The sequence below is a fragment of the Aegilops tauschii genome, chromosome 5, assembly GCF_002575655.3.
Source record: "Aegilops tauschii subsp. strangulata cultivar AL8/78 chromosome 5, Aet v6.0, whole genome shotgun sequence".
Classification (NCBI taxonomy): Eukaryota; Viridiplantae; Streptophyta; class Magnoliopsida; order Poales; family Poaceae; genus Aegilops; species Aegilops tauschii.
Genome location: NC_053039.3, coordinates 551,409,341 through 551,481,429, shown reverse-complemented (window position 1 = coordinate 551,481,429; position 72,089 = coordinate 551,409,341). Strand labels below are relative to the sequence as shown.

General features: G+C 43.4%; 1 protein-coding gene across 6 annotated transcripts; it reads left to right on the top strand.

The window, feature by feature from the left end:
- Window positions 1-39,290: 39,290 nt before the first annotated feature.
- On the top strand, window positions 39,291-66,197 carry LOC109754579 (pumilio homolog 24). 6 transcript variants are annotated; one of them, XM_020313490.4, is made up of 18 exons: window positions 39,291-39,621; window positions 39,714-39,755; window positions 39,939-40,000; window positions 40,079-40,157; window positions 40,241-40,364; window positions 40,477-40,560; window positions 40,714-40,828; window positions 41,014-41,164; window positions 41,277-41,483; window positions 41,744-41,815; window positions 42,064-42,114; window positions 42,213-42,260; window positions 45,339-45,446; window positions 45,524-45,658; window positions 45,935-46,009; window positions 46,165-46,406; window positions 46,722-46,850; window positions 46,976-47,442. In XM_020313490.4, the coding sequence occupies exons 1-18, from the start codon at window positions 39,436-39,438 to the stop codon at window positions 47,304-47,306; spliced, it is 2,241 nt and encodes a 746-aa protein (XP_020169079.1). In that variant the 5' UTR covers window positions 39,291-39,435; the 3' UTR covers window positions 47,307-47,442. The 6 variants fall into 6 exon arrangements, with proteins under 6 accessions (XP_020169079.1, XP_040247104.1, XP_073354505.1 ...); XM_073498404.1 differs by lacking the exons at window positions 39,714-39,755; window positions 39,939-40,000; window positions 40,079-40,157; ... (12 more) ...; window positions 46,722-46,850; window positions 46,976-47,442 and adding exons at window positions 60,516-60,557; window positions 60,743-60,804; window positions 60,883-60,961; ... (12 more) ...; window positions 64,810-64,938; window positions 65,379-66,197 and having other exon boundaries at window positions 39,350-39,621; XM_040391169.3 differs by lacking the exons at window positions 39,714-39,755; window positions 39,939-40,000; window positions 40,079-40,157; ... (12 more) ...; window positions 46,722-46,850; window positions 46,976-47,442 and adding exons at window positions 60,516-60,557; window positions 60,743-60,804; window positions 60,883-60,961; ... (12 more) ...; window positions 64,810-64,938; window positions 65,379-66,197 and having other exon boundaries at window positions 39,350-39,621.
- Window positions 66,198-72,089: the final 5,892 nt, after the last annotated feature.

Genomic DNA, 72,089 nt, shown 5'->3' with positions numbered 1-72,089 from the left:
CATGTCGTCCTGCAACCTCGCCCAGCCGGAGATCTGATCCATCTGGCTATGGACGATCGCATGCATGCGCCTGTAATAGTCGTCGCCTGCCCGCGAGAAATTTCCCAGGCTGCCGCGGCGCGGCGGGACATCTCTGCTGCATTCGTGGCGCGGCGGGACATCTCTACTGCTTCCGCCGCGCGGCCGGACCAGTCTGCTGCATCGACGGCGCGGCGGGACCTCCGTGCTGCTTCAGCGGCGCGGCGGGACCTCTGTGCTGCTACTTCCGCGCGGCGGGACATGTCGGCTGCTCTCGCAGTGAGGCGGGACATCTCTCGTGCTTCCGCTTCCATGCTCGCCTCTCCCTGGTGGCAATCTCTCGACCCAGAACTCACGCTGGCCATGGCAGACGCAAGGGAAGGATGTTGAATGACTTGTTTGTTTTTGTGGATGAGGAGTTGAGGAGGAATGTGCAGTCATCTTGGCATACTAGTATTTATAACCGAGTACTAATACGCTCCTAAGTGGGAAACCGTTTAGGTTGTGATCGGTGTGAACAGGTTTGCAATTCAATATAGCGTGGTACTAATACGCTCCTAAGTGGGAAACCGTTTAGGTTGTGATCGGTGTGAACAGGGTTGCAATTCAATATAGCGTGGAGTAATTTGGAATGTGATGAGACGCAAGCTCAAAATTTATTGACGGTTCTAGTTTCGAAGTCCGGCACTATTCCCGGATGGAGTACTTCTTTTTCTACTCCCTCCTTTCTGGTTTTATAGGGCTTATCTCAAAATTTTAGTTTTTCCATTTTATAAGGCTCAATTTGGTTGTTCCCAACACATGTTCAGACTCCAAGGTGCATTAAATCATTGCATGCAAGTATTAAGAGAAAATTGACCAATGCATGTACTTTATGCATGCATGCATTGCAACTAATGCATTGATAAACATAATTTTTTGAGAAAAACAAGAGCATTAATTAGGTGCTTTTGCAAACTACAAAAAATATTCCACCACTCACCATCTTGGTTGGTGAGATTTTTGAATTAAGCCCTATAAACCGGAAAGGAGGGAGTACTGCTGTGTACGTGCAATAACTGGCATCGTCATATACATATCTTACGGTTAATGGGGCGTTCGACAGGAATAGCCGCGTGGCGAGCTCTCACACACGCGTCTGTTTTTTCTCGAAAAGGAGGATGATGACCCCCGGCCTCTGCATCTGGGAGTCACACACGCATCTGTAGCTACGAATTGTAGTGTTCTCAACCATCCGATTGGCTCTATCATGGATGTACCTATATACTAAAACATGTCTAGATACATCTATATTTTGACAAATGGAAGGCATGTATTGTGGAACGGAGGGAGTGCTTGTCATCAAAATGGATGAAAAGGGACGTATCTAGAACTAAAATACGTCTACATACATCTCCTTTTATCCATTTTGATGACAAGTAGTACTTCTTACCCAAAGGAATTTTATATCCAACAGACACAAAATATCCGTTCGACTGTTGGAAATTACTGATCTGATGTCGAAGTAATTGCTGCATCGCCACCAAAACCCACCATTTCTTAAGCTAAAGTAGACCAAGGTAATCCCTATATTAGCATATTACTAGGATAAACAGAAGGCACTTTAGAAACATTTAGGACGTGAGCTTGTCAATCTGAATGTGGAGGGACACAAGCTTAGCCCCGGCCAGCAGCTTGGGCGGAACTGTCAAGAAGGTCAGCTCCTGCACGTCGACGTCGCTGGGATCCTTGCTGCTTGTCACCTCCATTTCCACCTTGATGGCGTCGGTCGTGCCTTTGGGCTCCCCCGGCGGGCCGTTCGCCCATAGCTTGGCCACGTAGTGCGGCAGTGGGGACGCCCCCGCTCTGATGCAGACGATCGACACGGCGATAGGCGCGCCGATGTCGAGCACGCCGCCGACCAAGAAAATGCGCGGTGGTCCTCCTCCGCGAACAGCAAGAGCCATGGCTCCGACAGTGGCACTTGCAGCTGGAGCACCTTGCCGTACTGGATCCTATGCACGGGCATGGGATGCGCGGTGCTGCTGTGGTGGTAGAGCGCTGGCGGCGGGCCTTCGTAGCCGCAGACGGGCACGGGGCATTTGCAGGGCGCGAGCGGACACACGCTCTGGTGATCGGCGAGCTTGTGGTAAGTGACGTAGAGCCCACAGCCTTCGTGCGGGCACTCCACCCTCACCGACGAAAGGACGGAGTCCACCGCCGTGTTCCGCACGTCGAAGCCACCACCGCGCTCGCACTTTTGGCACTGCCGCTGGTTCCCGGGGCGCTCGACACGGCAGTCCGCGCAGGCCAGGTGCCCTCCCTTGCACTGCAGAAATCAATCGAACAGCACATCAATCAAGAAACCTGCACCTTGCTCAATCAGCCGAACGGACGAGGTGTATTCGAACCTCATACACTGGAGGCGTCAAGGGGCGGAGGCACAAGGGGCAGTGGAGCACGGTGAGGTCCATCGAGACCTTAGAGAGCTCCATCGTCGGGTCCTGTTCGGTCAGCATGATCTCGCCCTCCTCATGCACAACCATCTCTCGACTTGGGCCGGGGTATTACAAAGCTTTACCGTCACATATTTTATACTACTTCAAGGTGCATTAAATCAACACATGCAAGTATCAAAAGGAGAGTCACGGCATGCATGCACGCGTTGTAATTAATGCATCGGTAAACGCAAATTATTGAAATATATCGAGTGTAGTGCTTTGATGTGTCGCGTCAACTCGTACATCAACGAGAAGTTTGATTATCCTCTCCCTCGCGGACTTAACTGCACCTGCCTTTGGCTGTATGACAGGTTGGCCACACACCTGTCGGGCCCACCTGTCATACACGCAAAGGCAGGAGCGTCCCTCCCTCGCCCATGAGCGTGGTGGCTGGCAAGACTAGGAGAAGCTTTCGCTACACGCTCTCCCTCCCGCACGCGGTGGACATGCAGCAGTTCAATCGGTGTCAGATGGCCAGAAGCGTACTATAGTACTCCTCCAGTGCAGTAGTACTCCATCATTGTTCGACTTCCCGAAGAGGCGAAGAGCCAAGCGCAGCCCGGACGCTCGTGTGGCAGTTTCATGCGTAGAGTAGTCTAGGATAGCGTGTACCGTGCCTGTAAGCTTAAAATCGTTGGGGTCGGCTCCATGCTATGTGGCCGTCTCGAAGTTAAAAAAAATTAAAATAGTCTTCTGGCCCTACCTGACACCCTGGTGATTGTAGTTTGCACGCTCATCTGGTCAAGACAGAAATATATATTTTAATTTGTTTTTTTTTTGAAAAGGGGGGACTCCCCGGCCTCTGCATCAGAACGATGCATACGGCCACATATATTTTAATTTGTGGTGGGTAAATGTTAGAGGTTGCAGCAAATATATTGTACACCGCGGGTCTTTCAGCCAAGTTTAGAGGCAAGCATGTGGGGCCAGTGCTATGATGTGTCGCGTCAACTCGTACAACGAGGAGAAGCTTGATTTTACTACACGCCTTCTCCCTCACCCATGCGTGCGGTTGCTCGCAAACGAGGACAGGCTTTTACTTAGTAGTACTTCTACAACAAGCTATCCGTCCCGCTCGCGGTGGACGGACATGCAGCAGTGGATTCGACACTGTAGAAGTAGTAGTAGTAACATCATTGTTCGTCTTCTCGAAGAGGCGAAGAGCCAAGCGCAAACCGAACGTTGTAGTTGCGAACATTGGAGCACGCATATAGCCAGGCTCTTGCATGAGACAAAATTGCTATGTGAGCCCACTATTGTACTAGTACGTACAACTACTTGCTAGTATAGCCCTGTAAACCAGAAAGGAGTATTTGCCCTTCTAGAGATTTCAACAAGTGACTAGACTACACCGAGACGGAGTACATATGGAGCAAAATGAGTGAATCTGCACCGTAAATAAATACGTACTAGTTCTATCGTTTTCCTCTCCGAGGTGCACAATATTGAGTATACTGGCTAGTCTCTTTTTTGCACGCATTTACGTTTTTTTACACAGTACAGACGCAAGCGCTCATATACACGTGCATACACTCACCCCTATGAACGCACACACGCACGGCACTATCATCTTGAAATTTATGAAGTCACCATAGGCACCTCGTCGTCGACGGGTCCATAGGTGCTTGAATGCCAAGGAGGGAGAGGGTACCAGTTCCCGAGACGTTGAACGGTCAATGATGCATCCTCAATTACATGCAGAGGGAATTAATTGGAGAAGCAGAATAGAGCCATCACGATGTGAATGCAATACAGTTTGGACTCTCATATAATAAAGGCGCCCCACCACTCCAATCCATCTACTCCCAAGTCTCTGCGCAACACTGCTCACTCCAATCCAAGACCAAGTGACCAGAAGCCACAAGCACCTATGGAGGCGATGGACGCGACCGGCAGTCGGCTGTGCCAAATCATCTAAGGCGCCGGCCTGCGGCCCCGCACCGCGCAGCGTTTCCAGACGGTGCTGGCGACTGCAGGCATCGTAGCCCTCGCCGACGCCGGCTTCGCATCTCGCATGGACGACATGATGGTCAACTCCATCTGCAAGTTCACCGCCGTCAAGAAGCGCGCGGACGACCTTGTTGTACTGCTCCAGCCCGCGCACCCAGGCTCCTCATTGCCTGCCACCCTCATCGGCCTCCATGGTGACGAACTCTTTCAAGCCCTGGTGGCCCTGCAGGTGCCGGAGATCGCGACGAAGAATGTGCACCTCGAGGCCGTGCTCGCCGCACAGCGCCTCGCCATGCAAGAAACCGTCGACCTGCACATCCACGTCTACGAGGAAATCGTCTACATAGGCCACTACAAGGCAAGCGAGGACAGAAAGACGTTGGCCTTCTTCCAGCGGCTGGAATCTTTGGACGCCATTGTTCAACCTGGCCACGAAAGCCGCTGCTACTTAGGCGCCGTTCGGTGGGCCGGCGCCCTGAGTTGAGGAGGTGGACGTCGTCGATGGATGCATCTCTTCTTGCCTCCTGTAACCAGCACTGCATCGCCTCGTGGCCTTAATGTTTTATTAGTATAGTACTCCCTCCGTTCCCAAATATAAGTCTTTCTAAAGATTCCAGCAAGTGACAACTACATACGGAGCAAAATGAGTGAATCTACACTCTAAACTATGTCTACATACATCTGTATGTTGTATTCCATTTGAAATAGTATCTAAAAAGGCTTATATTAATGAACGGAGGGAGTATATGGCATTTTTATTCCAGTCGTAACGTTTTCACTGTGAGGTGGGGCCGCAGTTGAGCAAACCCACCCCGCCCACCGGGCGTCGGCCGAGTTTAGAATTAGAAGAGAGAAACGAGGGAGGAGAGCTAGCTGTAGCACGGACGCTGTTGTCAGATGGGACTCGTGTTTATAGAATAGGAGTACTGAGCACTCGTGCCTCTTTTTTTTAGGGAAAAATTAGTCGTATGTCTAGTACCACTAGTTGGGTGCGTGCGACCTATAGCTGTCATCACTTTAGGTCTCCTTTTCGAACCGCGGCTATGCTTCACAGTACATATTATTTCACACATTTATCCTCCTATATGTACTCCTAGGCTATTTTCACGTGCTCCCATTCGCCGACATGTGGGACATAGAGCATCTGGGTCGTAGTGCATGCACGACTCGGAGCATATGCCGGGGTACTTTACATTTCAGACCTCACGAATTACATGCAAACCCCCCGCAGAAGAATAAATAAATGAATGAATTACCACATGAAACCGGATTATTTTCGTGGAAACCGGAGCACGTTCATTAAATTTTGGACATAACACGTTTAAAAAAAATGACCGGACCGAAACCAGTCTAAGGGCATCTTTGATTTTCCCCGCAAAAAAAAGGGCTTCTTTGATTCGCAGGATACTGAAAACACAGGAATGGGGAAAGTATGATGGCGATGAACCGAGACGAGGAGAACTCTAACTCGGTTAGAGGTTAGAGTTAGATTCTAACCCTGAACTAACCCTAAACCAAAGAGGTGTATGGATGGCAGGGTTAGATTGACAATAAATGCTCTATCTCAATCATTTGACTACTTTGGACCCTATTTCCTGCCGGAATTGGAGGGTGCTTGGATATGTTTTAGTTCCATGACTAAAAGTAGTGGGACTAAAACTTGCTAGCCTCACCCATGCTGGATCCAAATACTAAAGAGACTAAAATCAAGTTAATGAGCATTTATTATCCTCCAAACCCTCGAATCCAGAACTCGCCAGTGTTAAAGGAGAGGAGTTAAATGAGGAGAGAGAGGACTAATCCACATTTTACTAGGGGTACCCCTGACTAAATTTTTTTAGTCTCAAGACTAGTTTTAGCCCCTCTTTAGTCAGGGGTGCTTGGAACTTTAGCCTCTTAAAGAGACTATTTTTAGTCAGACTAAAATATGTCCCTTGGATCCAAGCACCATCTTGGTGTGGCCGGCTCTTCTGTGGCCTCCTCCCGCTCACAATTGACATAAACGAACCATCTATATAAATCAAGCATGCAAAACATGATAATTTTTACTTTGTCCATACAAATGAGATATCCCACTTAAACATACAAGTCATCAATCAAGCTTCACAAAATAGAAAAACACTTCATGAAACAAAGAATGAGCTAACTCATCACAGAAGTCATTCACGATAGGGAGGGAGCCCGGAGCCCCTCACGCACCGAGGGAGGAGCTCGCCATCGTCGCTCTGGAGGAAGGCTCTGTAGAGCCCAAGCCCTAGGAACCCCTCCGATGCCGGCCCTTGGGAGTTGAGGTCGACACCGGCATGGGTAGCAGGGCCGCTTGCCACCGACTGGGAACTTAATCTTTGGGCCTCTAGAAATAATGCAAGCTTGTAACTAAAATACCTAGAAAGGTGAACTGAATCTTTGGGCCTCTAGAAATAATGCAAGCCTGAAACTGAAATACCTAGAAAGGTGAACTGAATCTTTGGGCCTCTAGAAATAATGCAAGCCTGAAAGTGAAATACCTAGAAAGGTGAACTGAATCTTTGGGCCTCTAGAAATAATGCAAGCCTGAAACTGAAATACCTAGAAAGGTGAACTGAATCTTTGGGCCTCTAGAAATAATGCAAGCCTGAAATTGAGATACCTAGAAAGGTGAACTGAAACTTTGGGCCTCTAGAAATAATGCAAGCCTGAAATTGAAATACCTAGAAAGGTGACCTGAATCTTTGGGCCTCTAGAAAGATTTATTACCTCCTCAAGCAGCATCAAACAATTCCATGCGTGCACCACAAATCTATACCAAGTTTGATCAGGATCTACTTTTCCAAATCAGAATTAGCGCTAGAGCAAGCAAGATCAATGATATGGCCGTGAGACAAAGAAGGAACGAACAAACTCACCCCTCTCGCGACCTCCCTGGTAGATGCGCCGCCGCCACGCACGACAGAGGGAGAAAAATGACTGGTGAAGGGGGAGCGGGGCGACCTTCGAAGGCCGGAGGGAGAGGGCGGCCGGAGTAGGGCGGCGGAGGCCGGAAGGAGAGGGCGGCCGGAGGAGAGAGAGGGCGAGCGGCCCTATGGGGAACAGAGAGGAGTCGTGCGAGAGGGGGGAGCGATTTGGTGCGGGCAGGGGAGATTTTTTTAGTTCTCTTTTAGTGGGCCTGAGGATAACTAACCCAATTAGAACCTCTCCACCGGGCTATTTTTTTAGCTGGGTTAGAGCAAACTAGCTCAAACTAACCCCTCTTGTTTCGATAATTTGAGGCTATTTCAACCCAAACTAGCTCTAACTCAGGGATCCAAACAAAGAGGGGTGTTACTGTACATGCTACAGTGTGGACCGTAGCACATTGTTTTTTATGGCCATATCACCACATTGTTTCTACTGCTGGTTCACTGGGCTACCGTGGTTCGCACTGCTGGTTCACTGGGTTGCCGTGGTTCGCACTCCTCCGACCTGAGTAGTACCAGATTAGAGCCAGCATCCTTCTTACTACTCCGACATGTGGGAGAGCCAGCATCCGGGTCGACGTGCCATGCACCAGATTAGAGCGCGGAACGGAAGGGGGGCATCACCCCGGTCAGAGCGCCAGTAATTCATGACTATAGTGAGTGGTCATATCACAAGTCTTTCCAGCAGTAACGCGCCGTCAAATCGTACAGCCCCACTCGCTCACCCTCCTCGCCTCTCTGTCAAACCGCCTACCCGAAAACTGCCACGCGTACTGCCCGGGAAAAGCCCCGCCCTCAACTTTTAACTACGCGAAAATAGTTCGAGCTTGCGTTCTATATAAATACAGTACTTACTGTATGTTTATTCACCCGTGGGGTTGTTCAATGAATGGAGGGGCGGGGAGCACAAGTGACCAATACTGTAGTACTACTAGTAGTAAGTAGGAGTCGTACAGTAGTCACCTTAAATAGAGAGTTTCTTTTCTTTAATGCCACGTACACAAATTGAAACGCTTGTTGTGGAGAGAAAAAAGATAATCACTCCACTATATATGGACGCAGGGGCCTGAGCGCTTGCTTTACTAGGGTTGCTCTCTTCATTCTCTCATCCTCTCCAGATATAAACAAGACAGTGGTAGCGACATTTTCTCTCTGCTCACCGCTGGTCACAGATCCGGCTGGATCCCTTCGGCCGGTGTGTGTAGAGGACTAAAAGGTGCATCGTTCACGCGGTCATCGCCGCCGAGGGACGAAACCCACAGCTGCCGGAGGGGCCCGATCCTCTGCCCGTGCCGTTCTCTCCGACACAGCGCCGGCTCAGGAGGTCCTCCGACCCTTCTTCCTCCCTGCCGTATTGTCCGCAGATCCGACCTGCCACCGCCGACATCCCGGCGACCCTCAGGTATAAGTTCTTCGAAAGCGGCCTTGCTCTACTGCCCCAGCTCCCCACGTGTCTGCATGTGCATCTTTTTCTACTCCCATCAGCTCTTCCAAAGCCACCTAAATTTTTAGTATTATTAGAGGTAAAGCTACTTCATGCATTCGAATCTAGGGCTTTGTTCAAACAATGAAGAAAGGGGGGAAAGTTGTAGCATGAATCTAGGACTTGATTCAAAGAGGAAATAATATGGTGAAAGTAGTGGAGACCGGATACCCAACCGGTCTCTTGGTTGAAAAGGGAAATAATGGGAAAACACAGTACAAACTGGATAAGGAACAGATCTATTATTGGTTGAAAAAAGGATAGAAAGTGGCGGCTGGTGGACAAGTCAACAGAGTATGTCCAGGATTAGATTTGCTGCCATCACATAGTAAAAGGTCTCGAGGATTAGATTTGATGCCCTCACATGGTAAAAGGTCTCAGGATTAGATTTGCTGCCCTCACATAGTAAAAGGTCTTAGGATTAGATTTGCTGCCCTCACATAGTAAAAGGTCTCCAGGATTAGATTTGCTGCCCTCACATAGTAAAAGGTCTCCAGGATTAGATTTGCTGCCCTTACATAGTAAAAGGTCTCTAGGATTAGATTTGCTGCCCTCACATAGTATAAGGTCTCCAGGATTAGGTTTGCTGCCCTCACATAGCATGAACAAACTCGGCATCACCACTTTATGCCTCCTTGTAGGTACATTGTGCTGATGCGTCCACTGTCGCATGTCCTTATACCAACCTTTTGTTGTTGTTAATGTAAGGGCGCATGTAAAATGAAGCGATCACACTGTTACCTTAGGGACATGTCTAACCAGTGTTATTGTTAATCTAATGCCTCCAGTGATAAGATGCAATTAAACTGTGTTACAAATGGCACTCCTGCTGTTTTCCCCAGTATGATAAGTAAGTTGCTCCTTTACGCTGCTGAGTGTCCTGGTGTCCCCACGGTCCCATGCCCTTAAACCAACTCTTTAGCTGCTGTTGATTTACTGTGTCTGGTAAACAAGCAATGCCACCATTAAAGTAATCCCATATTTGAGGAATCCCATTGTTGATCGTAATGCTTCTGGTAACATGAAGCATTGCTGACGTTTTAAAATTTCTATTGTCCTTGCGTGATTGCCATGAACATAATTAAGATGCTTCTTTTCATTTTGTATATGTTTCGTATATTCTTATTGACCAGCAACTGTTTACTTTCTATCTTTTTGTGCAGATAGGGATATCCATTTCACCTTGTTGCTATTGTGACCTTTTGGTGAACTGCACAAAACACTTTTTTGGAATGAGTGTCTTGTGCAGTTCAACTAAAATGTTACATGGGCAACATCTCTCAATTTTGGTGGAACTGCACAAAATGGTGATTGGAGTTTCCAAAATCTCCGTCAAATTCTGCTGATAATCTCGTGCAACATTTTATTAGCCTTTGCAAGATGAGCCGTAGCTGAATGATGCAATCTTTGCTTCATTTCAGGCGAACTGCAGAAAAGTGGCATGAATTGAATCATCGAGTGGAGCTGCAGGTTGACTTCCACTAGTGCCACTATTATAGTAATCATGCTCTTTATTATCAGCGTTGTGCAAACAGGAATACTCAACTACAGATGTTGTGACGGTCAAGAGCATTCGCCAAGTTCTTCAATTGTATGACATGGCTAGCCAAGATGGATTTAATCCCGATATTCACTTTATCAAAAGGCTCTAATGGGTTGGTTCTGAATCTTGCAAGCTGGGAATCAGTCAGATTTGTTGGTTCTGAATCTTGCAAGCTGGGAATCAATGAGATGTGTAGGCATCTTTGTTGTACTTATTATTTGGATCTTATTTGTTGGTTCTGAATCTTGCAAGCTGGGAATCAATGAGATGTGTAGGCATCTTTGTTGTACTTATTATTTGGATCTTATTTGTTGGTTCTGAATCTTGCAAGCTGGGAAACACGGCATGATGATGCAGAGGACAACAACCATAACAAACAGTTCAAACTTGGTAGTATTATCTTTGTGAAAGTGCGACAAATGTGCTGATCGTGAGCGTCCTGAGAATAATAATTCTAATTGTTGTGCATGTTGATCCTGTGGCACTGATAGAACGAGCGAATGCATTGCTTGTTTTAAGTATAAATTTCTATTAAAGCTAATTAAATTTAAGTAAAGTGACCACTAACTCCTGTTATTACAGTACCAATACAGACTCGCTCGTGAACCGATGTGTGGCCGAGGGTGCATCTTCTGCCGGGCGTGCAGCGGACGAGGGAGGGGTAGTAACTGTTGTCGCCTGTACACACTCATCTTACTGTTGAATCCAGTTCCCCAAGAGCTGAAAACGAACTGCTGCTGCTGCCTACACACTCGTTCACTCGAAGAGACTCCAATGATGATCCGAGGGGTGAGCCTGCTGGATATGGACTTTAGCAAGGAGTTCCCCTTTGAGTTCGCCGTTCAGTCCTATGGCTGCACCAAGTTGAATGTGATGTACACCAACGATACGGACTCGGTGAAGCTCTGCCTCGCCTCAGTCCTATGGCTGCACCAGGTTCTGGAGCATTCGCCCGTTTCATCGGCAGCACCGACTGCACCTTCGCTACGGTGGAGAGAAGGAAGAACGCGACGATTCGGCCATTTTGTGCAACAAGCTTGTCGACATCCAGAAGCAATACAAGATCATCAGCAACGGGCAGGAGAAGGACTCCGTGGTTGACCTCGCTGAGACCATCATCGACCCCTGATACGCCAACATGAAAGAAGACGACCTGAACACGTGGGAGGTACATCTGAATCTAGCCTACATAACCTACGCGGCCAAGGACGCATACGCATGCTACGACATGTACAGGCAGATCTTGGACATGAGGGCGTGTCTGCTTCCTGTAACCGACGAGTACACGGACAGCCGCAGTGTCATGATCAAGCGTGCCAGGAAGGTCTAGATGTTGTACTTTATCTGTTTATAAGCACCTTTATCATCTGAGTGTTTCATGCATTAGCCTATGTGTCGTAATTATCTGTTTTGTCCGAAATATTTCTTTTAAGAACCCATTAACCTGATTGCTTTTTTAGTGGCTATTTGCTTATGTATGTAAACTAGTTCACTTGTCCGTAAAAAAAACTAGTTCACTCGGCTGCCGTGCTTTGAATCTCCTTCCTCCCAACATATTCCCCTCCTCAGGTGGACCCAGCAGGTCTCTGAATTTTCTCCCACTTTCTTCTTCGATGTAAACTGAGTTTTCTCCCAGTACTTTCCCCTAGAACCAACTCAACTGTCCCACGTCTAGCCTAAAAAATAATAATACCCCACGTACTATTAACTCATCAAATTAAAATGATATTTTATTTCGTAAGTTGAAAGTTCTTACAAAATAATAATAATAATTGTTTATATATAACTTGGCAAGTTAACTCCTAGTGATTGCGTACATAAGCTTGCAAAGATTTTACTGACGTGCAATCATGTGTTTATGTTTTTATAACATTTCTCTGTCTAGCCCAACATAATATTTTCACCCAGCCCAGCAAGTCCGCGAATTTCGAGAAAAATGCAAATGGGATTTAAACGGGCTGCATAGATGCTACATCATTGTTTCACCCAGCCCACCAAATGGACTAAAAAAACAATTGGACTGGCTGACATGTGGGCCAGTAGGTCGAAGCCTAAGAAGGCGTTGGATTTACATCCAACGGCCGCCATTCTTCTTCAGTTTCTCGTCTTCTTCCCCCAGCGCTGCCGGAACCGCCTGCTCCAGCCTTCGGCGTCCAGCGGCGTTGTTTTGCGCTCCTCAGCGAAACGCTACCCCGCCGACGGCCAGGCCATCCCTCCACTCCGCACCTCCTGTTATTCTCTGCCGAGTGTAGGCCCACCCCGCACCCGAACCAGTCAAGTTTCCCACTCCTCTCCGTCTGCGACTCCACTGCCGCGTCTTCCCCATCTCCGGGTCGTTCCAGTCTGGGGCCTCGCCGTCGTCCACCGCCTCGGTGCGCTCGGCGCGGCGTGGTCAACATACGAGAGTCATCGGAAGAGGACTGTACGTGGAGAGCCTGATGGCTGGGACCCACGAGGTCCATGGTCGCACGCAAGGAAAGTTCCTCCTTATTACGCACTGTACGTGGGAAGGGCTTCTGTATTTCGCGAAAAAACGTTCCCCCCGCTGACAGGTCGGACCCACCAGCTATATCTTCGCACGCAAGGAAGTGCCTCCTTATTACGCACCAAAAAATGAATACCCCCTGCTAGCTGGGACCCACCATAGTGGGTGGCTGACTTGTGGGCCTACAAAGTTGACGAGGACGGAGGGCTTTGTCAACTTAGTCAATATGAACGATTCTAGCTCCAGTGACCATACGATGTCCATCCAACGGCCATAGTGCTTCTTCAACCTCTGGTCTTCTTGCTCCAGCCGCCCAAAGCAGCGCCGGTCGTGCCGCGTGCTCCTGCCTCTCGTGGCCTGCTGTGATGCCGCGGAGGCCTCACCGCCCCCTACTACTCCCACCGTTGGCTCAGGGTATCCCTCTACTCACCCACACCCCCTGTTATTCTGCAGCGACGGCAGCCTAGCTCACGCCGCAGCCGAACCAGTGAACCCTCGTACTCCTCTCCGCGTGGGCATCCACCGCCACGTCTTCCCCGGCTCCGCGTCGTCCCCTTCCTAGGCCTCGCCGTCGTCCACCGCCTTGGTGCTCTCGGCGCGGCGTGGTCAATGTGGTCAACGACCGACTTCCATCGGAAGAGTACTGTACGTGGAGAGGCTGACAGCTGGGTCCACGGCCACAGCCCAGTTTTTTTGTGATTTGCCAAGTAAGTCGCTTTGTCAGGCCTGTTGGGCCGCAAATCTTTCAAGACGAGGAGAGCTTCATTCGGCTGGCCGAGAAAATGGCCTATCAGTAATGAGAAATGGGTTGTACATTTTTAAAACACATCAAACCGACAATTAGTTTCAAATACCTTTTTTCATTTCGAGATTTTAAATTACATTAATTTTTATGCGTCGAGAATTTGTTGGATTTTATATTGATATACATTTATTTTTAAAATCAGTTTGAATGTGATTCAAAATTTCGGGATTAAAAACAGTTCGTACCGCACCGAAATATGCAAAATTTCGTATAATTTTTTAACCGTGGCCACAATATGGGCTGTAATGCTAACAAAAAGAATATGGGCTCCAAAAAACCTTAAGAATTAGCAAATGGGCTGTAAATTATTAGAAATAATGGCAGATGGGATGTATGTTGTTTTCCACAGATTTGAGGCTTTCCTAAAAAAAGGTTGACGCACAAGCAGTGACTGTTGGATGTCCATCGAAAGGCCGTCGTGCTTCTTCAATCTCTGCTCTTCCTGCTCCAGCCGCTCAAACAAGCGCCGGCGGGACTGCCTGCTCCCTCCTCCCCACGACCGGCTGTGCTGCTGCGGAGGCCTCACCGCTCCACCGTACTCCCATCGCTGGCCTAGCCATCCCTCTACTCACCCACACCTGCCGTTATTCTCCGGCAACGGCAGACGAACCAGTAAACCCTCGTACAGTCATACTCCCCTCCGCGTGGGAAACAACTGCCGAGTCTTCCCTGCCTCCGTGTCGTTCCCTTCCTAGGCCTCGCCGTCGTCCACCGCCCTGGTGCTCTCGGCGCGGCCTGGTCAACGTGGTCAACGACCGACATGCATCTGAAGTGGACTGTACGTGGAGAGGCCGACAGCTGGGTCCACGGCCGCACACAAGGAAATGCCTCCTTATTACGCGCAAAATAATGATTCCTCCACCTGACATCAGGGACCCACCGAAAGGGCCTCTGTATTTCGTGAAAAAAACGTTACCGCCGTTGACAGCTCGGACCCACCAGCTATATCTTCGCACGCAAGGAAGTGCCTCCTTATTACGCAGAAAAAAATGAATACTCCCCCTATTAGCTGGGACCCAGTATAGTGGTAGGCTGACTTGTGGGCCTACTAAGTTGACAGGGACGGAGGGCTTTGTCAACTTAGTCAATATGCACAATTCTAGCTCCAGTGACCGTACGATGTCCATCCAACGGTCGTAGTGCTTCTTCAACCTCTGGTCTTCTTGCTCCAGCTGCCCAAACAAGCGCCGGTCGTGCCTCGTGCTCCTGCCTCCCGTGGCCGGCTGCGATGCGGCGGAGGCCTCACCGCCCCCTACTACTCCCACCGCTGGCCAGGCCATCCCTCTACTCACCCACACCCCCTGTTATTCTGCGGCGACGGCAGCCTCACACCGCAGCGAACCAGTGAACCCTCGTACTCCTCTACGCGTGGGCATCCACTGCCGCGTCTTCCCCGGCTCCGCGTTGTCCCCTTCCTAGGCCTCGCCGTCGTCCACCGCCCTGGTGCTCTCGGCGCGGCGTGGTCAACGTGGTCAAGGAACGGCTTCCATCGGACGTGGACTGTACGTGGAGAGGCTGACAGCTGGGTCCACGGCCGCAGCAAGGAAGTGCCTCCTTATTACGTGCAAAATAATTATTCCTCCACCTGACAGCTGGGACCCACCGGACGGGCCACCGTATTTCACAAAAAAATGTTTGCCCCTGACTGCTGGGACCCACCAGCTACATCTTCGCACGCAAGGAAGTGCGTCCGGGAAAAAAACGATTCGCCCCCCTGACTGTTGGGACCCACCAGCTACATCTTCGCAGGCAAGGAAGTGCCTGACAGTCGGGACCCACCTGGTCGAAGGGTACGTAGCGTTGTCATTCTGGTCGCGAACGTGTACGTACATATATACTGGTGGATGTAGAGGCGCGCACGTGTCGTAGTAGAGGCGCGTACGTGTCGTAGTAGAGGCGCGCACGTAGCATGTACACGTACGTACAGCGGCCAGGGTGCAAGAAAGAAAATACGGCCATGTATGTGTACATATGGGCAGGGTCTCAAACGCCTACTCGCGCATACGTACGGCCAGGGCTCGTGTACATGGCTGGGTCGGAACGGAGAAACATCGTCATCGTCGTGTTCATGGGGAGGCAACGGAATGCGTCGTGTTCATGGGGAGGCAACGGAATGCGTCGTGTTCATCGGGAGGCAATGGAACGCATGGGAGCCAACCGGCTGGGTCGGAACGGAATGCATCGTCGTGTTCATCGGGAGGGCTTGGACAGAACAGCCGATGGAAACGAGGCCTGGCGTACCGCAGAACGGAGGAAACGGCCTTGTGTTCGACCGGCCACGTTTGAAACGGGTTCCTGTTCATCGGGAGGGGTCTGGCGTACCGCAAAACGGAGGAAACTGACCTCCTACAGTCGAAACGGGGGTCCTGTTGATCGGGAGGGGTGTGGCGTACCGCAAAACGGAGGAAACGGACTTGTGTTGGAGCGCTACGGTCGAAACAGGGGTCCTGTTCATCGGGAGGGGTGTGGCGTACCGCAAAACGGGACTCCACGGGATACTGTTCATCTCCACCGTCGACCCCCTCCAGCCTCCACGGGCTACTATTCATCCACCGTCGACCTCCTCCAGCCTCCACCTGCGACTGTTCATCCACGGGCTCCTGTTCATCCAGCCTCCACCACGCGCTACTCCACCGGCTACTGTTCAACCGGCCCTCTCCACGGGCTATTGTTCAACCACCCCTCCACGGGCTACTGTTCATCCAGCCCTCCACCATCTACTGTTCATTCTGCCCTCCACGGGGTGGTCCTGTTCATCCAGCCCCAACCGGCTCGATCGATCGGGGTCCTGTTCATCCAGAGGCAACACCACAAGGTCCTGTTCATCCACCCCCACCGGGAACTGTTCATCCAATCCCCCCCCCAGCAACGCTCACTGTTCATCCAGAGGCAGCATCGATCGGCTTCAGTTAGCAGCAGTAGCGAAGGAATCGCTCGATCGGGTTCAGTTAACAGCCATCGATCGATCGCTCGGGTTCAGTAACGCGTAGCCTGCAGTGCAATCGCTCGGGTTCAGTTAGAGCCCAACGCCTCGCTCGGGTTCAGTTAGAGCCAACGCCTCGCGCACACGCGCATACGTGTACGAGAGAAACGCGCATCGCTCGGCCCCCGACCTCCCACCGTAACCGGGAACTCCCCGAAATTTTCCTCGCCCTCGCTTCTACCACGGTTTTTTCCATCATGGACGGCACAAAGAATGTCATGCAGCTGCGTCTCCGGCCCGCCCAGGAAAAAAAGCCCATTTTCTGTCATGATTTTTTGTCATAGAAGTAGGAGCCCACCACATCTACGATGATACCGGGTTTTGTCACAATTATCGTCATAGAAGTGTCATATGTATGATAGAAAAAAAATTCGTTCGGCCCAAAATGTCACGGATGTGTCTTTTTTTTTGTAGTGATAGCATGGAACAATCAAAAATTATAGATACGCTGGAGACGTATCACAACACAACGTAAACAACCCCTGCACACAGATAACAAATCCTCGCAACCCGACGTGTTAAAGGGGTTGTTAATCCCTTTCGGGGTACGGCGCCTCAAGATAGGCAAAACGGGCGTGAGGATAATTTGGTAGATTGATAGATCGAACGCCGAACAAAATAAATAAGAATAAATGGGAGCAAGATATTTCTGCATTTTTTGTTTAATAGATCTGAAAATAAACGCAAGGAAAAAGTAGATCGCAAAAGCAAATATATGAGAAAGAAGACCCGGGGGCCGTAGGTTTCACTAGTGGCTTCTCTCGAGTGGGTAAACAAATTACTGTTGGGCAATTGATAGGACTTCAAATAATTATGACGATATCCAGGCAATGATCATTATATAGGCATCACGTCCAAGATTAGTAGACCGACTCCTGCCTGCATCTACTACTATTACTCCACACATCGACCGCTATACAGCATGCATCTAGTGTATTAAGTTCACGGAAAAACGGAGTAATGCAATAAGAACGATGACATGATGTAGACAAGATCTATCTATGTAGAGATAGACCCCATCATTTTATCCTTAGTAGCAATGATACATACGTGTCGGTTCCCTTTCTGTCACTGGGATCAAGCACCGTAAGATCGAACCCACTACAAAGCACCTCTTCCCATTGCAAGATAGATAGATCAAGTTGGCCAAACAAAACCCAAATATCGGAGAAGAAATACGAGGCTATAAGTAATCATGCATATAAGAGATCAAAGAAACTCAAATAACTTTCATGGATATAAAAAGATATAACTGATCATAAACTCGAAGTTCATTAGATCCCAACAAACACACCGCAAAAAGAGTTACATCATATGGATCTCCAAGAGACCATTGTATTGAGAATTCAGCGAGAGAGAGGAAGCCATCTAGCTACTAACTACGGACCCGTAGGTCTACAAAGAACTACTCACGCATCATCGGAGAGGCACCAATGGAGGTGGTGAACCCCATCTGAGATGGTGTCTAGATTGGATCTGGTGGTTCTGGACTCTGCGACGGCTGGATGAATATTTCGTCGACTCCCCTAGGGTTTCTGGAATATTGGGGTATTTATATAGCAAAGAGGCGGTCCGGGGGCACCCGAGGTGGGCACAACCCACCAGGGCGCGCCTGGTGGGTTGTGCCTCCCTCGGGGCACCCCCCAGGTGCTGCCAGGGCCCGTTGTGTTCCTTCTGGCCCATAAAAATTCTCCGTAAAGTTTCGGGGCATTTGGACTCCGTCTGATATTGATTTCCTGCGATGTAAAAAGCATGCAGAAAACATCAACTGGCACTTGGCACTATGTCAATAGGTTAGTACGAAAAATGATATAAAATGATTATAAAACATCCAAGATTGATAGTATAACAGCATGGAACAATCAAAAATTATAGATACGTTGGAGACGTATCAGCATCCCCAAGCTTAACTCCTACTCGTCCTTGAGTAGGTAAGTGATAAAAACAGAATTTTTGATGTGGAATGCCGCCTAACATGTCATATCATATTCTTTTCTTTATAGCATGGACAATTGGACTTTTATGTGATTCAAAGCAATAGTCTAGTTTTGACATAATAATTTAGATACTCAAGCGTATCAACAAGCAACCATGTCTTTCAAAATATCAACGCTAAAATAAGTTATCCCTAGCCCATCATGCTCAACCATTGATCCATTCATGAAATACACTCGAATATTAGCTACACCAAATACTTAAGTAGAATCATATTTCCTCCTAGTTGGTGCTTTTATAAGAGAGGATGGAGACTCAAATTCAAAATAAAAATTGCATAAAGTAAAAGAAAGGCCCTTCGCAGAGGGAAGTAGGGATTTGTAGAGGTGCCAGAGCTCAAAGCGAAAAATTTAGAGATAAAAACATTTTGGGAGGTGTATCCATCCCACCAACGAAAATGACTTAGAGTTCCCAACACTTTCCATGCTAGATATATCATAGGCGGTTCCCAAACAGAAAATAATGTTTATTCCTTTTTCCACCATACTTTCACTTTCCATGGCTAGCCGTATCCACGGTTGCCTTCCATACCAACACTTTCCAAGGAATTTATTATTTGACAACATAAGGTAAATTCACTTTTGCATTTCGGGACTGGGCATCCCTAAAACCTTTGCCTTACTCTCGTGCAATGACAAGTGAATAAACACTCATCGTGAGAATAACACATCCAGCATGGAAAATATTAGCCACCCCTCACCGCTCCACGAGCGAAACAAACACACAAAAGAGAAGTTTATTTTGAAAATTAGAGATGGCACATGCAAATTTGCTTAGAACGGCAAAAGAATACCGCATATAGGTAGATATAGTGGAGTCATATGGCAAAACTGGTTTAAAGGATTTTGGATGCACAAGTAGAGATCATACTTCGTGCAAAATGAAGGCTAGCAAAAAGATCGAGAAGCGACCAACCAAGAAAGGAATAATCTCATAAGCAAGCATTAAGCATAATTAACACCGAATAATGCACCATAAGTAGGATATAATTTCATTGCATGACTATTGACTTTCGTACTTGCATAGGGAATCACAAACCTTAACACCAATATTCTTACTAAAGCATAATTACTTGTCAACATAACTCACATATCACATCATCATATCTCAAAAGTATTACTAGGAATCAAGTTTATTTTGTCCAATGATCTTCATGATAGTTTTTATTATATCCTTATTGGATATCTATCACTTTGGGACTAATTTTCATGTGTTGCTTTTCTTAAGCTCAAACAAATATAAGTGAAGATCATGAGCATAATATTTCTCTTTCTCTCAAAATAATTTATGTGAAGCAAGAGAGAATTTCTTAAAAAAAATTCTAACTCTCAAATAAATCTAAGTGAAGCAAGAGAGCATTTATTTAAAAATACTAAAGCACACCATGCTCAAAAAGATATAAGTGAAGCACTAGAGCAAGTCCATAGCTCATAAAAATTTAAGTGAAGCATAGAGAGCAATTCTAACAAGTCATGACATGATTTTGGCTCTCTCAAATAGGTGTGTCCAGCAAGGGTTGATGACTTAAAACACAAAATAAAACAAGCAAAGAATCATATCATACAAGACGCTCCAAGCAAAACACATCATGTGACGAATAAAAATATTGCCTCGAGTAAAATACCGATAGTTGTTGGAAGAAAGCGGGGATGCCACTCGGGGGCATCCCCAAGCTTAGTTGGTTGCTCATTTTTGGATAATAGCTTGGGATGCCGGGGCATCCCCAAGCTTAGGCTCTTGCATCCTTCCTTCATCCATCATAAGATAACCCAAAACTTGAAAACTTCAATCACACAAAACTCAACAAAATCTTCATGAGATCCGTTAGTATAAGAAAGCAAACCACTACTATAAGTACTGTATCAAGCCAATTCATATTTTGTTTTTGTATTATATCTACTGTATTCCAACTTTTCTATGGCAAAGACTCTTCAAAGAAAACCATAGAGCCATCAAAATAAGCACACAACACAAAGAAAACACAATCTGTCAAAACAGAACAGTCTGTAACAATCTGACTCTTTCGAATACTTCTGTGACTCCAAAACTTCTGAAAAATTACGAAGACCAGGGTAATTTGTATATTAATCTTCTGCATAAACAATCAGGGCAAAAAACACTTTTCTGTGATTTATGAAAATTATTTTCGTGAGTGCATAAGTTTATATTTTTTCAGCAAGATCAAACAGCTATCACCCAAGAAGATCCTAAAGGCTTTACTTGCCACAAACACTAATTAAAACACAAAAAACACAATCATAACAGTATCATAATTTTGCAAACACTCAAGAACAAATAGCAAAAAGTAAAAATAAATTTTATTCATTGGGTTGCCTCCCAACAAGCGCTATAGTTTTACGTCCTTAGCTAGGCATAAAGCAAGGATCTAAGTTTTGTCATCTTTGGTTCGAGATCCATAAGATGCCCTATTGATTTTAATGATATGCCTTTGTATACTTTGGTTGAGCAAAATAGTGATGCTATAGATGTGAATTTTATCTCTCGAAATAATTTCAATAACAATGCTTATAGAGGTAATTTTAATCCTAGGCCTTTTCCTAGTAATTCCTCTAATAATTATGGTAATTCCTATGGAAATCAATCTTATAATAATAGGAACACCTCTCATCTTGATAATAATATTAAATAATTTATCAATATGCAAAAAGTTTTCAACACTTCCATAGAAGAAAAGTTGAGTAAGATTGATGATTTGTCTAGAAGTGTTGATAGAATTGCTCATGATGTGGAAAATCTCAAGATGAAAATTTTTGTGCCTAAGGTTGATGAATCAATTAAAGCTCTCTATGTTTCTATGGATGAAAGTAAGAAAATAGCCGCTATGCTTAGAGCTAAAAGAGAATTTTTAGAAAAAGCGTTTTCTAGTGATTTCTTTCGCAAAAGTGATGAAGATCTTAAAATGATTGGTGTTTCTTCCATTGATTCTTTGTTTAGTGATGTTAAGATTGATGAAAAAGGGACTGGAGAAGAGTCAACTTTAGGTAGAATGCGTCCCAATATATCAGAGGGTGAAAATCTTGTTGAGAAATTTGATAAAAGTGGGTTTGAAGAGGTCAAGACTTTAACTAGTGATGTGCCCACTCTTTTGGATTACAAAGACTTTAATTGTGATAGTTGCTCTTTGACTGATTGTATTTCTTTGTTGCGATCCATGATAAATTCACCACATGCCTATGAACAAAATAAAGCTTTTACTAAACATATTGTTGAAGCTATGATGAAAGCTTTTGAAGAAAAATTGGAATTAGAAGTATCAATTCCTAGAAAGTTGCATGATGAATGGGAACCTACTATCAAAGTCAAGATCAAAAATTATGAGTGTTTTTCTTTGTGTGACTTGGGTGCTAGTGTTTCCACAACTCCGAAATCTTTATGTGATGTGCTTGGTCTTACCGATTTTGAAGAATGCTCTTTAAATTTGCAGTTGGCGGATTCTACTATTAAAAAGCCTATGGGAAGAATTAATGATGTTCTTATTCTTGTGCCCATAGATTTTATTGTTCTTGATATTGATTGCAATCCGTCTTGTCCAATTATCCTTGGTAGACCGTTTTAACACACTATTGGTGTTGTGATTGATATGAAAGAAGGCAATATCAAGTTCCAATTTCCTTTGAGGAGAGGAAGCCATCTAGCTACTAACTACGGACCCGTACGTCTACAAAGAACTACTCACGCATCATCGGAGAGGCACCAATGGAGGTGGTGAACCCCATCCGAGATGGTGTCTAGATTGGATCTGGTGGTTCTGGACTCTGCGGCGGCTGGATGAATATTTTCGTCGACTCCCCTAGGGTTTCTGGAATATTGGGGTATTTATAGAGGAAAGAGGTTGTCCGGGGGGCACCCAAGGTGGGCACAACCCACCAGGGCGCGCCTGGGCCTCCTGGCGCGCCCTGGTTGGTTGTGCCTCCCTCGGGGCACCTCCCAGGCACTGCCAAGGCCCGTTGTGTTCCTTCTGGCCCATAAAAATTCTCCGTAAAGTTTCGGGACATTTGGACTCCGTCTGATATTGATTTCCTGCGATGTAAAAAACATGCAGAAAATAGCAACTGGCACTTGCCACTATGTCAATAGGTTAGTACCAAAAATGATATAAAATGACTATAAAATGATTATAAAACATCCAAGATTGATAATACGACAGCATTGAACAATCAAAAATTATAGATACATTGGAGACGTATCAAACACCACAGCGTAATGGTGTGTCCGAACGTTGTAACCGTACTTTTTTAGATATGGTGCGATCTATGATGTCTCTTACCGATTTACCACTATCGTTTTGGGGTTATGCATTAGAGACAGCTGCATTCACGTTAAATAGGGCACCATCTAAATCCGTTGAGACGACACCATATGAACTGTGGTTTGGCAAGAAACCTAAGTTGTCATTTCTAAAAGTTTGGGGTTGCGATGCTTATGTGAAAAAGCTTTAGCCTGATAAGCTCGAACCCAAATCGGAGAAGTGTGTCTTCATAGGATACCCAAAAGAAACTGTTGGGTACACCTTCTATCACAGATCCGAAGGCAAGATTTTTGTTGCTAAGAATGGATACTTTCTAGAGAAGGAGTTTCTCTCGAAAGAAGTGAGTGGGAGGAAAGTAGAACTTGATGAGGTAGTTGTACCTTCTCTCAATTTGGAAAGTAGCACATCAGAGAAATCCATTCCCGTGATGCCTACACCAACTAGAGAGGAAGCTAATGATGATGATCATGAACTTCAGATCAAGTTGCTACTGGACCTCGTAGGTCGAACAGAGCACGTTCTGCACCAGAGTGGTACGGTAATCCTGTCCTGGAAAGTCATGTTACTAGACCATGACGAACCTACGAACTATGAAGAAGCTATGATGGCTTGAGGCCATGAAATCTGAGATAGGATCCATGTATGAGAACAAAGTGTGGACTTTGGTGGACTTGCCCCATGATCGGCAAGCCATTGAGAATAAATGGATCTTCAAGAGGAAGACGGACACTGACGGTAGTGTTACTATCTACAAAGCTCGACTTGCCGCAAAAGGTTTTCGACAAGTTCAAGGTGTTGACTACGATGAGAATTTCTCACTCGTAGCGATGCTTAAGTCTGTCCGAATCATGTTAGCAATTGCTGCATTTTATGATTATGAAATCTGGCAAACGGACGTCAAAACCGCATTCCTTAATGGATTTCTTAAAGAAGAGTTGTATATGATGCAACCAGAAGGTGCTAACAAAGTGTGCAAGCTCCAGCGATCCATTTATGGACTGGTGCAAGCATCTCAGAGATGGAATATACGCTTTGATGAGGTGATCAAAGCATATGGTTTTATACAGACTTTTGGAGAAGCCTGTATTTACAAGAAAGTGAGTGGGAGCTCTATAGCATTTCTAATATTATATGTGGATGACATATTCTTGATTGGAAATGATATAGAATTTCTAGATAGCATAAAAGGATACTTGAATAAGAGTTTTTTTAATGAAAGACCTCGGTGAAGCTGCTTATATATTGGGCATCAAGATCTATAGGGATAGATCGAGACGCTTAATAGGACTTTCACAAAGTATATACCTTGGCAAAATTTTGAAGAAGTACAAAAATAGATCAGTCAAAGAAAGGGTTCTTATCTGTATTGCAAGGTGTAAAGTTGAGTAAGACTCAAAACCCGACCATGGCAGAAAATAGAAAGAGAATGGAAGTCATTCCCTATGCCTCAGCCATAGGTTCTATAAAGTATGCTATGTTGTGTACCTGACCTATTGTGTACCTTGTCATGAGTTTGGCAAGGGGGTAGTGATCCAGGAGTGGATCACTGGACAGCGGTCAAAGTTATCCTTAGTTAGCTAAGAGGACTAAGGAAATATTTCTCGGTTATGGAGGTGATAAAGAGTTCGTTGTAAAGAGTTACGTCGATGCAAGCTATGACATTGATCCGGATGACTCTGAGTCTCAATCAGGATACATATTGAAAGTGGGAGCAATTAGCTAGAGTAGCTCCGTGCAGAGCATTGTAGACATAGAAATTTGCAAAATACATACAGATCTAAATGTGGCAGACTCGTTGACTAAACTTCTCTCACAAGCAAAACATGATCACACCTTAGTACTCTTGGGTGTTAATCACATGGCGATGTGAACTAGATTATTGACTCTAGTAAACCCTTTGGGTCTTAATCACATGACGATGTGAACTATTAATGTTTAATCACATGTCGATGTGAACTAGATTATTGACTCTAGTGCAAGTGGGAGACTGAAGGAAATATGCCCTAGAGGCAATAATAAAGTTGTTATTTTATATTTCCTTATATCATGATAAATTTTTATTATTCATGCTAGAATTGTATTAACCGGAAACTTGATACATGTGTGGATACATAGACAAAACACTGTGTCCCTAGTAAGCCTCTACTACACTAGCTCGTTAATCAAACATGGTTAAGTTTCCTAACCATATACATGTCTTGTCATTTGATGAACGGGATCACATCATTAGGAGAATGATGTGATGGACATGACCCATCCATTAGCTTAGCATATTGACCGTTCAGTTTTATTGCTGTTGCTTTCTTCATGTCATATACATATTCCTTCGACTATGAGATTATCCAACTCCCGGATACCGGAGGAATGCCTTGTGTGCTTATCAAACGTCACAACGTAACTGGGTGATTATAAAGATGCTCTATAGGTATCTCCGAAGGTGTTTGTTGGGTTGGCATAGATCAAGATTAGGATTTGTCACTCCGAGTATCGGAGAGGTATCTCTGGGCCCTCTTGGTAATGCACATCATGATAAGCCTTGCAAGCAATGTGACTAATGAGTTAGTTACGGGATGATGCATTGCGGAACGAGTAAAGAGACTTGCCGGTAATGAGATTGAACTAGGTATGAAGATACCGACGATCGAATCTCGGGAAAGTAACATACCGATGACACAGGGAATAACGTATGTTGTCATTACGGTACGACCGATAAAGATCTTCGTAGAATATGTGGGAACCAATATGAGCATCCAGGTTCCGCTGTTGGTTATTGACCGGAGAGGTGTCTCGGTCATGTCTACATAGTTCTTGAACCCGTAGGGTGATAACCCACAAGTATAGGGGATCGCAACAGTTTTCGAGGGTAGAGTATTCAACCCAAATTTATAGATTCGACACAAGGGGAGCCAAACAATATTTGAAGGTATTAGCAGCTGAGTTTTCAATTCAACCACACCTGCAGATTAATTATCTGCAGCAAGTAATCAGTAGCACAGTAGTTTTATAGTTTTGATAATAGTGACAGCAGCAACGGTAATGGTAACAGTGATAGCAATAATTCGTAGCAAGTGTAACAGTGATGAAAGCAATAGTAACACAACAAGATCAATATAAATAAATTCGTAGGCATTGGATCGGTGACTTGTTGGATGATATTCATCATGTGATAGTTATAACCTAGGGCGATACGACACTAGCTCCAGTTCATCGATATAATGTAGGCATGTATTCCGTAAATAGTCATACGTGCTTTATTAAAAGAACTTGCATGCCATCTTTTGTCCTACCCTCCCGTGGCAGCGGGTTCCATATTGGAAATTAAGGGATATTAAGGCCTCCTTTTAATAGAGAACCAGAACAAAGCATTAACACATAGTGAATACATGAACTCCTCAAACTACGGTCATCACCGAGGGTGGGCCCGGTTGTTGTCACTCCGGGGTTGTCGGATCATACACGTAGTAGGTGACTATAACTTGCAAGATCGGATCTAAAACATGGATATAATGATGAATTCATAAACGGTCCAGATCTGAGTTCATGGCACCCGGGCCCAAAGTGACAAGCATTAAGCATAGCAAAGTCATAGCAACATCAATCTAAGAACATAATGGATACTAGGGATCAGGCCCTAACAAAACTAACTCGATTACATGATGAATCTCATCCAACTCCTCACCGACCAGCGAGCCTACGAAGGAATTACTCACTCCCGGTGGGGAGCATCATGGAATTGGCGATGGAGATGGGTTGGTGATGACGAAGAACGAAGATTCCCCTCTCCGGAGCCCCAAACGGACTCCAGATCTACTCTCCCGAGGAAGAACAGGGCTTGGCACCGGCTCCGTCTCGTGGAACGCGATAATTCTTTCTCCCTGATTTTTTTTCTGGAAATATGTGATTTTATAGCGTCAGGGGGATCGTCTGCGGGGCCACCAGGTGGGTACAACCCACCTGGGCGTGCCAGGAGAGGGGGCGCGCCCTGGTGGGTTGTGCCCACCCAGGGGCCCCTCTTCGGTGGGTCTTGGCTCCAGAAATTCTCTTTTATTCCATAAAAAATTCTCGCGCAAAGTTTCGTTTCATTCCGAGAACTTTTATTTCTGCACAAAAACAACACCATGGTAGTTATGCTGAAAACAGCGTCAGTCCGGGGTTAGTTTCATTCAAATCATGCAAATTAGAGTCCAAAACAAGAGGAAAAGCGTGAGAAAAAATAGATACGTTGGAGATATATCAACTCCCCCAAGCTTAAACCTTTGCTTGTCCTCAAGCAATTCATTTGATAAACTGAAAGTGAGAAAGAAAAACTTTTACGAATTCTTTTGCTCTTGTTTGCATAAATAGGCTTAAACAGCACCCAGGTTTTCAGCCAGCATTATAACTAACCATGTCGACAATAACACTTAAAGATTATATTGACTCATATCAATGACATAATCAGCTAGCGAGCAATAATAAGATATCTCAAACAGCAACACGTTGTGAAAACAACCATGATATAATATGACAATAGTGGTATCTCGCTAGACCTTTCTGAGACCGCAAAACATAAATGCAGAGCACCTCCAAAGTTCAAGCAGTGACTAAACATTGTAATTCATTGTAGAAAAGATCCAGTCATGATGCACCCAACATTAGCTACACATAATGCATAAATCATGACAGTTGTGCTCTACTCAGTTTCTGGTGCTTGTTTAAGAAGGTGATGACACAACATAAAAGTAAATAGAAAGTCCCTTCGCAGAGGGAAGCAGTGATTTGTAGAGGTGCCAGAGCTCAATTTTTAAAACAGAGGTAAATGATATTTTGAGACATGCACCCTTCTTATTCACTTCACGACCATCAGTTATCAACATCTTCCATGCTAAGCACGCTAGTGGCGGTTCCCAAGCGATAAAAGTAAAGGTTTTGACTCCATTGGGAGTTTTTGTTTTATTATTTCAGAGATGAACGCTTTTTCATGTTTGCAGTTTGGGACTGGGCATCCCTGTTACCGCCCATTTTCTCATGCGATGGCGAGTGAATAAACACTCGACCTGAGAATAACCCGCTTAGCATGGAAGATACCGACCACCTCCTGTCGTTCCATGAACGATCCAGGCACACAAAAAGGATAATTTTTAGAAGTTTTTAGAGGTGGCACATGCAAATTTACTTAGGACGGCAGGGTAATAACGCATATAGGTAGGTATGGTGGACTCATCTGAAATAACTTTGGTTTAAGGTTTTTCATGTACAAGCAGAGTTCCCACTTAGTACAGGCGAAGGCTAGCAATTAGATTGAGAAGTGGCCAGCTAGAGAGCAACAACAATCATAACCATGCATTATGCATAAGTAACATTGGACACTAGCATGAGTAGGATATGAACACCATGAACATAAATATCATAGAGGCTATGTTGGTTTTGATTCAACTACATGCATGAACATGTGCCAAGTCAAGCCACTCGAACATTCAGAGGAGGATACCATATCATCATGCTACATGACAATCATTTTAACGCTATGTTGATATCCAAGATAAATCATTATCCACTCCTAGCTACTTATGCATGGCATGAGAAACTATAATCTCTAATTGTCATTGAAACATGTTTAATCATAATGGGCTGAAGCCTGGATACTAGGTTAAACATATTTACACAAACAAAACAAGTCGAGTTCATACCAGTTTCTCTTTGCCACGGCCAGTTCATCGAATATCATCATTATTGCCTTTCACTTGCACGACCGAATTATATAAAAATAATAATAGTGCAAGAGTGCCATGGACTAAGATGGAATCTGCAAAACATTTTATTCAACAGGAGAAGACAAGGTAAAATGTGCTCTTATTAGTTCAACAGTTATTCATATGAGAGCCACTCAACATTTTCATCGTGGTCTAGTCCTCGGTAAGACTCGAATAAAAGAAAAGCAATTCAGAGAAACACACTGAAATATTTTTGGAGTTTTTGGTTTTGTTGAACAAGCAAATACAAGGAAAAAGCAAAAACGAGAAAAACTATTTACACGGGAAAGCTCCCAACAAGCAAAAGAAGAACAAGGAAATCTTTTTAGATTTTCTTTTTAGTACTACTACTAAGCATGCATAGAAAGTAAACTACTGCAACTAATTTTTTTTGTTTTTCTAAAATTTTCAAACACACAAGAAGAAGGCAAGAAAATAAGTCTAAGCATGGATAATACAATGAAAAAGTGTGAACACCGACAAATAGAATGATATGTGAACATAAATGTAATGTCGGTGAGAAACACGTACTCCCCCTAGCCTAGGCTTTTGGCCTAGCTTGGTAGTCAATCAGTAGTCTGGATAGTAGTTGGCATGGTAGCTCACGGAGGCTCTCAGTGCGGAGGCCTCAACCTGTTGTGCTGCCTTCACTGCTGCATTGTGAGCTCGAGCCTCGCTCTCAAGGACAAAATGTCTTCCTCTGCTGTGATAATCAAAGAGAGCAGGCGCAGGCAAATATGTATCCACAACATGTGATTGGTTAAACAACGAATTATAAGTGAAGTTATCAACCTTTCCTTTGAGAATCTTATGCTCTTTTAAGGTGTCAAAATCTAAATACCGCATGGGTAGGATGGGATCAAAGGGTAAAGGTGAAACACCCAGCCCTCATGCTAAACGCGTGGCGTAAATTCCACCATAGAACCAGCCACTGTTAGCGTTATGCTGAAGTCTATGTGCAACAATCGCTCCGAGGTTATAATTCCTTTCACCAGTGAGAGCGGTGTGAATGAGGCTCAAGTCTGGCGCACAAAGTATGCTACAGTCTTGCTTGCCTACTATGCATTTCCCGTTAAACAATGTAAAATACTGAATTGCGGGAAAGTGAATGCTCTTTATTCTTCCTTGTCTCACTCCCCTATTTTCATTGTAACAAAGGTTAGTCAAGAAAGACTCATACTCAGCCGTTGGTGGCTCATCAAGCGAACCCCAAAACGGGAGCTTGCAGTGGTAAGCAAAGTTCTCTAGTGATATGGTATATGGATTATCATAAAGCATAAATGACACCCTAGACTCACGTGGAAAATATGTAAATCCTTTGACAAATGATTTAGTGAGAAGTTGGCCTTGTTCACACTTATCTGAAAGGTAGGGACCGAGACCGGCATTGTGAACATATTGCTCGAATTCCTCCTTTATGCCCACTCGCATCATATACTCATCGCAAGGCCATAAGCATGTTTTGGTATTGGCACTTCGTGTGGAACTTTCACTTGGTTCAACATAGGACCGGCGGGCAGAACTGTCACTAGAAGATGCCCCCGAGGATCTTCTCCTCGAAGAACTCCTTCCAAACAAGTTCATAATGTCCGCGTACAATTTTGAAAATAAAATTTTTGGGTTGACAAAAATTTGTCACCCAAACTTTATAAAATTGATAGCAACTACTCATAGAGATACATAGAGTCCATAGCAAGCATTCAAACTACTTAGAACACTAAGAATTCAACACGCAAGCTCATCTACAGCAGCACCAAGAGTAGCTAATTATTCAAAGTATAAACCACTAAAACAAAAACTAATTGGACAAACGGTGGAGTCACATACTAAGCAACAATCCCCCGAAACAGTTTCGGAAACGGAGCTTTGAGCAAAGAGATCGAAATCCGCGGGTTTGAGCTCAAGAACACGGGAGAGAGAGCAATGGGGATTTTTTCTGGAGGTAAGTGATGATGTGGGCTAAAGAGATAAGTGAGGGGGGCCACGTGGGGACCACAACCCACCAGGGCGCGCTTGGGGGTCCTGGCGCGCCCAGGTGGGTTGTGCCCACCTGGTGCACCTCCCTGTGGTATTATTTGCACCAAAAATTCAGAAATATTCAGAAAAAAATCGTATAAAATTTTCAGGGCATTCTGAGCACTTTTATTTTTGGGTCATTTTTTATTGCACGGAAAATCCAGAAAACAGACTAAACATGGCATTTTATTTTATTTATCCAGTAAAAATAGAAAACAAAAAGTAAAGACAGAAGGTAGTGCTTACTAAATTTATCAACTTCATACCGCTCAAAAATGATTCATTAATAAGGTTGATCAGGTCTTATTAACAACCAGTTTCGGTTAGCATGAAACCGAAGAACTTTCGTAAATCACTAAGTTACCTCAATGGGGATATGCATCTCCCCAACAATAAGCATTTCATATTTCTTTTTGACAATAGGTAAAGGTATTTGAAAACTTCCAATAGTGATTGTCGGAGATTTTTCAATAACATTAATACCATTCACTTGGAATTGTTTCTTCGGAAAGTGCACCGTATGCTCATTACCATTAATATGAAAAGTGACCTTGCTTTTATTGCAATCAATAACAGCCCATGCAGTATTCAAGAAGGGTCTACTAAGGATAATCGACATGTTGTCGTCCTCGGGCATCTCAAGTATAACAAAGTCAGTCAAAATAGTAACATTAGTAACAACAACGGGCACATCCTCACAGATACCGATAGGTATGGAAGTTGACTCGTCAGCCATTTGCAAAGATATTTCAGTAGGTGTGAGTTTATTCAAATCAAGTCTTTTATATAAAGAGAAAGGCATAACAGTAACACCAGCTCCTAAATCACACAAAGCAGTTTTCACATAATTCTTTTTGATAGAGCAAGGTATAGTTGGGATACCCGGATCTCCAAGTTGTTTTGGTACTCCATCTTTGAAAGTATAATTAGCAAGCATAGTGGAGATTTCAGCTTCCGGTATTTTTCTTTTATTTGTGATGATGTCTTTCATATACTTTGCATAAGGAGGCATTTTCAAGATGTCAGTCAAGCGAGTACGCAAAAAGACTGGCCTCAACATTTCAGCAAAGCGTTCAAATTCTTCATCATCATTCTTTTTAGTTGACTTGGGTGGAAAAGGCATAGGTTTTTGAACCCACAGTTCTCTTTCTTTACCGTGTTTTGTAGCAATGAAATATCTTTTATTCTTAGGTTGTGGGTTATCAAGATCAACAGGTGGTTCTATCTCAACATCATTATCTGGTTCTTTTTCATTAGGTTGAGCATCTTCATGGACATCAGCACTATCGTTTTCATTATCACTATGTAGATGTTCATTACCAGATTGAGTTTCAGCATCTGAGATAGAAATTTCATTTTCATTATCAGGAGGTTTCTCTATTTCAGGTTCACTAGAAGCATGCAAAGTCTTATCATTTTTCTTCTTTTTCTTTTTAGAGGGACTAGGTGCACTAGTGTTATTTCTTTGTGAATCCTGTTCAATTCTTTTTGGGTGTCCCTCAGCATATAGTGGTTCCTGAGTCATTTTACCTCCTCTAGTCGCAACTCTAACAGCAAAGTCATGCATATTATTATTCATTTCATCAAGCAATTCTCTTTGAGATTTAGCAACTTGTTCTAATTGAGTTTGTACCATAGAAGCATGCTTTCCAGCACCTCTAACATCATTTGAGATTCTAAATAACAAGTCACTCAACCGAGCAATCATATCAGAGTTATATTTCAATTGTTTCATAACATTGGCATTGAAGTGATCTTGTTTTCTAATGTAGTTTTCAAACTCATAAAGGCATTGACTAGGGTGCATATTGTGAGGGTTATCATTTTCATTGAATTTCATAAGAGAATTTACCTCTACCACCTTAGGCAGTGGTGGTGTATTAAGCTCATGTATTTCTTCAATAGGAGGTAAATTTTTAACATCCTCAGCTTTAATACCTTTTTCCCTCATAGATTTCTTTGCCTCTTGCATATCTTCAGGACTGAGATATAATAGACCCCTGTTCTTCAGAGTGGGTTTAGCCGGTGGTTCAGGAATAGTCCAATCATCATAATTTTTTAGTATGTTATTCAATAATTCTTCAACTTGAGCAATAGTTCGTTCCCTGAAAACACAACCAGCACAACTATCTAGGAAGTCCCTAGAAGCATTGGTTAGTCCATTATATAAGATATCAAGTATTTCATTTTCTTAAGAGGATGATCAGGCAAAGCATTAAGTAACTGGCAAAGCCTCCCCCAAGCTTGTGGGAGACTCTCTTCTTTAGCTTGCACAAAGTTAAATATTTCCTGTAAGGCAGCTTGTTTCTTAATTATGAGCAGGAAAATATTTTTCAGAGAAATAATAAATCATATCCTGGTGACTACGCACACAACTAGGAGCAAGAGTAGTGTACCAAGCTTTAGCATCGTCCTTTAATGAGAAAGGAAATAATTTGAGAATAAAGTAATAGTGAGTTTTCTCATCATGAGTAAAAAGGGTGGCTATGCCATTCAACTTAGTAAGATGTGCCACAACAATTTCAGTTTCATAACCATGGAAAGGATCAGATTCAACAAAAGTAATTAACTTTGGGTCGACAGAGAATTCATAATCCTTATCATCAATAAAGATAGGTGAAGTAGCAAACTTAGGATCACATTTCATTCTAGCATTCAGAGACTTTTCTTTATACTTGTATAGTAATTTCTCTAGATCATCTCTATCCTTACAAGCAAGAATATCTCTAGTTGTCTCCTCATTCATAACATAACCTTTCGGTACCTTAGGCAATTCATATCTAGGAAGGCTAGTTCTAGCAGGTGTTTCAGGAGTTTCAGTTTCAAGCTCATCATCAGATTCAACAACATCATGTTGTATTACTCTAGCAATTTGTTCATCAAGAAATTCACCAAGTGGCACATCATCATTATCAAGCAAGGTACTAGCATCATCATAAGCATTACCCATAGTAGAAGTAGCATCATCAATAACTTGCGACATATTAGAATTGATAGCATGTGGTGGTGTTGCAAGTTTACTCATAACAGAAGGTGAATCTAAAGCAGAACTGGATGGCAGTTCCTTACCTCCCCTCATCCTTGAGGGAAATATATTAGTCTTTGGATCCTTCAGATTCTTCATAGTGATAAATTGATTATAATCCCAAGTGACTCAACAAATATAGCTATGCTCCCCGGCAATGGCGCCAGAAAAAGGTCTTGATAACCCACAAGTATAGGGGATCGCAACAGTTTTCGAGGGCAGAGTATTCAACCCAAATTTATAGATTCGACACAAGGGGAGCCAAAGAATATTTGAAGGTATTAGCAGCTGAGTTGTCAATTCAACCACACCTGGAGATTAATTATCTGCAGCAAGTAATCAGTAGCACAGTAGTTTGATAGTTTTGATAATAGTGACAGCAGCAACGGTAACGGTAACAGTGATAGCAGTAATTCGTAGCAAGTGTAACAGTGATGAAAGCAATAGTAACACAACAAGATCAATATAAATAAATTCGTAGGCATTGGATCGGTGACTTGTTGGATGATATTCATCATGTGACAGTTATAACCTAGGGCGATACGACACTAGCTCCAGTTCATCGATATAATGTAGGCATGTATTCCGTAAATAGTCATACGTGCTTTATTAAAAGAACTTGCATGACATCTTTTGTCCTACCCTCCTGTGGCAGCGGGGTCCATATTGGAAACTAAGGGATATTAAGGCCTCCTTTTAATAGAGAACCGGAACAAAGCATTAACACATAGTGAATACATGAACTCCTCAAACTACGGTCATCACCGAGGGTGGGCCCGGTTGTTGTCACTCCGGGGTTGTCGGATCATACACGTAGTAGGTGACTATAACTTGCAAGATCGGATCTAAAACATGGATATAATGATGAATTCATAAACGGTTCAGATCTGAGTTCATGGCACCCGGGCCCAAAGTGACAAGCATTAAGCATAGCAAAGTCATAGCAACATCAATCTAAGAACATAATGGATACTAGGGATCAGGCCCTAACAAAACTAACTCGATTACATGATGAATCTCATCCAACTCCTCATTGACCAGCGAGCCTACGAAGGAATTACTCACTCCCGGTGGGGAGCATCATGGAATTGGCGATGGAGATGGGTTAGTGATGACGAAGAACGAAGATCCTCCTCTCCGGAGCCCCAAACGGACTCCAGATCTGCCTTCCCGAGGAAGAACAGGGCTTGGTGCCGGCTCCGTCTCGTGGAACGCGATAACTCTTTCTCCCTGATTTTTTCTGGAAATATGTGATTTTATAGCGTCAGGGGGATCGTCTGCGGGGCCACCAGGTGGGTACAACCCACCTGGGCGCGCCAGGAGAGGGGGGCGCGCCCTGGTGGGTTGTGCCCACCCAGGGGCCCCTCTCCGGTGGGTCTTGGCTCCAGAAATTCTCTTTTATTCCATAAAAAATCCTCGCAAAGTTTCGTTTCATTCCGAGAACTTTTATTTCTGCACAAAAACAACACCATGGTAGTTCTGCTGAAAACAACGTCAGTCCGGGGTTAGTTTCATTCAAATCATGCAAATTAGAGTCCAAAACAAGAGGAAAAGCGTGAGAAAAAGTAGATACGTTGGAGACGTATTATAGGGTCCGCACGCTTAACGTTCGATGACGATTTTGTATTATATGAGTTATGTGATTTGGTGACCGAATGTTGTTCGGAGTCCTGGATGAGATCACGGACATGACGAGGAGTCTCGAAATGGCCAAGAGGTAAATATTGATATATAGGAAAATGGTATTCGGACACCGGAAGTGTTTCGGGATTCACCGGGTACTTATCGGGTCACCGGAAGGGGTTCCGGGCACCCCCCGCAAAAGATACGGGCCTTATGGGCCAAGAGGGGAAACACACCAGCCACAAAGGGGCTGGTGCGCTCCCCCATATGGGCTGGCCAAATTGGAGAAGGAAAGGGGAAGAAGGAAAGGAAAAGGGAATAGGATTCCCCCTTCCCCCTCTTCCCTTCTTACTCCGAATATGAATAGGAAAGGGGAAGGACGAATTGGGAGGACCCCAAGTAGGATTCCTCCTAGGGGTGGAAAGTGGTAGCGGATAATCCGAAATATCCGATATTCGTATCCGAGAAAATGCCTATTCGTATCCGAAACATCCGCATCCGAACCAAAATGGAAATGGAAATTATCCGTATCCGAATTTATTAAACAAATAAAAAATAAAATATGGTAGGACATTTTGACACAAATATTGATATGTTAGTGGATATATCCGTATCCGGATAAGATTGTGAGAGGTAATTTTCGAAATTCTAGCCCCAATATTCCAATTATTCAACATAAAAGCCAAATAAGTGGTCAATTTTTCTCTTTGTATGATTAAACTTAGAAATTATCACGCATTACAATAGTATTTATTCATAAACCTATTTATCATTGACTTATTGTATGTCACAAGTTGATTATTTCATGTCACATAGCTATTGACTAATTTACTTAAGCAATATGTCGATATTATTCGTATCCATTCCGAATCAAGAAAACATCCGATATGTATCCATATTCGAATAAAATCCGAGCCGCATCGTATCCGATAACATCCGTATTCGGATTCGTATTCGTTTTGAAAATATGAAAACGGAAGTGGTAAGAGCACTATCCGATCCGCATCCGATCCGTTTCCACCCCTAATTCCTCCTTCTTGGGGCGCCCCCTTGGCTGCCTCTCCTCCCCTCCAACCTATATATATTTGGGGGGGGGGGGGGCACCGCTAGAACACACATCAAACATTGTTAGCCGTGTGCGGCGCCCCCTCCACAGTTTACGCCTCCGGTCATATTCACATAGTGCTTAGGCGAAGCCCTGCGGATCACTTCACCATCACTGTCACCACGCCGTCGTGCTGACGGAACTCTCCCTTGGCACTTTGCTGGATCAAGAGTTCGAGGGACGTCATCGAGCTGAACGCGTGCAGAACTCGGATGTGACGTACGTTCGGTGCTTGATCGGTTGAATCGAGAAGACGTTCGACTACATCAACCGCGTTAAGCTAGCACTTCCGCTTTCGGTCTACGAGGGTACGTGGACACACTCTCCCCCTCTCGTTGCTACGCATCTCCTAGTTAGATCTTGCGTGAGCGTAGGATTTTTTTAAAATTGCATGCTACGTTTCCCAACACTCCGGGTTTGCCATTAACGATGAAGTGGGTTATTCAAGAGGGGATGGGAGGAGTCGAAGAGAGGATTGAAGTGAGAAAGGGGCAAACAACAACCTCTTATAGGCTGCCACGGGCATGATTAAGGAGGCAGTTGGGGAGGCGACAGGCGGGCGGTCAAAGGGTGCGTATCCCGATGAGAAACGCTGCCACGACCTACTCATACGCTTGCCATCTGCCCATACTCCCATGCCTGCTCACACGACACCTCCTGGCATGCTCACACGCAAGTCAGGAGATGATGACGCTTGGCGGCCATCCAACGGGCCGCCACGGGAATCCATTGGAGCGGGCGTGGCATTAACAGTCGGCCCCCATCACCGGTGGTGCATCGGAGGCTGGGCTTCTTTAATTCCCAGGCACGGCAAGGAGTTGAAACTTCTCTCCAGCCTATGGTTGGGTATGGAGCGAGCTCCATTTTGGACCTTGCCAGCCTCCAAATATGGAGACTACGAGGATGTATATGGAGCGCGCTCCATAAATTATGGCGATTGGGAGCCATATGATAACTCTTCTAAAGTTTCATTTTGGCCAAAAATCACCGCATTGACGGTTATTATGGCGATCAGTGCCACATGGTGACTCTGCTAGAGGTGCTGTTACTTAGGGTTTTTTTAGATTTATCGGTCTCAAGGTGGTTGGGACCAGATTATAGGTTTGATGGTCATACTATCAAGAGGGGCTAGCAGATGAGTAGCTCGATTAAGTTGTATGTAGATTGTTTAACCTTTTCATGTGTTGCCTCCTTTTTGGTTGATCTTCGGTCATTCTCTATGGGCGTGTTTGGGTGCCTGCATCAATTTTCGTCTCTTTGCATATGTGGCCCAGTAGAGACTGACTGAGTAAATATGAACAATAAACCATGTTCTACACTGCGTTTGTTTGCCCCCATCCTCCTCAGCTTGGTTGAGCATAAACAAATGCACGACTGTTTGGTGGCAAGCATGTGCTCCCTAGATGCAATGTGCCACTGCTTGGTTATGTCTGCATCGATAGTTAACTCAGCTCTTGTTCAATGGTGAACTTACCTTAAACCACCACACTTAAACAACTTTGGCTATGAGCTTCGAATAATAAACTTAGAACATGAGTTGTGTGAAACAACGAGATGAAGTTACTAATCAAAGAAATGTTTAGACAATTGGTGTGCGCGATAATTTAGCGAAATTCGTCTAAACTAACATGCACATGAAAACATTAGTACAATACAATAGGGATATATAGATCTATTCGTCTACCTGAGTCGAAACAGAAAACTTACAACATGAATATTTGTGGAACAGTGAGATGAAGCTTCTATACAGAGCAGATTTCAAATTGTCGACCGTGTGCGTAAAAAATCCCAAATATGAACATGAAATTAAAGATTTAGAGTCAACGAAACTAGAATGGAATCACAATTTTTATGTACATATTTTTTAGTGTAGAGCTTATCTTGAATTGAAGCACCTCTGTGTAGATTAAAAGGAGTTAGGTGAGAAAATTAAGGAATGCGAGTAGAATAGAATACGTGCAAACATACTTGCCAGCCCACCACTTGCCTAAAGCCACCGTGCGCTGGCTTACGCTTGCTCGAGCCAGTTTGAGAGGAAACGGCCGATTCAAGCATTCATGTGCGGATCAAGATTTTGATGGAGGTCAAACATTCAAATGAGACAAATTTGTCTTTTGGAGACCGACTGGGTAAATGCAGCCTACAAACACGCTATGTGTTCTTATTATTATATCATTAAAACTAGTCCAAAATCATCGGTGTAGCAAGGAGGCGCATGACAGCTTGGTGAAGAGAAGGAAGAAGAATCACCACTGCCAACCGAAAAAGATGCGTTGCTTACCTGCTCGTCGGTGAAGAACCCCCGGAACGGAGAGCTTCATGGTGAGGAAATGGTGGCGCAGTTTACGACGATGACTATAAGGGGTCCAAATGAGGCGACTGAATCAGTGGGAGGTGACCCAGTTACTTCCGTTTTTTTCCGGGAATGCACACGAGCTCGCACCATGTCCCTCCTCGCATGAGCTAGGTGTCGCGTTCCCCTCCCTTGCATGCCGAGAGTTTGACTAAGAGAAAACTCCTAATCCAACCGTTTACAATGGGATGACTAGGAGGTGTTTTAGGTTTCGCAGAGGCAAAAATTTCGATGCAGACCAAACATCCAAATGGTCCAAATCATCCGAGACCGTAAAAAGGTAACTGTAGTCCGTGAAGGTTCGCTGTAGAGGAGGTGACCAATGAACCATCTTTAATGACATTGTAGTTGTAAAACAAGATCAAACGATGGTGCTTTTAAAATAAAAATTGCCTTCTCAGGGAGAAAATGCCATGTTGCCTCAAGAAACTGCAGCCCTCTACTGCCACACAACTAAAAATGCCATGCGAACGTTCGCAAAATGCACCCTCCGTGGCGAACGTTCGCCAGATAAGGGGGTGAAAAAAGAAAAGACAGCTCGATACAAACGAACTCGTCCGGCCTCTTCCTCCGGCGGTACCAGTAAACCCTCGGCCGTCTTCCTCCCGTTCGCCGGCACCACCTCACGTCGCCATGGCCGGCGGCGGCGACCACCCGGGCGCCAAAAAGCGGAAGCGCGTGGCGGCGGGGAGGCCCGAGGCGCCGTCCAAGCGGGCCAAGGGGAAGAAGCCCTACGAAGCCCCCGCGGCGCGCGGCGGCGGCGGGTCCAAGGAGGAGCCGCAGCCCGTCACCGCCATGGACGAGCGGGTCGCAGCCGAGGTATGGACATGGTTGGAGCATGGGAATTGGTTTAGAGCATGGGCTGCTTGAGTTTGAGCTGAAACCAGAGTGTCCTTGACTGTGTGTGGCAGGAAATGTCCGAGTCGAGGAAGCTCGATAACAACCTCGTGAAGGTGATTTTTTCTTTCTCATGTTTCCAGTAGCATCAATTCCTGTATGTGATGCCATAATTTGATTCCAGCAGACGAATTGCAATTCCTGCCTCTGCTTGAATCGCCACCTCTGTTTATGATGGTTCAGTACCATATTTTGGGCAACTCTAAGTTTGATTGCTCACGGCACCTAAATTTTAACAGGAACTCACAATGCTATGTGTAAAGATGAAATACCATAACACGACAACGATCAGGAGATGCAGGTAAGTGTCACTATCAAAGTCTTGTGAGTTGTGACATATGTTCAAGTTCTTATGCACATGGATTTGCTGTCTGTACAGGCTAGTTACCGAGGCTCTCCGTAAAATGGATGGGAAATATTTAGAAATTGCTAGATCCCCTACCGCATGCGTTCTTCAAGTAAGTTGATGATATTCATTCTCTATGAACTCGTTGCTTATGGTGTTTTGGTACTTATTCTAATAGCCACCATTTTTTGTCAGTCATGCGTGAAGTGGTGCTCACAGTCAGAGAGGGATCCTGTTTTTGTTGCACTGCAGCCACATCTGCTCGATCTTTCTTGCGATAAATACTCTTGTTTCCTTGTGAATTATATCATAAAAGGGGGTAAATTTCTCTACGATTCGCTAAAAACTCATATGGGCTCACATGTGAGAATGTTGCTTGTTTGTTTGATTACCCTTAGCTTCACTAACACACCTCTTGTTTGTGACTGCAGCGAGTAAAGAACAGTTTGCCTTGTTCATCTCTTCCCTTCATGGTCATGTCGCTTCTCTACTGTTTCACACAATAGGAGTGTCAGGTATGTGTTGCTATGTGTTATTGTCATAATGGGTAGCAACTCATCATGTATAGGAGCAGCAGGAGGTAATGGTTGAATGGCATGCGCTTCCATTTGCTATACAAGTAAAGGGGTAGATGGTAATCTCACATTGAGATGCACTCTTTCTTGCAGTTGTTAATTGCGCCTTTCGTCTGGCGACACTGCCTCAGAAAAGAAGTTTGTTGTTGGAATTGTACTCCACCGAGTTTCAGCTGTTCAAGGACCTGACTGAACAAAAATCATGCAGGTTGGCACGCTATAATGTCTTGTCATACATCTGCTTTGAGATTTCTTCTTAACTTTTGTTACTTCTCTGTACAAAACTTAAACTTGGGCGAAGGGAAATATTATTGTAGTCATCCACCTATCCTGCCATAGGTGGCTGCAGTTATTTGTTTAGTTCAATATCCTAAAATTCGACTTTCTTTTCAGTTTGTTAGAAACAATTTCCAAGCTTGGGCTACAGAAATCATCTGTCCTGCAGCATATGGCTACTGTTATCCAGACAGTTCTGGAAAAGGGTATTGTTGAGTATTCCATAGTACACATGGTCATATTGGAGTACTTAATAATAGCGGACAAGGTAAATGTGTTTTATTGACGTGATTGGCCTATCTTTATAACAAAGCTCTCCTTTTTTGGTGAAATGTTTCTTCACCTTATAACACTATCTAATATATGCACGTGTTTCGTAGACATCAGCCTTGGACATGATTCATCAGTTAGTCCCCCATCTTACTAGGGGGACATATGCCGTACATGAACTATCAGGTCTCAATAGATTATCAACGAAATCAAAAGAGAAGGAGAAAAGATCTTCGGAACCACTTCTCATTCGGATCATGCAGACGAAGGAAGGATTAAAATTAGGGCTTGTTTGCCTCAAGCATGGCCGTGAGAAGGTACATTATCTGTTTTTTTTTCCCGTTTTCTTAGTGTATCTTAAGAGACAGATTTCAGAACGATCACTTGGTTTATCTTTGTCCACTCATCTATTTTTATCCGATGTTTATTTATTAACTTCTTAGATTCCAGAGATACTAAATAGTCATGCAAATTGAACCGTGCATTAGTTAGTGCCTCACGCTGCATGTTCAGAAGTATTTTCCTTCTCGCTTATTTCCAGTGTGCTTTTGCCATTTAACACGGCAATGCATTTCAGGATAGGAAGAGGATTAGCAAATGCTTGAAGGGGCAGATTATGAAGCTTGCTCTCAATGGTTATGGATGCCTTGTAAGTGATGTCTATATATGTAAACTCCCTTTGTATCAAAATGTAAGACGTTTTTTGACACCATGACAGTGTCAAAAAACGTCTTATATTAAGTCACAGAGGTAGTATATTTTAATGTTTAAATATGATCGTACTGTGTGAATTGTATGCTTTAACCTATACAAACATTCTCCCAGTGCACAGTAACTTCAGATGGTTTTATGCTTCCAAGTGATCAATCCTCAACTAACATGTCTTTTTTCGTCCAGTTCGTTATTTGTCTTCTCTCCATTGTTGATGACACAGAACTTTATACTGAGGTTAGCCAGCACCAATGTTTTGCTTGAAGCAAGTGTTATGCTCCATTACAGGCAATCTGAAGAGACAATGCTTATAGCTTGCTTTCAATATTTTGTAGGTTGTAGATGAGCTGACAAAGCAGTTAAAGGAACTCATATTTGACAAGGTACTAGCTAAATGCCCGTGCATTGCGACGGAACAATTTTTTTTAGGGTTGGCACCATTCCTAGAGCACAGTCAAGTCTTTCTTGTTCACTACATTACCAATGAATGATGACACATGAATATTTTTTATTCTTAAAATCAATCATCTCATGAAGCATACGGACCTCGACACAAGAAACATGTCGTCAAGAAGTTCCATCGCAGAAAATCAACAAAGAACGCAATCCAATGTTATTAAGTTTCCATCTAAAAACAGAGTATCTTCCACAAGCAGAGTACCTTCCATCTAAAAACAGAGTATCTCCCCTCGCTAAAATAAACAGAGTATCTAACTTTGCTACAAAACAGCTCACGCCCAAGCATAGGAAATGAGTCCTACTTTCAACCTCTGTTTGGCCCTCTCAGTGCACCGTACACCCCAATCCACTCAACTCTAATAATTGGGCGTAATCTTTTTGATTTGTCATCTCCAACAAGCATTGCTTAATAACAAAATTATCAATGACCATGTTTTACAGTCTGAAACATGTACACATATATATTGGTACACAAAAGGTAGACACACGGTGTTTCCCTTGTCAGATAGCTGCCTTGGATTATTATGTTACATCTTACAAACAAATGCTCAACGTACAATAGTCCACTGGAGGCAAGTCTTCTGGCAGGCATTGTTTCTTGCATATATATATATTACTCCCTCCGTCCCATAATATAAGATCTTATTAAATCCAATATACTCATATATTGGATGTAATAAAACCTTATATTATGGGACGGAGGGAGTACTACTTAATTGAACAAACTTTCACCCTCTTCTTACATTAGATACAACAAGATTTGACTGTAACACGATGAAAATCAAAGCCACCTCCTGCCTGCTACTTGAGAAAAACATAAAAATATTTTTTTCCCAGCCAGAAAGTCTATGCTTAGTAAGATCAGTAACTTCTGACTTACATATTTCAGTTATCTTCAATTTGTTTCTCATGCTGATGCTAATTACAATTATCTTCCTTGGTGCGAATTACTTCTTTTAAATACCATCTGGCTTAGAAGATCAAGCATAATCACTTCAGAATAGTTCTGTATGATATGAGGTGCTGGAATACATGTAGATCTTGTAATCTGACAGAAGATGACTACTGACCAAGAAAATCATATCATCCTCACCTATGCCATACATTAGTTAATGTGCAAATGGATGCCACATAGTCGTCCCTGCAGACCGCGACGCAACACCTTGCCGGTAACTGCATTTCCCCCGTACGCCCATCTCATGTCACAGTCATGCACCTCGCCTTTGTTGCTGCCACCCCAAAACTCAGAAGTAGTTGAGCGAGCCCTACAATGCAAAACTCTCTGAGAAAATTCAGAAGAACAAGAGCCCTACACACATCAAAATGGTGGGACAGTCTTATGCAGTAGTTTGCTATCACCAAATCAGAGACAACAAGAATGCTCAAAGGTTATCACTAACCGTAACAAAAATTATAACTTTGCATATAAATCACCATGCAATTTTTTTGTCTGTCACCTGAACCTCCAAAATCATACAAATAGTTACATTGCTCTTCAAAGGATGGCATGCTCCATTCGTTCAGATTGAAATCTCAAGCAGTCGAATAAATCGTATGTATTTCTTACCAGCAAGTAAAGCATGTGTACATCCAAATTCTTAGCTGTATAATCATTAAACATTTGCACTAACTGATACTTCCATAACAAACAAATGCAATCATGTCTGCTCGAAGTGTCTGTTACAGAAGAAGCACAAATAGACATCAGATTTGGAACAAAAATATATTCTTTTAATGCATAATAAATTGCTAAGTGCTCCCTATGTAAAGAAATATAAGAGCGTTTAGACCACTACTTTAGTGAGGGAGTGCAGACGCTCTTATATTTCTTTACAGAGGGAGTACACATTATCCATTGTATTGTAGTTGCTGCCCCGTATACACATAATTCAGGGAACAAAACTGATCTCTGTAGTTGCTTCTTGATATACACATATTCAGAGAGAAACAATGGACTGCTATCAGCTCAGCAAAAAAAAGGACAGACCCAGTGCATAGAAGCTCCCACACAAGGTGGGGTCTGGGGAGGGATTATAGGAACCTAGTCTAACCCCTGCAAAGTGCAATGCAGAGAGGCTGGTTCGAACCCAGGACCTCTTGGCACAAGTGGGGAGGTCTTCACCACTGTGCAGCAAGAGCGCACAAATTTAATTGCATGAATATAACACCTAGAGGCCTGCAACCTGGTTGTCCGGCCACATGAGTGACTCCTAATCAGAGGAGTGCTGGCGGCCTATAGGCGAGCTCGGGGCAGTGGCGGGACAAGCTGACGCTGGGATTGGGGCCATCTCCACTGGATCCACGGGATGTGTATCCTCGCACGAGACACCTAGGCTAAGTGTCGAGCACCTTTCATGCAGTGGTGGTGGTGGCACCAGATCAAGGCAGCTGCCAGATGAGCTCAACTTGGCACCAGATTCGTCTGCTTGGCACCCTCGTGTACAGAGGGCAGAAAAATTGAGTATCTCGTGCATAGGTTCGGCGGCTTGCTCGGCACGACGGCGGTAGGGTTTGGATGGGGTGAGCTAGGGGCGGAGGCGCAGAAGAACGGGGACGTTGTCCGTTGTAGGCGGCGTCGAGAGGTGGGTGGCGGCTAGATGGGAGGGGGGGGGGGGGGCGCATTGGCGCTCAGGTGGCCGGTGGGAGGGGCCGGCGGCGGGGAAGGTTCTAGGCGTCGATGGATACAGAGTCGTAGGCGTAGAGGAGGTGGGCGGTTTGAGTTGGGCAGGGATGGGGTTGGACCGGAAAGAACAAGTAGTTCTGTGAAAATTTGGGTGGGGTGGCGGGCGTGTTTTTGCAAAATTGCCATGCCTTGCCTTTGCATGCGTTGGATGGAAATCCAATGGTCTGAAATCATAGATGGCAGGCATACCGTCATCACCAACTGAAATTTTTATAGGAGTATATAGAAAAAAGGAATTCCAAGCTTCTGATGTGATTATTTTTATTTGTTAGTTATATGCACATGAGACTATTTATGATGGAGCTCCTTGTTGGAACAGAACGGGAGACGCCCATTGCTGCAGCTATTTCACCCACTTTGCTCACGTTATCTGACTCCGTCTGATTTGGTTTTTCTGAATTACAACGTGCCTTCCCTTGTTTCAAAGGCAAGTTACCTGTTCTATTAATTCTGAAGTACTTTGAAGAGAAACAGGCCCCCTGAATTTTGCCTTTTCTGTTTCAGGTTAACTTGGATAGTAAGTTGGATGATGTAGCTGATAAAGAACACGGGGGTTCAGAAGACACACTGGTTGCATCTGATAGCAAGGACCTGATTAAACGGCAGCAAGAACTGTTGGTGAAAAGCGAGCTTTATGAGGTGATACTCAAAGCATGTATTTAACTTTTGATTTATTTATTTAATGACATTTCTCTTGGAGCATGTGCTTCTCCCCCTCGAGAGATCTACATTTATTCTTGTAGCAGTGTAATATATACCATGATTTGAGGGTGGCCATTTGTCAAAGAACACCTAATCGCAACATTACTAAGCTCCCATCAGTCACATAACACCCCCGATCCCAACATTGCTATGCTCCCGGTCATGTAACCCCTAATCCCAGCAATAATGCAGGTGTTCTTTTTTCCTTTGCAGGTTCTCATTGAGACTTGCATTGAAAATGTTGGAGAGTTACTTAGAACAAACTTTGGGAAAGATGTACTATATGAGGTAATCTCCTTTGTCCATGGTCTACGCTTAATACAAATGACTCTTAATACAAATGAGTAATCGATTATTGAAGAGCGTCATGATTGCACATATTTTTGCTTTATAAGAGGTACTGCTGTTATGCTTATGGAGGTTCTGAATTGCCAATTTCCAAGGTTGCTGTAGGTGGAAAAAATAACTTCTTGGAGGGGGTCACTGACAGGATCCACGTACTTCACAATGCTATAGCTTGTGACGCAGCGCGCCCGAGGACAGATTATATTGATGAGCACGCCTTTGATAACTACCACTCCAGCCCCATAATCAGAAGAATGATATTTGATTGTCCTGCATTTGCTGCTACCCTCTGGAAAAAAGCCCTCCAAGGGAAATGCAAGTTATATGCAGATGGATTCAGGTACCTCAATATGACTCAATATCGATATGTCAGTTCTATAATCTGTTCATCAAATTTGTGAACCATGCAAATGCAACAACAACAACAACAACAACAACAACAACAACAACAAAGCCTTTCAGTCCCAAGCAAGTAGGGTAGGCTAGTGTTGAAACCCATAAGATGTCGAAACCAAGTCATGGTTCTGGCACGGAACCATGCAAATGCGAACTGTCGGTTGCAATTTACATACCACATTGTACTGCTTAGGTGGTACTGAAGGAAAAACAAAGAAATCATGCGCTGATATTCTTTTGAACTTGTTGGTTGCTGCAGCTCTAGGGTGGTGGCTGCCTATCTGGAATCTCCAGATTCCAGGGTGAAGGATCTTGCGAAATCCGAGTTGCAACCGCTCATCGACGGTGGCATACTGAAGCCTCAGGAACATAAAGCAGAGGAGGAGAAGTGAGTTTTCTTGCCATTGCCAGCGCAACTAGGCAACTAGCAATGGAACCTCATTGCTGGTCGTCAATGGAACCTCATGCGGCTCGCAACTAGCAATGAACTTACCCTTGTTGCCATATTTTCAGGTCTGCCATGGAGTGTAGTTCCGACGAGTGGTCAGAGCCAAAGGATACAGATATTGGCGACTATGCTAAAAAAGCATACATGGATATGAAGTCTGGCAAGCTTGTGGTGAGGTTTGGCACTGACAGGTTTACATGCCCGTTCTGCCCCCGGAAGAAGAAGCAGGAATACCGTTACAGTGGTCTGCTTGCTCACGCTATTAGCCAATCATCCTACCATGCTGCAAAGGTGAAGGCAAACCACCAGGCCCTGGTTAATCATCTCGAGACGGACCATGCCGATGCAGCAACCTCATCCTCAATGCCTGTACGACACAAACTGATGTTGCTCTAATTCTGAATCAGATTTGCACTGATGTTTCGCCATGGACAAATCGTCAATCTCTGGTGTTGCACCTGTTTTCTTTCCCTTTGGGCACTGATGCATACATGAATGGTGATGGTGCGATTAGCCTTGCTTTTTTTCTCTATATCATCAGTTGCGTTTATTACAGCGAGCATGGGCGGCCCGGATGCAACAGGGACACGTTCCATGCTGCACAGCGGCTCTGGTATGCTTACAATGGTTAATCACCAAAAATAAATGGTTCTTTTCTTTGGTGTTCATGACACGTGGTGCGCATTGTGGAGATGGAATGTAACTATGCCAACAAGAGAGTAACTTTTGACAAGGCAGAGCAATGTGAATAACGTGCGCTACCTCGTGTGTGTGTGTGGGGGGGGGGGGGGGGGGGGGGGCATCGTTGTGGTTCTCCTCCCTCATGCCAGGGCTTTGGTTGAAAAAATCGTGGTGACATCGACATGTCGTGTTGTTACCCTCTTCGGGGCGTTGACGGTGAGCTCAAGCACCCCATGGTCACTGCGTCATTACCCTCTTTTGAGCATGCTTGGATCATTGCTCGAAGATTGTTCGACTCAGACATTGGGCAGTCTGTCTACCTCCTATCCTTTAAATGTGACCTTGATGTCAACATCCTTTGTCCAAGTGAGAGGTCTGAGGGCTCTCTCGGCATTATGTACCTGGACACCATACAACTTATCTTTACAAAATTCATGGAAAAGAAATCCCATCAGCTAATGTTTCATCCTTGAGAGAAAACAAGCTAAGTAGAACCATTGCCATGCATTCCGAATACCACCTTGTACACCTTGAGCCATGTGAGACCTGTATGAATGCCTCTCTTGCATTGGTTTCCAGATGAGATGCATTGATCCATAGTTCCACACGAAACAAATATTGCCACAATACTTGTCAAAAGAAATGCTCATGTCCCTTACTAAAAACGTTACACCAATACTTTGCAAAAGAATATGATATAACATCACACCACACGTATAGACATACAATGTAGAACCTGTTTTGCACTTACTGAAACAAAAACTCTCGCGTTAATCGAGATCTAGATGACAAAGCCACCACACTTAGTTCTCTTAGACCACATTGCATTCACTTCAAACATTATAGTAACCCAAACATAGGTTTCGAAGCATAATGTAATGATCCACAATTTCATGGGAAACGAACACCATAGAAGACTCCCCTACTTGTAAAAGCAAAGCATAACGCATGATCCGGGCATGCGTACATCGTTTGTGGATTTGGATTGGTCAATTGTTATTATCAAGTTTCACCACCGGCATAGCTTTTTTAGCCACATTGATAGGCATGCGCCTTTCGACGTGCTACAATGGGTATTAACTGCTCGCCACGAGGATGGAGCATGCATGACACACACAGATGATGAAACAAATTAATTGTGCGTGTGAAATTGGAAGAATGAAAGATATTTGTTGTTGTAACTTCTTCTCTGCCTAATGGAGTGGGAGAATGAAGATATCGAGGGGGAGTGGGGCAGTTCTAAAAAGAGCGAAGGGTCAAACATAGGAATACCCCATCTATTTTAGAGGATCTTTATGATTTCCCCGCGCGTTGCTACGGGATTTTAAATATTAGTTTTGGATAAATTTTGTATAAATGGAATGATCTAAATCAAAAGCTATAATTTTCGGAAGTAATTGTCTGTGGACAAAGAGTATGCATGTACGCTGAGTCATCGGAGATGGAAAAATTAAATTGAGGTACGCATGTGCCACAATTGTTTTAATGGATGATGAAATGGCACATTTGGTGATGTGGAGGGTTGTATGTTGAGAGAATTAGAGTTAGCGGGAAACAACTATTTAGGTATAATAGATGAGGGAGTATGCTAGAATGTGCTTGGCTCGCGGGTGTATTGAGCTGCTGCTTGTCCTGCTTTTCAGGGCACTTGATGTAGGAAGGTGTTGTGGTGACGTGCCATAGTACAAGTCACATGTGTAATCAACACAGCAGCGAAGATGCAATGATTGTAAGCCTACCTTTCTCTTTTATAAAAGACTTGAGAGATACATAGCACAGAAATGAAGTCATGTATCCTATGGTAAGTGAATAGCCCAGCACCCTTTGATTATGAGATTGGTCCTCCTGTAGGCCACATGCTATGAGTACTTTGGACGAAGATTTCCCTGACCCTTTTCCTCTTCTAATTACTAGCACAAATTCCCGTGCGTTGTACAAAAAATATTTAATCGCACTCCCCTATCTAAATAAGTATGACCTAAAACACAAGTGATTATTTGATTTATGATCCACATCTATTTCTAGTATGAAGAAAAATTATGGTTTCAGCCTAAGAAATGTGTTCGGTTTGTGGCTTTCCTAGTTTTATCCCACCTCCCTATTTCAGGTGCTATCCACCCACATTGGTATACTAATTGTATGTTTGTGCATCGCTATGGAGAAAAAAAAAAGTATCTCCACATCTTTCTTGATAACAACCACCATGCACCAAAACACCCACTAGAACACCGTAGTTGCGGCACCACATCATCTTGATGGTGTCGTCTGACGAGGAGGTGGATGTGTCTTCTTATCCGACTGCCATCCATCCCGATGATGATGTATCAGAATTGCGCTACAGCGTGATATTATAAGATAGAGACATAGATTAATATTAGATGGAGATTCTTACAATCCCAAAGTCAATGTGTCCTCCTGAATTGCTGGCCCCTGTGCCCACGTACAGGCCCAGCTTTTCTCTCTCTCTCGCGCGCACACACACTCCTTGCCGCTGCTTCCAATGAGGCACATCACCACGTGTGTGCACATCGGCAGCGTAAATCCCCGCCCCACCGCCGCTGCATAATTCCCCGTGGCCACCAACTACATCTTCCTCGAGGACTCACTACCTGTGATACTGTTAGAATTAATGGGCTAGGCCCATAGCAATTTCTGAAATCTCAAAGCCCATGTGTAAAATGGCAAGTGGTGGTGCTAAGTTTAGTCCCACCTTGGAAGTTGAAGAAGAGTTGGACCTCTTTATATAGTGGGTTCTCTCCACCACTCTAAGTGGTGTGTGAGAAGAGAAAGGGAAAACCACACAGGCGAGGCGAGGCGGCGCGTACATGCGACATGCGCGTGAATGGTCCGCCGAAATCCGGTCCGTCTCCTTGCAGGAGCGCAGCTTCCTTTTGCCGTTTTATTTTTATGTCTTGGCAGACAAGTTTTTGATTTCTTGTCCGGTAAGTATACGAATTAGAAACCGAGTCGGTTTGGGATTGTGGTCGCGACACAATACCGCCTCTGGTCCTAATATATATACAGCTACCGGCTGCGGCCAGAGACACACCGAAAAACACCTAGGGTTTTGCCTCATCTCACAACTTGCGCCGCCATCGTAGTCTACTCCATCCCAAACGCCGGCGTGCATCGGCGCGTGGGAGAGCAGGTCTCCGGAACCGTTCGTCTTTGCGATCCTGCACCGGGAGAGGACGAATTAGGTTTTTGGGAAGCGCTGTGCGCGACTGCTCAAATTCGTCATCACGGGTCGTCTTCCGTCCAAGTCGGGCGGTGCTACTCATCGTCGTATTCATCGCCGTCAGCAGCAGATCGTCGCCAACATCGTCATCAACACTGTCGCACCCATAATAGCTAACGATCAGTACGTCCAACATCCTCTGTTCATGTCTGTTTCTACAGCTATTGTTACGTGTTTGCTGCTGTTATGCATGTCTTGCTGTTCTTCTAGTTTGCTAGATTATTGCATGCTAGTATCTCTTCTAGTCATGAATTATTTACTGGAATTAATCATGAACTTGCCTAATATTCCAACAATCCAAAAACCTAATTGTAGGCAATTTCCTGAGTTAACTATGGCTGGATTTGCTGATGCACTGAGGCCGGATAAGTTTACCGGTGTGCACTTTAAGAGGTGGCAGGTGAAGACCACGCTCTGGCTTACTGCTCTGAAAGTTTTCCACGCTAGTGTTGGTGCTCCAGAGGGAATAACCGACGAAGATCGGAGAAAATTCCAGGAAGCCAATACTATGTTTGTGGGATGCATTCTGAGTGTTCTTGCTGACCGTCTGTGTGATGTGTACATGCACATAAACGACGGAAAAATTCTGTGGGATGCACTGAATGCAAAATTCGGTGCAACAGATGCAGGCAGTGAACTGTACATCATGGAGAGTTTTCATGACTACAAGATGGTGAATAACCGTTCTGTGGTTGAACAAGCTCATGAGATACAGTGCATTGTGAAGGAACTTGAACTCCTTAAATGTGTTCTACCCGACAAATTCGTGGCTGGGTGCATGATTGCAAAGTTGCCTCCTTCATGGAGGAATTTCGCCACAACTCTGAAGCATAAGAGACAGGAGATATCAGTTGAAAATCTGATTGCATCTCTTGATGTTGAAGAAAAAGCTCGGGCTAAAGATACCACTGAAAAAGGAGGTGAGGTTCAGCCTACTGCTAACATGGTGCAGAGGTACCCACAGAACAAGAACAAAGGGAAGAACAAACCTGTTTTCAACAAGCCTACCAAGACTACTACTTTCAAGAAGAAGAAGTTCAACAAGGCTGAGCTAGAGTGCTACGCCTGTGGGAAGCCTGGACACTTTTCCAAGGAATGCCCTGAACGTGCAGACCGCAGAGGGAAAACAAGCTCCAAGACTGTCAACATGGTGACCGCTAGCAATACTGATGGGTATGGTAATTTACCTATTGTGCTTTCAGTATTTCAATCATCTTCGTGGTGGATTGATTCGGGTGCTAACGTTCATGTGTGTGCTGACATCTCCCTGTTTACTTCTTATCAGGTCGCAAGGGATTCTTCCGTCCTAATGGGGAATGGGTCACATGCTTCTGTTCGTGGCATTGGCACGGTGGATCTGAAGTTTACTTCGGGAAAGATCGTGCAACTAAGGAACGTGCAGCATGTCCCTACTATGAACAAGAATCTAGTTAGCGGCTCCCTTCTATGTCGAGATGGATTTAAGGTAGTTTTAGAGTCCAATAAAGTAATCGTGTCAAGATTTGGACAATTTATAGGAAAAGGCTATGAGTGCGGAGGCTTGTTCCGCTTTTCTCTTTCAGATTTTTGCAATAAGTCAATAAACCAAATTTGTGCTAGTGTTAATGATGATGCAAGTATTTGGCACTCTCGTTTATGTCATATTAATTTTGGTTTAATGTCTCGGCTATCCAGCATGAGTTTAATTCCGAACTTCACAGTTGCCAAAGGTTCTAAGTGCCATAGTTGTGTGCAATCTAAGCAACCTCGAAAGCCTCATAAGGCTGCCGAGGAGAGAAACTTGGCACCTCTAGAACTCATACATTCTGATCTTTGTGAGATGAATGGTGTGTTGACAAAAGGTGGAAAGAGATATTTCATGACTTTGATTGATGATGCGACTAGATTTTGCTATGTTTATTTGTTGCAAACTAAAGATGAAGCATTAGACTACTTTAAAATCTATAAAGCTGAAGTTGAAAATCAACTAGAGAGAAAGATCAAGCGTCTTAGGTCCGATCGTGGTGGAGAGTATTTTCCAAAAGTTTTTGATGAATTTTGTGAGGAACATGGTATTATTCATGAGAGGACGCCTCCCTATTCACCTCAATCAAATGGAGTGGCCGAGAGGAAAAACCGCACATTGACTGACTTGGTGAATGCCATGTTAGATACTGCTGGTTTATCTAAGGCATGGTGGGGGGAGGCTCTATTGACTTCATGTCATGTCCTGAATAGAGTTCCCAACAATAATAAAGAGAAAACCCCTTATGAGGAGTGGGTTGGGAGAAAACCATCACTTTCTTATTTGCGCACTTGGGGATGTTTGGCAAAGGTCAATATTCCTATTCCTAAGAAACGCAAACTTGGACCAAAGACAGTGGATTGTGTCTTTCTAGGGTATGCTCAACGGAGCATTACTTATAGGTTTTTAGTGGTAAAATCTGAAGTACCTGATATGCATGTTGATACTATAATGGAATCTCGTGATGCAACATTTTTTGAGAACATATTTCCTATGAAAGATATGCATAGCATTGCTAGATTTTCTTCTGAGATAATTCCTGAATCTAGTACAACTGATGAATATTTCGAACAATCACATGAGGAAGTCCTTGAGAAGGATAACAATGAAGTTCTTAGAAGGAACAAGAGACAAAGGATTGCAAAATCCTTTGGTGATGATTTCATTGTATACCTTGTGGACGACACACCCAAGACGATTGCAGAAGCATATGCATCTCCGGATGTAGATGATTGGAAAGAAGCTGTTCATAATGAGATGGAATCAATTCTTTCTAATGGAACTTGGGAACTAGCTGATAGACCATATGGTTGTAAACCTGTGGGCTGTAAGTGGGTGTTCAAAAAGAAGCTGAAGCCTGATGGTACTATTGATAAGTACAAGGCGCGGCTAGTGGCCAAGGGCTACACTCAGAAAGAAGGCGAAGATTATTTTGACACCTATTCACCCGTTGCTAGAATGACCACCATTCGAGTGTTACTTTCCTTGGCTGCCTCTTATGGTCTTATCATTCATCAAATGGATGTAAAGACAGCTTTTCTCAATGGAGAGTTGGAAGAGGAGATCTATATGGATCAACCTGACGGGTTTGTGGTAAAGGGTGAAGAGAGAAAGGTGTGCAAGTTGTTAAAATCTTTGTATGGTCTGAAACAGGCACCTAAGCAATGGCATGAGAAGTTTGAAAGAACTCTGACTTCTGCAGGATTTGTCATTAACGAGGCTGATAGGTGTGTTTACTATCGCCATGGTGGGGGCAATAGTGTCATATTATGTTTGTATGTGGACGACATACTGATCTTTGGTACAAACATTAATGCAATTAATGAGGTCAAGTCTTTTCTATCGAAATTTTTTGATATGAAAGATCTGGGAGAAGCCGATGTAATTCTAAACATCAAACTTATTAAGGATGAGAGTGGGATTACATTAACGCAATCTCACTATGTTGAGAAGGTCTTGAACCGATTCGGTTTTATGGATAGCAAGCCTTCTCCAACACCTTATGATCCCGGCGTGACACTCAGAAAGAACAAGAAAGAAACGAGAGATCAATTAAGATACTCTCAAATTGTCGATTCACTCATGTACTTAGCTAGCGCTACAAGACCAGATATCTCTTTTGCTGTGAGCAAACTGAGTAGGTTCATGTCCAACCCGGGTGATGATCATTGGCATGCACTAGAAAGGGTCTTGTGCTATCTGAGAGGTACTATAAGTTACGGAATTACTTATTCAGGGCATCCTGCTGTGCTAGAAGGATATAGTGATTCAAATTGGATCTCCGATGTTGATGTACTTTACGCAACAAGTGGGTATGTATTTACTCATGGTGGTGGCGCAGTGTCATGGAGGTCTTGCAAGCAAACTATATTGACGAGGTCAACTATGGAAGCAGAATTAACTGCTTTGGACACAGCTACTGTTGAGGCAGAATGGCTGCGTGAGCTCTTGATGGACTTGCCGGTTGTTGAAAAACCTGTACCGGCTATTCTTATGAATTGTGATAACCAAACGGTTATCGCTAAAGTGAACAATTCTAAAGATAATGCAAAGTCATCAAGACACGTGAAAAGACGTTTGAAGTCTGTCAGGAAGTTGAGAAACTCCGGAGTAATAACTGTTACGTATATACAAACAGACAAAAACCTGGCAGATCCCTTTACAAAGGGACTATCACGAAATGTGATAGATATTGCATCGAGGGAGATGGGTATGAGACCCATAGATGTTACACCATAGTAGTAACCCAACCTTTGTGATCGGAGATCCCGTGAATTAGGATCTGGGAAGAACAAGCTATTGGTTAACTGAGGAGAGTAATAACTTATGATCGTCTCCAAGTGAAGATGCAAAACTCTCAGAGCTGTAAGGCTCAGATCTGTAAGGCAGGTTGGCAACATGCCTTAATGTGGTTCTATTGGCTATAATTAGCAAAGATGCTGTCCTACAGAGCAGTCTTGAAAGAACACACCTATATGAGTTCTGACTGTAAACGTCGCAGTCTATGAGATTTGGGTGATCTCTAGTAAGCTCACGAAGAGACCAGGGAGTATGACGTATAAGCTCCAAACCGCGGGGTAGCCTACTGGCGGTCAGGTACTGGTTAAGACTTTGAGTGAAACCTGTTCACACAAAACTAGCAATTCAAGGCATAGTCCATTGTCAAGTTGTGAATGGATGTAGCTTAAAGTTCTAGGCAGAAGTTCAACTTAACAGTCTCTGCTGAAACACTGGTATATTAAACAAGTGATGAGAGAAGGCAAATCTCTAAATGGGTATTTGAGATCTGGTGGGGGATTGTTAGAATTAATGGGCTAGGCCCATAGCAATTTCTGAAATCTCAAAGCCCATGTGTAAAATGGCAAGTGGTGGTGCTAAGTTTAGTCCCACCTTGGAAGTTGAAGAAGAGTTGGACCTCTTTATATAGTGGGTTCTCTCCACCACTCTAAGTGGTGTGTGAGAAGAGAAAGGGAAAACCACACGCGCGCTCGCTCGCCTCGCCTCGCCTGGCCGGGCCGTGGCGAGGCGAGGCGTACATGCGACATGCGCGTGAATGGTCCGCCGAAATCCGGTCCGTCTCCTTGCAGGAGCGCAGCTTCCTTTTGCCGTTTTATTTTTATGTCTTGGCAGACAAGTTTTTGATTTCTTGTCCGGTAAGTATACGAATTAGAAACCGAGTCGGTTTGGGATTGTGGTCGCGACACAATACCGCCTCTGGTCCTAATATATATACAGCTACCGGCTGCGGCCAGAGACACACCGAAAAACACCTAGGGTTTTGCCTCATCTCACAACTTGCGCCGCCATCGTAGTCTACTCCATCCCAAACGCCGGCGTGCATCGGCGCGTGGGAGAGCAGGTCTCCGGAACCGTTCGTCTTTGCGATCCTGCACCGGGAGAGGACGAATTAGGTTTTTGGGAAGCGCTGCGCGACTGCTCAAATTCGTCATCACGGGTCGTCTTCCGTCCAAGTCGGGCGGTGCTACTCATCGTCGTATTCATCGCCGTCAGCAGCAGATCGCCGCCAACATCGTCATCAACACTGTCGCACCCATAATAGCTAACGATCAGTACGTCCAACATCCTCTGTTCATGTCTGTTTCTACAGCTATTGTTACGTGTTTGCTGCTGTTATGCATGTCTTGCTGTTCTTCTAGTTTGCTAGATTATTGCATGCTAGTATCTCTTCTAGTCATGAATTATTTACTGGAATTAATCATGAACTTGCCTAATATTCCAACAGATACCATGTTTTCTCCTCTCGTCAGCCCACAATCACTATCTCTATCTCTATCTCTACTACTTAAAAAGAATGTAAGGTTCCCGTTTCACCCTCTCCTTCGTCTAAACTCTCTATATATGGTCCCGCCTTCCCTTCTCATGTTTGATTTTTTTGTCCCATCTCTGATTTTTCTCCCAAATAATAATATTCTTCTTTGGTAAGTTAACAAAGTCTTACCAAATATGTGCTCAACAATAAGATGGCGTTTTTCTTCCCACCTTTTATCTTTCTCTAAATAATATTTTCTTTGGCAAATTAATAAATTCTTACCATATAAGTGCTTAACAATAATATGACATGTAAATCATAGCAATTGCATACAAAAACTTGCTAAGATTCTAGCGCACCAATTTAATAATTGCCATTCAATCACGGGCTAATCTATTAGAATATTTTTTCCAAGGATAATATACTAGAATGTTTATACTCCTATTGCAACGCACAGACAATTATCTACTCGAGTTATAATCCGTCATTAAACTATCATGCACGTATGAGTGTCATGCAACGTGCAACCCATCTCTCCTTGCATGTGAGAATATATCCTTTGCAGTATGCGCGTGTGCGCTCATTGCCAAGTCCCTCGTCCATTCTCACAGTCCTTTTTAGGCGTCTTGATTGATGATATCCTAGGTAACTTGTGTATATGAGTTGGTGTGAATCGGTCTAAATGAGCGAGGTAGGACTATTTTTATTAACATGAAAATATCGATGCTGAGTTGGTTGCTCGAGGCACGTTTCTTCGACCTGGCCGAAGGTCAGGAGTTCAATTTTTCTCAGGTGACTCAGCGGCCCATAAGAAAAGGCCCAGCGGTGGAACAACATGATCCAATACGGGTGATGCCTGTGTGTGCGGACGAAAACGCTGCTACGTATGGACGGACTGCGGGTTGATGTCTCACAAGTGTGAGGGTGTTTTCGGCAAAAGTGTATGACGGACCAAGAGTATCACCTTCCTTTATTAGTAGGTATAAATGTAAATTGTTCAAACCTCATGGAAAATAAAGTCAAGACAACCAATGTTCCATCCTTCAGAAAATGCAAGCTAAGTAGAACCAGCATTGCCAGTCCAAATGTCATGTTGCATTGTAGTACATACCAACGCCTCCTTTAGCCATGTGATACCTGCCTCATAGCCTTCCCCGCATGTGTTTCAAAATGGAATGTGATGATGCACATTTGCACAGGAAAATATATACTACGACAACATTTCAACAACTAGCAAAAAGAAACTCCAATTCATGTTTCCATATGTTTCGAAATAGTGTCAGAGATATTCACAAAGGCTGGAACATCAATCAATCAATGTGATCACATTGGCACCGTGTGAGTACATCTAAATTCTCCAGATGATGATCAAGAGGATTAAGGGTCACACAATGGCCACACTCGTGGAATGAAGTTCACAACTCGCCACCAGGAGCAGTAGTAGTGGATAGATAACTGAACAAGTGGTTTTGCGAGTCTACGAAGGTGAAGGAGCATCTGAGTATTAGGTTCAATGACGACGATTGCATTTCTAGGGCGTTGGTCCCTAAGAGTACCTTCACAAAGACTTGCTGACTTTCACCAACATGGTTAGGCCAACACCGTTAGAAGAGCAACGATAGCAGCGCGTCGACGACTCATTCTGGTGGTGCTAGTGGTCGTTCGGCGGTCTAGGGACCTCGGTGGATTTTATTATTATTATTTGTGTGTTTGTACTTCTAGTGAACTTTTATAATAGGTCCGAATCTTTTTTTTGCAAAAATAAAATGAAATAAAAGATGACACTACTACTATTCCCTAGATGACTGAGATGGCGTATAAAACAACCGAAACAAGGCGCGCAATGCTTACTAGGTGGACGATATGGAAAATACCCTCTCAGTAGCATAACAAAGGAGTTCATGGAGGTTTCCAGCATGAAGGAGTGGATGTTGTGGTTTTGGGGATCCATGGGTAGTTCTTGGTGCCTTCCATGCCTGCACTATCAACTTCGGATCTCTATTGTGGGGATACAACAAATAAGGCACCCATAAGATTGGATAGTACTAAGAAAAGAAGTAATATGAGGAACATGCTATTCATCTTTTGCTCAGGGAAGCCTAGCTTGCTCCTTATATAGGACTTGGTGGTAGCATTGAATCATAGTCATGGATCCTCCGGGTTCTGGTAGGTCAATAGTAAAGCATCCCTTGATTATGGGAATTTAAGCAAATGACAAATGACCTATATTTTTTCCTTTTGAAAAGGAATTACTTTATTTAACTTTCAACATCCACATTAAGATGATGCACCTAGCCAGCACACAACTTGTTTGTTACAAAGTTCATGGAAAATAAAGGTTGTCGACTAATATTTCGTCCCCTAAGAAAGGATGCTAAGTAGAACCAACGCCACATTATCCAAATGTCACGTTGCATTGTGCAGACCCATGCCTTCCTTGAGTCGCATGAGACCCGCTCAATGGTCTCCCCTTCATGGATTTTGAGATGGACACAGTTTCACATGGAACAAATATCATGACAATATTTGGCAAAAGAAAGGCCCTTTTGGTTGTTCCCAACAAAAAGCCATTATGATAATACTTAGAAAAATGACATTGGAACTACTCCCTCCGAGCAAAAATGCAGGTGAGTTTTTGGATTTGAAAGGTAAAAAACAATAAGTTTCACCATTACTATAGGCCTAGTTAAATACCGTGAATTGCCATGGAATATGAGATAAAATATACAATATACATGTTGTTGAATGAATTCATATGCTTTGTTGCGATGAAACATTTGCCATCTAGTGTTGCCCCCCTTCGCCATTTTGTGTTGCTCCTCAATTCAAGTGATTATCCATCGGCGTTCCATTGACTTCAACGATAGTACGAAAGTACGTGGCCAATGTCATAAAATACGATCGCTTTGCTCGTCAAATTCATCTCCGCCCCAACAGTTATGCTCATGGTCATCTAACATGAACACATTATTATAGAACCACAATAATAGGTAGCCCCCGACTAATAAGCTCATGGTCATCCAACATTTTTTTTGTGAAATCATGGTCATCCAACATGAACACAATATTATTGAACCGCAATAATAGACTTGAAATTAGCTATCAACATTTGCACTTTGTTATAAAGAAGATTTTTTCAAACTCATGACATTTTTTGAATTCCAGAAAAGTTTTTGAATTCATGAACATTTTTTGACTTTTCCGATATTGTTTTTTTTTGCAATTTCACTTTTAAAAGAAAATCATGAACACCTTAAGAAATCCCAATTTTTTTAATTCAAGCACATTTTTTTAAATTCGTGAACATTTTTTCAGAATCACAAACATTTTTCAAAATTGAGAATTTGTTTAAAGTCACATTTTTTTGGAATTCATGATTTTTTTCTATTCACGAATATTTTTCCATAGTTGTGAATATTTATTTGAAATTTGTTTAAAAATAAAAAAGGAAACTAAAAAAATGAGGAAAAGAAGGGACGGCCCGCACCCCCGCACTTGGGTAGGGCTGCGTTTGCTGTTTGCTCCCCTTCCACCGCACTGGTCGGGGAATAGGAGCTCCCCGAGCCCCGTCCGGCCTCTTCCTCCGGCGGTAGCAGTAAACCCTCGCCCGTCTTCCTCCGTTCGCCGGCACCACCTCACGTCGCCATGGCCGGCGGCGGCGGCCCCCCGGGCTCCAAAAAGCGGAAGCGCGTGGCGGCGAGGAGGTCCAAGGCCAAGCGGGCCAAGGGGAAGAAGCCCTACGAAGCCCCCGCGGCGCGCGGCGGCGGCTCCACCTTGGAGCCGCAGCCCGTCACCGCCATGGACGAGCGGGTCGCAGCTGAGGTATGGACATCTTTGGAGCATGTGAATTGGTTTAGAGCATGGGCTGCTTGAGTTTGAGCTGAAACCGGAGTCTTGACTCTCTTCTGTCAGGAAATGTCCGAGTCGAGGGAGCCCGATTGCAACCTCGATAAGGTAATTTTTGCTTTCATCATGTTTAAAGTAGCATCAATTCCTGTATGTGATGCAATTAATTTGATTCCAGCAGACGAATTGCAATTCCTGCTTCTGCTTGAATCGCCAACTCTGTTCATGATGATTCAGTACCATATTTTGGGCAACTCTAAGTTTGATTGCTCACGGCACCTAAATTTTAACAGGAACTGAAAGTACTATGTGTAAAGTTGAGATACCATAACATGAGCACGAGCAGGAGATGCAGGTAAGTGTCACTAGCAAAGTCTTGTGAGTTGTGACATATGTTCAAGTTCTTATGCACATGGATTTGCTGTCTGTACAGGCTAGTTACCGAGGCTCTCCGTAAAATGGATGGGAAATATTTAGAAATTGCTAGATCCCCTACCGCATGCGTTCTTCAAGTAAGTTGATGATATTCATTCTCTATGAACTCGTTGCTTATGGTGTTTTGGTACTTATTCTGATAGCCACCATTTTTTGCCAGTTATGTGTGAAGTGGTGCTCACATTCAGAGAGGGATCCTGTTTTTGTTGCTCTGCAGCCACATTTGCTCGATCTTTCTCTTGATGAACACACTGTTTTCCTTGTGCATAATATCATAAAAATGGGTAAATTTCTCTACGATTCGCTAATAACTCATATGGGTTCATATGTAAGAATGTTGCTTGTTTGTTTGATTACGCTTAGCTTCACTAACACACCTCTTGTTTGTGACTGCAGCCACTAGAAAACAGTTTGCCTCGTTCATCTATTCCCTTCGTGGGCATGTCGCTTCCCTTCTTTGTCACACAATAGGGGCGGCAGGTATGTGTTATTGTCACAAATGGGTAGGAAATCGTCATGTATAGGAGCGGCAGGAGTTAATTGTCGAATGCCATTGTATGCATCTGTTTTTATTTGCTATACAAATGGGGTACATGGTAATCTCACATTGAGATGCACTCTTTCTTGCAGTTCTTGACCATGCCTTTTGTCAGGCGACGCGGCCTCAGAAAAGAAGTTTGTTGTTGGAATTGTACTCCACTGAGCTTCAGCTGTCCAATGACCTGAAAGAAGAAAAACCATGCAGGTTCAGGTTGGCACACTATAATGTCTTGCCATACATCTGCTTTGAAGTTTCCCCTTAACTTTTGTTACTTTTCTGTACAAAACTTAAACTTGGGTGGAGGGAAATATTATTGTGGTCATCCACTTATCCTGCCACAGGTGGCTGAAGTTATTTGTTTAGTTCAATATACTAAAATTCAACTCTCTTTTTCAGTTTGCTAAACATAATTTCCAAGCTTGGACTACAGAAATCATCTGTCCTGCAGCATATGACTACTGTTATCCAGCCAGTTCTGGAAAAGGGTATTGTTGAGTATTCCATAGTACACACGGTCATATTGGAGTACTTAACAATTGCAGATAAGGTAAATGTACTCCCTCCGTTCCTTTTTACTCTGCATATAAGATTTGTGTCGAGTCAAACTTCACCAACTTTGACCAAATTTGTATAAAAATATATCAACATCTACAATATCAAATATACATAATATGAAACTACATTCCATAATGAATCTAAAGATATCCCTTTGGCCTTGTAAATGTTGATACTTTTTTCTATAACTTTGGTCAAAGTAAAGATACTTTGACTTCAGACAAAAGTTATATGCAGACTAAAAAGAAACGGAGGGAGTATTTTATTGACGTGATTGGCCTATCTTTATAACATAGCTTTCCTTTGTTGGTGAAATGTTTCTTCAGCTTATTGCAGTATCTAATATATGCATGTTCTACGTAGACATCAGCCTTGGACGTGATTCGTCAATTAATCCCCCATCTTACTCAAGGGACATACGCCGTAGATGAACTATCAGGTGTCGCCAGATTTCTAGGGAAATCAGAAGTGGAGAAGAAAAGATCTTCAAAACCACTTCTCATTCAGATCATGCAGACGAAGGAAGGATTAAAATTAGGGCTTGCTTGCCTCAAGCATGGCCTTGCGGAGGTACATTGTCTGTTTTTTTTTCTCTTTCTGTTTTCTTATTGTATATTAAGAGACAGATTTCAGACGGATCACTTGCTTTAACTTTGCCCACTCATCTGTTTTATCCGATGTTTATTTATTAGCTTCTGTAGATTCCAGAGACACTAAATAGTCATGCAAATTGAACTGTGCATTACTTAGTGCCTCACGCTGCATATTCAGTAGTATATTTCTTCTCGCTTATTTCCATTGTGCTTTTGCCATTTAACATTGTAATGCATTTCAGGATAGGAAGAGGATTATCAAAAGCTTGAAGTGGAGGATTATGAAGCTTGCTCTCAGTGATTATGGATGCCTTGTAAGTGATGTCTATATATGTAATATATTTTAGTGTTTAAATAGGATCATACTGTGTGAATTGTATGCTTTAACCTATACAAACATCCTCCCAGTGCACAGTAACTTCAGATGGTTTTATGCTTCCAAGCGATTAATCCTCAACTGAACTAACATGCTTTTTTCCTCCAGTTCGTTATTTGTCTTCTCTCCATTGTTGACAACACAGAACTTGTTACTGAGGTTAGTCAGCACCAATCGTTTGCTTGAAGCAATTGTTATGCTGCCATTACAAGCAATCTGAAGAGACAATGCTTATAGCTTGCTTTCAATATTTATAGGTTGTAATTGATGTGTTGAAAAAGCAGTTAAAGGAACTCATATTCGACAAGGTAAAAGCAATTCCAAGCTTCTGATGTGCTTATTTTTATTTGTCAGTTATATGAACATGAGATTATTTATGATGGAGCTCCTTGTTGGAACAGAACGGGAGACACCCATTGCTGCAGCTCTTTCACCCACTTTGTTCACGTTATCTGACTCTGGGTGAATTGTTTTATCTGAACTACAACGTGCCTTCCCTTGTTTCAAAGGCAAGTTACCTATTCTATTAACTCTTTAAGTACTTTGAAGAGAAACAGCCCCCCTGAAATTTGTTTTTTTTTGTTCAGGTTAACTTTGGTAGTAAGTTGGATGATGTAGCTGACAAAGAACATGGGGGTTCAGAAGACACACTGGTTGCATCTGATAGCAAGGAGGACCCGATTAAACGGCAGCAAGAACTGTTGGTGAAAAGCGAGCTTTATGAGGTGATACTCAAAACATGTACTCCCTCCGATCTAAATTAATTGTCACAACTTTAGTACAAAGTTGTACTAAAGCTGCGACAATTAATTTGGATCTGAGGGAGTATTTAACTTTTGGTTTATTTATTGAACGGCATTTCTCTTGGAGCATGTACTTCTCCCCCTCAAGAGATCTACATTTATTCTCGCAGCAGTGTAGTATATAGTGTAAAAAATGATCTTATATTTTGGGACGGAGGGAGTATATATAGTCGCAACCTTACCATGCCCCCATCAGTCACATAACACCCCTGATCCCAACATTACCATGCTCCCGTCAGACGCGTAACCCCTAATCCCAGCATTAATGTAGGTGTTCTTTTTTCCTTTGCAGGTTCTCATCGAGACTTGCATTGAAAATGTTGGACAGTTACTTCGAACAAACTTTGGCAAAGATGTACTATATGAGGTAATCTCCTTTGTTTTTGGTGTACACTTAATACAAATGAGTAATCGACTATTGAAGAGTGTCATGATTGCACATATTTTTGCTTTATAAAAGGCAATGCTGTTATGCTTATGGAGGTTCTGTATTGCCATTTTCCAAGGTTGCTGTAGGTGGAAAAAATAGCTTCTTGGAGGGGGTCACTGACAGGATCCACGTACTTCACAATGCTATAGCTTGTGACGCAGCACGCCCGAGGACAGATGATGGTGATGAGCACGCCTTTGATAACTACCACTCCAGCCGCACAATCAGGAGAATGATACTTGATTGTCCTGCATTTGCTGCTACCCTCTGGAAAACAGCCCTCGAAGGGAAATGCAAGTTATATGCAGATGGATTCAGGTACTTCAAAATGACTCATCATCGATATGTCAGTTCTTTAATCTGTTCATCAAATTTGTGAACCATGCAAATGCAACAACAACAAAGCCTTTCAGTCCCAAACAAGTAGGGGTAGGCTAGTGTTGAAACCCATAAGATGTCGAAACCAAGTCATGGTTTTGGCACGTGAACCATGCAAATGCGATGAATAAAATTTTAACTGTCGGTTATAATTTACATAGTACTACATTGCACTGCTTAGGTGGTATTTTGAAGGAAAAACAAAGGAATCATGCGCTGATATTCTTTTGAATTTGTTGGTTGCTGCAGCTCGATGGTGGTGGGTGCCTATCTGGAATCTCCAGATTCCATGGTGAAGGATCTTGCGAAATCCGAGTTGCAACTGCTCATCGACGGTGGCATACTGAAGCCTCAGGAACATAAAGCAGAGGAGGAGAAGTGAGTTTTTTCGCCATCGCCAGCACCAGGGTCGTACTTGAGGCCTATGTTGAATTTTGTCACTCATCTAACCGAAATATAGTTAACACACCTTTTACGGTCACTGGTGAGCCTTGCATACGCTTTGACCGTCTTAAGGTGAGCTACGAGCGCCCGTGTTGCCATAATTGGGCAATGGCAACCTCATGTGGCTCGCATCTAGCAAAGAACTTACAAGTAGGTTATAGGGCATAAGTGTCTAGTCCATTTTCGAATATATTGTGGTGCAAGGTGCCTATTTAAGTAGTTTATTGCTTTCTCTGATGAAAAAGGAGGTTATTCTTCATTTGGGTTTTTTAGGAGCATCCTATAACATGCTGCCTTCGTTTCCATAATTGGGCAATGGAACCTCATGTGGCTCGCAACTAGCAATGGACTTAACTTTGTTTCCATATTTTCAGGTCTGCCATGGAGTGTAGTTCCGACGAGTCGTCAGAGCTAAGCGATACTGATACTGGCTACCATGCCAAAAAAGCATACAAGGATTTGAAGTCTGGGAAGCTTGTGGCGAGGTTTGGCACTGACAGGTTTAGATGCCCGTTCTGCCCCGAGAAGAAGAAGCTGGACTACCGTTACCGTGAGCTGGTTCAGCATGTCATTGTCATGGGTGCATCCAAGCGTCCTTGGAAGGTGAGGGCAAACCACCGGGCCCTGGCTAAACATCTCGAGACGGACCATACTGATGCACCAGGCTCATCCTCAATGCCTCTACGACAAGCTGAGGCACTGTACCTCTCTAAAATAAAGAGAAGTCAAGCTGGGGCAAGATCTACCTGCAAACCAGGCAGATAAGCTGCCGTCTACCTTTGCCTCTCTATATACAACTTGCTCTAACTCTGAATCTGTTGGTTTCGCCATGGACGAATCGTCAAGCTCTGGTGTCTGCACAATTTTTTTTCTCTCCCTTTGGGCATTGATGCATGCATGAATGGTGATGCTGCGATTTATTACAGCGAGCATGGGGCCGGATGCAACAGGGACACACGTTCATGGCCTCCATGCTGCTCAGCAGCTCTGATATATGCTTATACTGGTTAATCACCAAAATAAATGGTTCCTTTCTTTGGTGTTCATCACACGTGGTGCGCAATGTGGAGATGGAATGTAATTATGCCAACAAGGGAGTAACCTTTGAGATCAATGTGAATAACAATATGTGGTCTATCTATTGTGTAAAACTTGAGGCACTTCGAAATGAGAATCAGGCCGAGTTCTGTAAAGGTGCGCTACCTCTTGGGGGCACTGTTGCGGTTCTCCTCCTGCGTGCCTGGGCTTTGGGTGAAAAACCCGTGTCAGGTTGGGCGACACGTTGCGTTGTTACCCTCTTTGGGGCGTTGACGGGGAGCTCAAGTACCCCATGTTCATGAGCATGCTTGATCGTTGCTCGAAACTTCTTCGGGTCAGACATTGGGTGGTTCATCTACCTCCTATCCTTTACACATGACCTCGATGTCAACATCGAGGGGTCGCTCTTGGTTGCCTTCCGCGGATGCTTTTTGTCGTAGTTTGGTCCAGTAGCTACGGCAGGATGAAGGATGAAGGCACGCCCCAGGTCACCATGTAGCTACAGTCAACGAAGCAAATTATACCCACGCCTCAGGGGCCTTACGCTGCCCCTGATTTGGTTGCTCTGCTCAACAGTGTCTCGCACCATTCGGCCGTGTGGCTTTATCTATAAAGCGGACCGCAAAACTATTTTTCTATTTTTAAATAATTTTTAGTTTAGTAAGCAGTCTGAAATGTCTGTAATTTTAATCACTACAAATAATCGTGATCTCACTCAAATTATCTATCAATCAGCCTAGTCATAATTATAATTCATAATCATAACTCATAACATTCTCTATTTACCCCACAAGTTCAGAAAAATTGCTCACAGAATAGACAAACATTGTTGAGATGAACAAATAACACAAATTAACTTGCACTAGTGAAATGAGGACATGCAGAGGCTACAAAAGAAATTACATAGAAAACTCATTGTTACCATGGGCGGATCCAGTGTGGGGGTCATGGCACCCACAAACATTTTGCAGAACCTTTCTTTAACTAGTGAATGCTTATAATCTATTTCCTATGTTCCACAATATAGTGTGTATTATGCCTATTTAAAATCAAATGATGTAAACTTTGACCAAGTTTTCAGAAAAAATGTTAAAATTCAGAATCTATCATTTTATTCCTCATGAAATATAATTTCATATGATGTATATTTGGTAGTCCCTCCGTTCACAAATACTCCTCCATTTTTGTATATAATGCCACTTCATATTTTTATGTCTAATTTTGAACATTAATTTCACTAACAAAATGTGAGTGATATGCCATGAAAAGTGAACCATTGGATGCACATTGCAAATAACTTTCCGATGATAGATTTTTAATGACATATAACCCATATTTTGTTGACTAAAATTACAAGTCAAAGTTTGACACGAAACATGAAGTGGCCTTGTATACAAAAACAGAGGGAGTATAAGATGTTTTTGATATTTCAATATGGACAACATACAAACTGAAATGAGTGAGCAATCACACTAAAACGTGTCTATATACATCCAATTTTGTATAAGTTTAGAATATCTTATATTTGTGAATGAAAGGAGTATTATAGAAATAGATAAATTTCTCTACAAATTGGTCAAAGTTTGTGATGTTTAACTTCCACGAAAACCATGGTACACTATATTATATGGGAAAGAGGGAGTATTATATTATTTTGGTGCAGCCTAAATACTTCAATATTGAAGCCCACAGAAACCGAAAATTAGGTTTCAGGCCAACATCATATAATTCAGATTTCAACTCAAGGCCTAATACAACCCATCTCTACTCCCCATAAATACTATATTCCATGTATAAACAAATGGCGACACTTCCATTAAAAAAATTGTGAAGTTGTTCCTTCGCTTCATCATCATAGCTACTAAACCGAGGGGGCCATTGCCCCCAGTTATAAACCAATTCCTGAAGAATTTCTAAATTGGAAGGCTTAGATTAAAGGTTGCTAGCCTTTGTCCCTAAAAAAGTCATATTCTGTCTTGCCCCCACAACAGATTTTGCCTAGCTCCGCTACAGTCGGATTACTACCAATACGACAACTATAGGATTCACTGATATCGCAATTCCTGCAACATTATTTTGGTTTTTCCTTGGAACATCTCTTTTTCCCAAGAGTTGAGCATGAATGAATATTAGATTCTCTCCAAGAACCAATAAAATCCAGTTTTTATTCCAAATAACCAATCGTGAAAGGACAAACGCTGCAATTACTGCAAACGATGAGGATGTATCACATCAACCAAGCAAATCAATTAGATAGGAGAATATATAAATCAAAGGACAATGACTTACCCTGGTGCTATCTGAAATGGGTAACTTCCATTGCGATCTGGAAAACCAAGAGGCAGAGCAAACTATTTTAGGCAGACACAATCAAGTCTACATAAACATATATTTTACAAAGCCATTTCCATTTACAAAGGCTCTTTTTTTAGAACATGGAAAAATATTGGCACCTGCAAGTAACAACTACCTGAAAATCACTCACAAGAAGAGGATATCGCTGCCAATTATTGCCTAACAATATATGGCCAAACTACCTTATAATATAATGAAAGCAGAAGGAATTAAGCAATGCAACGTACATGCGGTGTAGTTGGGCTCAGCGGTAACATAGCATTCCCCTCCAATGAGGCTGGAGAAGACGAACAAGGACACATGTGGAGTCGTGGGACCAATGCAATGTGGAAGAAAACCCCCGAGAAGGAGGCATGACTCCCCAGAGAAGAAGAGCGAGTTCAAGTCATAGAACCACATGGTTTCCATGTCATGATGCTACACGGTAGCATTAAAACAGACTCTTTTCAAAATAGGAGCAGCCCATGGAATGGCACATCTAATCCGAGTGAGAGGGCCGAGACCCCCCCCCCCCCCCCCCCCAAAAAAAAAAACCTCGCACTAGTGGGGTTCAACATGGCACCCCCCGGGTTCGGGTAATGCTTGCCCAAACCTGTACCCGTCTCTATATTTTTCGTCCAAACCCGTACCCGTACACCGGGTTTCAAACTTTTCCCATACCCGTACTTGGGCTGGTGCGGGTAATACCAGTGGGTGAAAATACCCATCTCGGTTACCTTACCCAATTGACACTTCACCATGTATTTTTCAGCATTTTCGTATATATACACAACATTTTAACATGTATACTTTAACATTTCAAATATACACACCACATTTTAGCATGTCAGCACATATATTTCATGATTTACTGTGCGATTGAATAAGAAGAATGATATCTATAATACCTAAATAGTTCATCCCCACTACCTTATTTCTCTTAACATGCAGCCTATCCACATCAGCAATCTGCCACATCATCAATTATTTTTCCTTTTACACTAATTTCTGTTTTTTTTGACATTTAGACTTTATTTTGAGTGGTGATGACATTTAGACGTGCACTCCGTTTCTAGACTTAAATTGCCGATGAAGCCCAACGGCCTTGATACACAAACAGAAAAAGAAGCCCAATCGTCCATTCTGAGAAAACGAAGCCCAACCGTTCCTCCCCCACGCAATGCCTTTCTGTTTCCAGCTCTGTCTCTTTCCTTAAAAAAGGGACCAATCTTTTCCCCCCGGCAGCAGTACAGTGCGGCGGCTAGGTGGGGATCTCAGCGTGCCGGTCCACGGTGAATCCAGTGGCTCTCTCGACTTGGTTCCGGCAGGAGTCGGTCTGGTGCTTTGTAGCGTCGTCGAGCCAACGGCAGTGGCGCTGCTTTCCCTTGGCCCTCCTCTGTCCCTATGCCTTGATCGAATCTCAACCGCCATCGGTGAGCCATCCCTTTCAGTTTCTCCACCTTCTTTGTAGTCCAGATTACATCTATCTCAAACTCCAACTTAAGTTCTGATTCGTAAATTCCACCACAGGCCGCCTGCTGATAGCGTAGGATGGGACGAATCAGGAACCCTCGCTGTCTGCCATTGTCTCTTCTAATTCTCTCATGTATCAGGTTAGTCCAGATTCTCCCCAAATTCCAATCGTCCACAAGACTCTTGATGCTTCACCAACACAAAAAACTGCATATGATTATATATGTCATGTCTCATGAGGTTGTTCATACATGCATGAATACATACACTTCTATGTAACCATGTAGATAAAATTTGTTGCATTCTCTTCGCGTCTTACTCTGAATTCCCAAGTGAAACCATGCACCCAAATCCGGACATTATTTCTGACTGAGCTAACAAATGCACCTGCAAATCTGAATCCCAACTTGATTGAGTTAAAACATGCAGTTCATAAATTCTTGTGGGTCTGATTTAGACTTGGAGTGGTTATTTTTATTCCTGCGGATCTCATTTAGCTCGAGGTGTCTATTTTTCTTGCACATGGTCGTTTGTTAACGGTAAATACTGCAGCATTTCAACCAAGTGTGCAGAGGGAAGTCAATTGATTTCCAGATATATACACACACATGGAATTATGTTCGCTGGCTTATATACATATATCATCATGTATTTCTCTTTTTTTGTTACGCTCAGATAGTCATCTCAAGGTGTTCGACACACTGATTAGATTTCCATATGTAGTCTTACATATTAATCTTATATATGTTTTTCAACACCATTAGAGAAACTCAATTGTTTCAGTCTACTGTTTGTTGCTTTTAAGGCTGCCGAATGCATTGGTTACCAGGTTTATTGGTGAGTAGAGGTCTGTCTCTCTCTGTCTCTCTCTCTCTCTCTCTCTCTCGCTCATCTTTTGTTGGAAAGTACATATATTTTCTCTATGCTTGAGAGAGTAATTAAGACGTTATATGATTGGTACCTCTCTTACTTGGATGATTACTATTTTGCATGATGCTTTCTTAGTTGTTTCACGATAAATTAAGCATGATTCATTGTGAACCTAGATACAACTGCATGTGCTCTTATTTTTTCTTAGATAACGGGCTATTTTATACATAAACTTATTTTATGGGTGGTCTAAGATATTTGATTGTGAAGATGTAGGTGAAAAAAGTTAATGTTGTGACATGTTCTTGGTATCAATTGAGTTGGAGGGAGTCAGACAAATCAACTTACATTCATGTGGTGTCATGACGGGATATAACAAGAAACCAAGTTGTTAAGTTGGTACATTTTGCTGAAGGCAGTCATCCTGACTGAATTTTTTTTTCTCTCTCTATTTTCTTCCTTTGAACCATGTACTTATATCGTTTGGTTTGGCAGAAGTCTGAGATTTTAATTATTGATTTTACTGTTCCCAATGACTATGATGTGCTATTCTTATACATAGATGGCATAACATACAATCAATTATTTGCCTGTGTTATTTCAGATTCATGTTGAATGCTCAACTTGTCATTAATGCTTGTGATGGCTGACGATTGATCAGGGCTTTGTCTCCACTACTGTTTAACTGGTTGTGTGTGTTGTGTGGTGAAGCAAAAGCGGATTGATCAGGGCTTTGTCTCCACTACTGTTTAACTGGTTGTGATGGCTGAGGATTTTCTCAACACAGTGGTTTATCTATTATTCATTGGATCAACATAAGTAGTTGCTATGAAATATATACATGTATTTCTAACGCAACTAAGTTGTGTTTTTCTTTCTTTCCAAATAAGTACATTTCTACACCTTACCATTTTCCTCTTATTTTAAGCCATTTTAATGTCATGTACAATTATGGAGTACCTTATATGATAAGCTAATGTGTATCTACATGAACATCTATTATTGATATTCTGTTTGATATATATTTATTAATATTAAATTCAAAAAAATTGCACTATGAATGCCGCAGCAACGCGCGGGGCATCATCTAGTTATTTCAGAAGTGGATAACAATAAGCATCAACTAGATGGCACTAAACAATGTCCAATTATATTCATGGATGATTAGCATGTAAGTGAAGTTTTTAGGGAAACATTCATATATGTTATCTTTTCTCAATTACGAGACAAATAAGAGGGACATAATTTTCTCTATTGAAGATACTTCTGCAACTTCTAAATGATCAAATGATCAAATGAAAGAGACAATATAATAAGATCAACAAAGTCAGAAGCAAAATCATGAGTTTACAAAACATGATCAACGCATT

What these genes read in the sequence shown, in the direction of transcription:
- LOC109754579 (XM_040391169.3), top strand. Translation starts at nt 39,436, where the DNA reads ATGGCCGGCGGCGGCGACCACCCGGGCGCCAAAAAGCGGAAGCGCGTG. An exon ending in AGCACGAGCAGGAGATGCAG is followed by an intron (nt 60,805 to 60,882) that starts GTAAGTGTCACT and finishes CTGTCTGTACAG; the next exon opens with GCTAGTTACCGAGGCTCTCC. An exon ending in ACACAGAACTTGTTACTGAG is followed by an intron (nt 63,109 to 63,206) that starts GTTAGTCAGCAC and finishes CAATATTTATAG; the next exon opens with GTTGTAATTGATGTGTTGAA.